This window comes from Eublepharis macularius, chromosome 6 (genome assembly GCF_028583425.1).
Source record: "Eublepharis macularius isolate TG4126 chromosome 6, MPM_Emac_v1.0, whole genome shotgun sequence".
In the NCBI taxonomy this organism is placed as follows: Eukaryota; Metazoa; Chordata; class Lepidosauria; order Squamata; family Eublepharidae; genus Eublepharis; species Eublepharis macularius.
In genome coordinates this window covers 40,821,608-40,893,696 of record NC_072795.1, presented here as the reverse complement: position 1 = coordinate 40,893,696, position 72,089 = coordinate 40,821,608, and the positions used below count along the sequence as shown (strand labels likewise).

At 40.3% G+C, this 72,089-nt stretch overlaps 1 protein-coding gene across 3 annotated transcripts; it reads right to left on the bottom strand.

Annotated features, from left to right (window-relative positions):
* Positions 1-12,358: 12,358 nt before the first annotated feature.
* PCOLCE2 (procollagen C-endopeptidase enhancer 2) lies at positions 12,359-47,683 on the bottom strand. 3 transcript variants are annotated; one of them, XR_008597304.1, is made up of 10 exons: positions 47,550-47,683; positions 42,479-42,584; positions 32,964-33,219; positions 31,398-31,522; positions 26,718-26,854; positions 19,563-19,717; positions 18,860-18,943; positions 15,892-16,059; positions 12,645-12,840; positions 12,359-12,549 (listed from the first exon to the last, which is right to left on the bottom strand). XR_008597304.1 is itself a non-coding variant. In XM_054982685.1 (9 exons), exons 1-9 carry the CDS (start codon positions 47,651-47,653, stop codon positions 12,710-12,712), a joined length of 1,266 nt encoding a protein of 421 aa, XP_054838660.1. In that variant the 5' UTR covers positions 47,654-47,683; the 3' UTR covers positions 12,359-12,709. The 3 variants fall into 3 exon arrangements, 2 of the variants coding, with proteins under 2 accessions (XP_054838660.1, XP_054838661.1); XM_054982685.1 differs by having other exon boundaries at positions 12,359-12,840; XM_054982686.1 differs by lacking the exon at positions 15,892-16,059 and having other exon boundaries at positions 12,359-12,840.
* Between the last annotated feature and the right edge of the window lie 24,406 nt (positions 47,684-72,089).

Here is a 72,089-nt window from a genome sequence, read left to right as displayed (position 1 = left end):
GTGGTGAGCTCCCCTTCACTGGCAGTTTTCAAGAAGAGGCTGGATGAATACTTGTCAGAGATGCTTTAGGCTGATCCTGCATTGGGCAGGGGGTTGGACTAGATGGTCTGTACGGCCCCTTCCAACTCTATGATTCTATGATTCTATGATAAGAATCTGGAGAATTTGGAGACATGAACCTATGGCTGGCTTCTGGTAGGGGAAATTATACCTTCTCCTGTCAATAATGGATGAAAGAGATAGTTTTATGAAGACAGGATTACATGAACTTCTAGACTTTTTTCATGTATCTTTAGAGCTATTTGGAGCGGAAGATAAACCTGTACCTTATTAGCTCTGCTTGATAGTCACATAAGAGTCTTTCAGGTTAATTTAATTAAATAGGCTACATCTGTCCTGGCAAAATAAACATAACATCTCATTCAAATGAAGTTAGCTTATGTTTTTGACTGAAAGAAACAGAGCAGTAGGACAGCTATTTGATCATTGGTATTTTGTTTCATCTCAGGTGTGCTTGCGTTTTGTTCTGGATTGTGTTAGCCATTGGAAAATGTTGCTGTTTTTTGTAGCTTTCCAGTGTGCTCCTGATGGTTAATAGCTTGTCCACCTTATTAATTTCAATTTCTTTTAATAACTAGTTCCACCATTTTGCAGAGGAAGGATTGGGATGCCTTCCATCCTACACTGGTGGCAGAAAGTCTGCTTGCTTTTGCTAATGCTCTTCATAACCTTTGACTTTTCTTCATGTATACAACAAGCTCTGCACTGGGGCCACTTCAAGTAAGTCATCATATGGGCAAAATGTCTAGATTTGCTCTCTGATTTAAGTTCAGATATTTGATTCACACTTGTAATGAACCTTTGTATCAGTCCAGCTGCTCATCATATAGCTGGATTTTGACCTTTCTATGGGAATCAATTGTGAAGCAAAACAAAAATGAAATTACATTTGGCAAACAAAGCATTTTGCTTTGAGTGTCAATCAAAGCTACCTGAGACATAATTCTTGAAGGAATATTCCACAATATAGTCTAAATAAGACAGAAGTTGTATGATCACAACCAACAAAGAAGTTTGTACAGAGTATATAATCCCATTGCTAGATCTGTCCAAAACATGCATGTTGTCACTTAACTGTGAGTGAAGAAATGGCGTGGGGGGGGGTTCCCCTTTCCTCATTACACTAAAATAATGAATCCTACAAGCAAAACAAAAAGTATTTCCCTACAAAACACTTTTTTATTCTGCAATTCTTTCTAATTATTTTTATAGTTGTAATTACTTTACTTGCTTTAAATTTTAAATCACATGTTCTATAGCAAACTTTTTATTGATAACTCTCCGAGTTCTTAACAGTATATTGAAGATGCAGACTACATTGGCCATTACAAGTTCCCATTTATTCTGAAGTTCATTATGTAATGTACATATATATTTATGTGTTGCATCTTTAATATGTATTTTTATTAGTCCTCTGTGCAGTGAAATCAGAATTCCAGGTACACATAAACAGCGAACACTTACGCTATTCAGTGGCACACTGAGCCTTCAGTTGCTCTTGTTGACAAACATAGATTGAGCAATAATCCACACACCATTTTCCAAAAGTAGGTCATTACCTTCAAATGCCAATGAACTATAGCACTGTATCCCATCAGTGAAATCAAAAGCATATTACTTCAACATCTTCTTTCCATAGATACTTTGGTAGCAGGGAATCTTGTTTACTCTTCTTCAGTCATCATTTTAGTAACTGTTGTTATATACAGTTAACAGTCTTTGCTAGAAATTAGGTTTTGAAAGTACTATTTCGGTCTTTCATGTTGGTATTGTTTTTACTATTGAAATCAATGGCTTCATTGTAGTTAACTAAGAAGGGTAAGTTCTATTAAGATTTCTGTACAAATATCAAGAGTCAGTTATTTCTGCAGTGCTCCAAACACAGTGCTATGCTCTTTCTCATTCATTTTCATTTTAGGGTTACTACAGAAGCTTTCGATTCCAAACATAAAAACATGTTGGTCATAAGCTGCAATACTCTGCATACATGCGTGGGAGTAAGATCCACTGAACACAGGAGGTTTACATTCAAATAAACATGCACAGAAATACAAAGATAGAAATTTTGGCCATTTTCACACACACCTGTAAGCCTCTGGACGATTGTGTGAAACTCACGGCATGAAGCGTCTTCCTAGCATGATTTCCTGGCATGATCCACTTTAATGGTGTGATGATGTCAGCAATTGCACCATTAAAAGGGGTCGTGCTGGGAAATTGCGCTAGGAAGATGCTTCGTGCCGTGAGTTTCACACAATCTTCCAGAGGCTTTGGGCATGTGAAAACAGCCTTTGTTTCATATGGATGGTGATTACCCATATGAGAAGAGACTTGTGTGGTTTCCTCATTGCTGGTGTGGCTTCCAGTGGGACATCCACATGACAGGTTTCCCTGCCTGAGTCCCCTACCCTCACTCCTCCTCTGCGCCATTTTCATTTAAAAAAATCATTAGTGTCACATTGTTAGATTGATATACAATGTGTGAGACAGGTTCTGTAAATGTCCAGCTTTCAGTTTTTGAAAAAGTCTTTGGCCCCTTCCCTTGTGGAGATATGTATTTCCCCTTATGTCCCTACAAATGAAGCGGCTAGTGCAATGGTTCCCACTGTGGTGTTTGTGGGTGCTATGGCCTTTATTGGTACCTGTCGAATGGTTTTTAGAAAGTAGACAGGGTCATCTGGGACCTTTTGTGTTTCTGATATTTAAAGTATAATGCTGACAGTGGCTTTATGTAAAGTATATTATCTGTGCACATATCAGAGTGATAGTCTAAGAATTCAGTGGGACTTCTTTTTGACTACATGATAAGACTACCGAGCTAAAATTCTTAATGCATCTAACTGGAACAACTTCACACATTTTTTCATCACATTTTTTTTCAATTTGAATTTTTCCCTTTTCCCTTTGTGTAAGTGTGTTAGATGCCTGCAAAATGAAGACAGATACTGCCACCAGATGAGAATTTCTTGGTTAGCTCAATATGTATTCCTAATTTGTGTATGTGCAAGAAAATATTTTTTAAATATTAGTGTTAATTCTCTCTCTCTCTCTCTCTGTGTGTGTGTGTGTGTGTGTCATTTACAGTCCACCTTTCCTCACTGAGACTCAGGCAGATTATATAGTGTGAGATTAGTACAGTCAATATTGAGAGCTTTTCAATAAACAATGCCGTAGGGTATATAAATGCAAATTTGCAAAAACAAAATATCAGCAAATATCAAATACAGAGTTGAAGAAATGCTTAAACAGAGCATAAGTAATTCTGCCATTAAACAACATAGAACTACCCAGTATGATCATACTTAAAGCAACAAATAGAACATAGTAGTGAAGTCTATGGTCCCTGAAGTATCTCTTTGAGAGCACCTCCTTATAGTACAGCTGTCCTATCTGAGTAAAAAAGCCCTTTTGAATAATTCAGTTTTGCATTGTTTGTGGAAGCCAGGAGTGTGGGGGCTCTCCTCCTGACCACCTCAGGCAGGCTGTTCCACAGGATAGAGACCACCACAGAGAATGCAGGTTTACGGGCAGCCACTGCCGGCGCCACAGTTTCTGGTGCCTGCGGCAACCTCCCCGCATGTGCGCACAGCGCTCGCATGCCACGGACTGTGCGATGACGTCATTGCACAATGACGTCATCACGCAGTGCAAGCCGGGGGCATTCGCTGGCGGATGGCTGGGGTGGCGGGCGGAGGCTGCTCCGCACTCCACACGCTGCCCTGGCAGCAGCTTGTGGCTGCTGCGCCCGGCTGGGTCGTGTGGCGGCGGCGGCAGTGGTGGCGGCGGCATGGGGCTGCCTGGCTGCAGCAGCTGCGGGCCAGCCACGCCAGCTCCGTGGCGCACGCCACCGCCCCCAACACCCCCTCTGGTGCCTCTCTAGTGCCCTCGCGCCTGAGGCCACCGCCTACCTGGCCTCTATGGGCGCGCCGGCCCTGCGGGCAGCTGCATCCTGTTAAACAGAGGTGCTGTCTGAAAAGCTGAAGAGTTAGTATCGGAGTTATGCATAACCTCACTCCCTGACATTCTGTGGTTGGCTCCTCCATCTGTGGCAGCTATTTTGTGGTTGTGTCCACCACCATCGGTCAGAATTCCAAATGTGCCTGCAGGTCAAAGAGGAAATATGACCCCTGGGGCAGAGACTTACTTTTAAAAATAAAAGAGAGCTGAGAATATACAGAATCAGTTTCACTTATTGTTACAATGTTGTAACAATTAAGAAAAACAAAACAAAAACCCTGGCAGTGAGAGAAGGAAATGGCTGGGAACAAGGGAACAAGGTCAGGGAAAAATGGCTGCCATGCAGTAGGAAAAAAATCTGAACTTTCCCACCCACATTACAGTCATTTTGGCTTTACTGTGATCTTTCCCAAAACTTTGTAGCAGTGCAGGTTTGAGAAAGATTGGAGAAAAGCTGAGGGAAACCCAGGAAGTACACAAATACACCATGATGCTGTTTGGAAGCAGGAAAAAACATCTGGCTTCTTACCAGCAATGAATCCAGGGCAGATAACCCACATAGAAGTCTCCTATGTGTGTTATGGTCCAAGAGTCATACCTTTATTTTCAGTTGTGAAATATCTTAAAGGAGTACATAATAATTCTGCTGCTACACTTAATGACAGAAATCCAGATATTTGCCACCGAAATTATTCCCGAGGCTTTCCTCTCCCCTTCCCCCAGTTTCAAGGATTTCAGCGAGCTGCAATGGAAAGGAAGAACCAGCACTGGCAGAAAACAACCTTTGGATTCAATCCATTATGTGTTATGCTTAAATTATAACATTGTAATTCAAGATAAAGTTTGTACTTGACTGCTGATTGCAGATTATACAAATCAAGATGAAAAACTGAACCATTTTAATTCAGGGTTTTTTAGCAATTTACCCCAATGGTATTAATACAATTGCTTATTTATTTATTTTATTACATTTCTAGACCACCCTCCTCGTCAGACACGCTCAGGGCTTAACAGTTTGGTTCTTTTGCAGTGTTCAGTTGGAATTATATCCTGATTTCATAATAGATTTTTAGCATGCTTTTTGGATGTATTTTATAGTAAGTACTGTTTGATCACTGAAATGGGTAATCATGGGTATGTTCTACAGATTTCAATGGGGGAAATGTTGCAAGAGTTCGGACAATCTCTTGGAATGTTTCTTCTGTAGATGAATCCTTTGGGAGGGGGAGTTACAGAGGGCTGCTTTGGGAAAGGAAAGCTGGGAAAGATTAGCTACAGCAAGCTCCTTCTGCTTAGGCAGCTATAGGATCTAATGCATTTCAGTGAACTTGACTTTTCTTGTATAATGCCTATAGGGTGCTGCAGGCTTAACCTGTAAAATACAGGGCAAAAGTCTAGGTTATTGTAACATTTGTACCCATTGTGTTTGTATGGTCTACAGGGCTACTTACTGAACAAGCAATGGGCTGATTTAATTTCATCTCACTTTACAAAGTGGTGAAAAATTGAGGACAGCATTACATTGTTTAGTTTCCTTTGGATGACAGAGAGCACTGGAGATCTATGATGTCGTCAGTAATTTTGGTTTTTCTGTTACAAAGCAGAACATATTGGAAGCAAACACATTCCTAATGCAGGCATCTCAGCTGCTAATTCTGCATGAGAATATTCAAAGAGTAGCTGCTACACCTCAGTAAAAGCTTGGCCTTCTCTGTCCAAATTCAGAATGCAACTTCCTTTTCTTCGGCTGAAGATCTGTCACTTGTTTAGGAAGCCCTCTTCTAAGTCTTAGCTCTCATTGAGGAAATATGACCCATTTGTCTTTGAACTCATAGCCAGTCATAGTTTAGTACAGGTAGTCAACTATTGACCTACTAGAACAGAATTTTTGATAAATGTATCTAAAGCATTTTTGTTGAAGATGTTTGAATAACTGAGCTTCATTTAAAATGTTGTTTTAAATTTTTAAAATGTTTGCCAGCTTGGGGACCCTGTTTGGGTAGAAAGGTGATATACAAATGTTTTAAATAAATATACCTTGGCAATTCTCATTTTCAACTCATCATGCCATCTGTGGTGCTACACGCAGTCTTTATTCTCTCATTACAATATTAGTTTCATATAAGTAGAACTTAATATTCGAACATTCAGATGAACAAAAATTAAAATACCAAGTTTTAAAATCAATGTGGATTTGAATACAAGTAAGTTAACACCCATTGTAGCATCTCAGAACAATTTTCCTTTCACAGAAGAAAATGCCTTGACTGCATGCTAGCTGGTTTTTTCCCATGTATTATTGTGGATCATTTAATCACATGTTCCCATCTTTTCAAGTTTATCAGCACCTGTTTTGCCCTGTTCTGGTACATATTCTTCCCGGCACACGTAGCAATATGTGTTACCAGATTTACTTGTGGTGAAGAGCTGCAATCTTTTGTGGGTACTGTTATTGTTGGCACGTTCAATGTAGTTGCGGTGATGATTGTCCTTACTTAGCTGTCAGTGGCAATGCTTCATAACAGTTTTCAGCAGATAGCAGTAAGTGTTTTTAAAATGAAGTTTATTGTATTATACTGAAGTGCAAATTTTGCTGTTGGTTCCACATAGCACAATCATTACCTTGTGTAACTAGTAAGCAGTGCGGTGCCTCAAGGACTAGTACCGAGGCTGATGATATTTAATTTGTTCATAAATGGTCTGAACTGAGGGTGAACAGTCTAGTGGCCAAGTTTGCAGATGGCACAAAATTCTTCAGGATGGTGCAAACTAAGACCAACTGTAAATAGCTCCAGGAGGATCTCCAGAAATTGGATGAGTAAGCAACAATGTGGTAAATGAAGTTTACTGTAGGTAAGTGTGAGGTGATACACATTGGAACAATCCCCCAAAACATTAACTGTATGCTTAAACATCCGGTGACCAAAAAGAACCTGTATACAAGGGATTTCTCCACATGTATAACACCATTTGTGATCTATGTTATTGTAGGTCCATGTGGGTTACTGTATGTAGGTAGTACGACCAGACCAGTCAAGCTCCGCATTCAAGAACATCTGTCAAAGGTTAGGAATAGAGTCACAGAGGCACCGCTTACACAGCATTTCATCCAGTTCCACCAGAGTGCACGGGAAATGAAGTTTTCTGTACTCAGAGTATTAAATAATAAATGAGTCCCAGACGCCCGTAGAGCACTCTTGCAGTTGGAGGCAGATTGGAGTTTTAGACTTAACACTATGGCTCCTAGGGGCCTGAATCAGGAGATGGATTTCACTCCTTTTTTGTAAAGGTGTAGGTCCCTTTAAGACCATTGGGTGCAAATAATTGAATGACTTGGCATTTTAGATTTTTGTTGTAAAGGAGTAGGTTCCTTTAAGACTGTTAGGTGTAATTGAATGACTTGACAGTTTGTGTAATTGAATGTATTTAAGCCCTGAGTTTAAGGGCTACATCACACTGTGAAATAATGCAAAAGAGGACGCATTGAATTTGAAAGGAAACGAGGATACTGTAAGTAGTTTTGCCATGATATGTACAAAGTGCCCGTGATCCGTGTGACCATTGATGTTGTAATGAGCATTTAAAATAGTTCATCAGTAGTGGTTCTATGTACTGAATTTATATGTACATATATGTAATTGATTGCAAGCACTGATATGCTTCAATATGAGGAATTGCACGTTGGTGCAAACTTTCTGCTTAGAATTGTATATCCTTCAGGCACACAGTAAATGCTGGTGAAGAAGGTGCTGCCAAACAGGAAAACACCAAGGCCGGCAAACCCGTTGCCATCTTCCCACCGGGAGCTCACCCCCTCGGGGGTAGCTCGATGGTTGGGAAACTGCACCGAAGGGGTGTTGCAGTAATGAAGATCGTGTGCACACCACAAAAATAGAATGGAATACAATGAAATTTCTAGTGCTGCAATTTAATCGTTGAGAAAGATTCTAGGACTGTACATTGGTTGATATAAATTATCTTATATGGTCTTCTTGGAGTGGGTTCTCCTTTTCTTTGATATTATTCAACTGAAGACCATTCCCTCTTGATACAGCGACTTTGTTCTAATAATAACAGTGTGCTTTTCTAGACAGATTAGTAGCCACTCAGAGTGGTGAACAAAGTCAATGTTGTATTGTCACAGGGTCTACAGGAAACCAACTCACACTGATCGGTACTTACACAAAAACTCCAATCACCACCCCCGACAGAAAAGAGGCATAATGAAAACATTAGTGGATCGTGCAAGACGGATATGTGAGCCGCACTTTCTCAATGAGGAAATTAATCATCTAAACCACGCACTTCAGGCAAATGGCTACTCCAGAAATGAAATCTGAAGAGCAATCAAACCCAGGATGAATCAAACAACCAAGGAAAAACAGTCTCCTACAGGAAAAGTGTTTTTGCCATATATCAAAGGAATTACTGATCAGATGGGAAAGCTTATGAAAAAGCATAACCTCCAAGCAGTATTCAGACCCACCCGAAAAATAAAACAGATGCTACGATCAGCAAAAGACAGGAGAGACCCCCTCACCTCTGCAGGAGTATACCGTATACCCTGCAGCTGTGGACAAGTTTACATCGGGACCACAAAGCGTAGCATCCAGACAAGAATAAAAGAACATGAAAGACACTGCAGACTTGGACAACCTGAAAAATCAGCAGTGGTTGAACATAGCCTAACTCAAACAGGGCACAGTATCTTATTCCAGGACACCAAAATACTGGACAACACTTCCAACTACTTTGTCAGACTGCACAGGGAAGCCATTGAAATTCACAAGCATAAGCAAAACTTCAACAGGAAAGAAGAAACCTTAAGAATGAACAGAGCATGGTTTCCAGTTCTGAAAAACACCAGGCCAACAAAACATTCTATCCCCGACAATAGCCCTGCAGAGAAGATTAACACATCAAGAACCAATCCATATGCAAAAGAACCTCCTCAGGATACAGTGAAGCCTCCCGCCATTAGCATTCCACACCCTGGGAAACTCTTACAGGATGACTCAGCTCAACCCCACCCCTCCTGAGTAGATAAAAATGACCTACATCTTTTCCACACTGTGACACTGAGAGATCTCTGTCTTTTGGTGCTACACCTCTGAAGATGCCAGCCACAGCTGCTGGCGAAACGTCAGGAACTACAATGCCAAGACCACGGCAATACAGCCTGGAAAACCCACAACAGCCAAAGTCAATGTTATCATTATCCCCATAATATAGATGGTGAGCTGGGGCTGACAACCAAACTACACGAGATGCCAGACGTTCTTCATGTGTTGGATCTTGCAAGGTTCCCTGGGTAGTGTAGTCTTACAAAGAACAGCCACTCGATACAATTCTCTGCTGGGAGGTGATGGGAGTGATTCTCTCTCTCTTTCTTTATCTCTCTTTCAAACCTCAGCTCAGGTTTTCCTCTGGGAGCTTGGGGGAAGGGGAACATAACAGGAGGCAGGAAATCCAGGGCGGCTTTTTGCAAGAGAGAGAGAATCCTGCTGACACACTGCTCTTCTCCCCGGCAGAGAATCACATCACAGACTCTCTTGCAAAAAGCTGTCCTGGATTTCCTGACTCCTGTTACGTTCCCTCCTCCCCCACCCCCAAATTCCAGGAGGAAAACCCAAGCTGAGGCTTTTTGAAAGAGAAAGTATCCCTCCCATTGCTCCTCCCGCCGCAGAGAATCACATTGAGCTGCTGTTCTTTGTAAGACTACAGTATGTAGTTAACCTATTTTATGGTTGTCCTTATTTTATTGTTTCCTTTCATTTCTCACATTCTATACTGTAAGATGTGCACTCATTTTTAAAAATCTTATAGAAATAAATAGCCAGATTTGCATTGTTCAGGTTGTCTTATGAATAATTGAATAGCCCTCTGAAGAATGATTATCCTTTGGTTATAACAAAAATCTTTAGGAGTCGTTGTGAGGTATATGTTCTGAAAGCAGTAACTTGAGTACCCGTATTCTCCTCAGAAGGTATGTTTTTTAAAAAATAGTTATTTGCTTACCAGCATTGTTTTACAGGGGCATAGATGTTGAACAAGCCTGAAACAATACACATAGAAAGAACTTGGTAGGAAGCCTGATAAGAAAGTATTTTGCTGTCGGATCCAGAATTTATTTATAGAGAGTGCAGAATTCACTAAGGCATGACAGCAGTTGATGTCTGCTAATAAGCCTGCTGATGTCTACAGGCTTAATCTTCCAGTTCTTTTATTTTCTTTTAAAGAGTTGTCATTTTATAACATTCTCAAATACTGTTAGAGTTTATTTTAAGGCTACTGTCTATTCTTATTTCAAAACTCAGGTAAGATGTGTTTCATCTGTATCTTGTTAAGGAGCTGAGAACAGTATTTTATCATTTCAACAACCCTGGTTGATATGTGAGGCTTGCCCGTGAATACATTATAGGCATCATGCTAAACAGATTAGAATTTGAAATTCTTATGTCAGCTTCCAACTCCTAAGCCACCATACCACATTTGTCCTCTCTTCTCAGTTTTAGTTTTCTTATTTTCTTACTGTGTTCATCCTTACAACAATCCCATGAAACCTCAATCTTTCTGACAGGCACAAATGCAAGTGATGACACAGTAACTGGCCATCTTGCACACATTTTAAATTTCTAGCTCAACTGATCTTAAAGGATGTTGAAAAATGACAAACCAATAACTATGAATTAACCATGGTTTTCTAGATATGGCCAAATCTTTGATGTCCCCTGGCCAGAACTGGTTCTTTCTGAATGGAGACTGATAGTTTTATCTCTTGATGGTTTTATCTCTTGAGAGACACGAGTTAGAAATATTTTCATTAGCTTTTGCCTATGACAGTCACAGCTACCCTGGAACTGCTGCTTTGTAAAAAAAAAATAAATCTTTCCTGACCAGATGCCCAGAAAATGGAGACTGTCCAGAAACCAAACTCTTAGTGCAATCCTAAGCAGAGTTACTTTAGGCTAAGTCCACTGAAATCAATAGACTTAGATTGGAGTAACTCTGCTTAGAATTGTACTGTTCATTTGCAAATTACTCTGAATTGGAATGCCCTATGATAGGATGGAGCCCCATGGCACAGAGTGGTAAGCTGCAGTACTGCAGCCCAAGCTCTGCTCACGTCCTTCTGAGGTCGGTAAAATGAGTACCCAGTTTCCTGGGGGTAAAGTGTAGATGACTGGGGAAGGCAACGGCAAACTACCCCATAAAAAGTCTGCCAAGAAAATGTCATGATGCAACGTCCTCCCATGGGTCAGTAATGACTCGGTGCTTGTACAGAGGACTACTATTTTTACCTTTACCTATGATAGGATGAGATCTTAATCCAACACACACATTTATTTCTAGTACATCCTCTAGACCAGTTACACTCTGGTTCAATAGCTGCATGTGGCTCTTTGATCTGCCATTTGTGGATCTTTTGAGCACTGTTCCCCAAATAAGGCACCTGTTCCACGTTTCAGGAAAGTGAGCCTGGCCGTGGTCCATTGGCATTTATGGTCAATTGTTGGCTTCCATCTTGATCACTGCTGGAAGAACTGGAGAATGAGTAAACTGAGTCACCCTGAGGTGTGGGCCTCATGCTGTGTGTAGAAGGGCCCACCATCTCCAACACTCCCCCCTTCTTTGTGGTTTTTGTGCACTCATCCCAGCACCCAGGCAGCTGCCAGGACAGAAAGATGGCCACACAGAAGACAAAGTAGAACTACCCCCACAGCTGCCACCAGAAAAAGAGCAAGCTGGCCACAGCAGGATGCTGGTGGTTTTACTGCCATTTTTCCATGACCAGCTCACTCTCTCTTCCAGGAGCCTTGGCAATTTCATGTGCTCATCTGAGCTGCTGTTCCTCATGCTGGAGAGAAAGCAGGAAGGCAGAGAAGGAAGTCCTTCCCCTTACTCCAGATACACAAGGGTGCAACAGTGATTGGAAGAAACAACTCTGCATGCTCAGAAGTAATCTTAATCTGGTACTTGAAAAGGATATAATTACATATTTAATAGTTACATCTTCTATTATTGTATGTGTGTGTTTGGAGGGGAGGAGCATGCATACAGTTATGGTTCTTTGGGTTGATCGTAATTGCAAATGTGGCTCTCTATGAGCCACCTCTCTAGACAAAAAAGTTACCCTTCTATGTAATGTACAGGAGTTCCAAGTTTACTCCTCATTACATTATAATACTAGCAGGCTGAGAACTGTACTCATACCACAAAGGAACTTTGATGGTGTTTTAATTAACCCCTCAAATAGCATGCAATTTGAAATCTGTTTTTTGCTAATGAACTGTTTATTCTGGTTTTTAAAAAATCTGCTGGGTATGTTCTGAGTTTTTAAAGTTTTTATTAAGATAAAAGATAATGCAATAAAACAGAAAAGCTAAGTTAAAAATGAATTACTATAAATATTGCACTTATTCATATAATCAAATAACTCATTTCTAGAAAACTTTGAGACAAGTATAAATTAAGAGTATCTGTGCTGAAAGAATTTGGTATGTTTCAGGCTGTCTGGTATTGCTGAAAGTTCTGAAATATAAATTTAAGGTGTTTAGGTGTTTCTTTTTGTATCTGGAATATCAGTCAACAGGAATTAAATTGCTGCAAAAATGTAGAATGCATACCACGTTTCTGGAAATGGCAACTTTGTTGGCATGAAGAGTAGTCTTAGCTGATAGGGGTCAGGATTTCAACACCGTTTGTTTTTTAAGGTGTTCAAAATTTTCTGATTCTTTGTCTTGAAACTCATAGTAAAGCTGCTGGGCAAGATTTTACCTCTGCCATCCTCTTCTACCTGACCCATAATAACATAATTTAGTCCTGAAGAGAGAGAGATAAAATAGGAAAAAAGTAATATCCACTTCTCCAGTATTGGAAATACAATTGCATTTTTGCAGGATCTTTATGGTTGAGTTGAATAAAGGTTGAGTTTCACCATGGTAAATGGTATACAATGACTTCTATATGTGTGTGTTATGTGCCGTCAAGTCATCTCTGACCTATGGTGACCCTATGAATGAAAGACCTCCAAAAAGTTCTCTCTCTAACAGACCTACTCAGATCCTGCAAACTGGAGGGCATGGCTTCTTTTATTGAGTCAAGCCATCTTTGTTTTAGGTCTTCCTCTTTTCCTGCTGCCTTCCACTTTTCCTAGCAGACTTCTGTATACTGGAGATATATTTTTCTCCTAATTTAATGTATGGACTACAGATGTGATATCTTCTTTGTTTTTCCTTGTAGAGATGAGCAGAGCACGATCAGCTATCCGTTTTTATGATAAGAAGAAGTGATCCATTATAAAAACATCAATAAAACGTATTAAATATCTACAGAACTTACTGGTGCATTGGCAGTACAATCCTACATTTAGTAACACCCTTCTAAATTCATTGCAAATTTTTATAGAATAAAATAATAACAGAAGTTTTGAATGAAACTGGGATTGTTGATCATTTTCATTCTGTTTACCTGGAGATTAACTCATCTCTGTAAGCAAAGACAGGCCCTGTCATCATCTAAAGTAAAATAATAAGTCATCTCTACTTGCCTACAAGTGAGAAAAACTGATATAATTCAGGTAGAAAGGGGTAGTGCTAAGGGCAGAACTGCTAAAATAGTCTGTGCAGATTACTGAGCACCTGTGGGACACAAATATATGGGATTATTTGTAGTATCTGTTCAGTGTTCATTTCCCTTATATCTTGTCCCAAACTCTACAAATTAGTTGAATGAATTAATTTTTTTTGTTCATGGTCAATGACCAGCACTTAAAAACACCACTAAAAAGGTACCACAGAAATAAATAGAAACATCAATAAAATCATTCAGAATACAGTAGATTAAAATTTAAAATGCTTGATAGTACAGTAAAATCTTAACATTTGTCTACTTGAGCAGTTAAGGTTTTCCTAATCCGTGAAGCAAGCCATCCAAATCTGGCTTCCTGCTGAGTGACCTCAGGATGCCTATCTGAGAGAAAACTTCTCAGAAGGCATAATCTTTGACTAAGGGTAAGGGATAAGGTCTTAGAAAAAGGGGGAGATTCGCTATTATACGCCTTGCAATCAAATATAACATGTTCTACAGATTCTATTCCTTCCTCACAGCAGGGGCAAATCCTTTCCTCATAAGGGATTTTTAAAAACTTCCCTTCAAGGAACAGCTGAGGGAAGTACAGCCCATCGCATTAGTGTAAACATTCTCCTATACTCTTGATTTGATAAATTGAAGAGATAAGGCATAGGAGTTACCCTATTAATGGGATCTAGAAGGACTCGCCATTTCTCTATTCTGTTTAAATCATGTTGCCTTGCAATATCTAGCATCCTGTTTTACAAGTCCTTAGATTTCTCATAACCCATAGAGCACAGATACTGTTTTGAAAGACCATATAAAGGTAATTTCTTATCCAATGCCCTAAGCCATTGGGGGGGGGCACAAAGGAATCCAGAATTATTAAACTTATCAGCCCTTTTGGTAGAAATACTAGTTTTAGCCAATACAAAATCACTACAAACCACAGCCTTGCCTCTACCATGATTGTACCAGTTTCAATCTGAGTGAGTGCATTTGGGATGCCAAGGGGAACTTGTAAGATTGTTCTAAAAAATTTAGATTGAACTGTTTCCAGTTTCCTTAGATTTGAGGTAATATGTGTAGGGGCTCCATAAATAAGATGAGTAAGGGATTTGGCCTTGAATAATCTGAGGGCCACTATCATGCATTTACCCTCTTTATGCCAATAGAATTTTTGAATTGCTCCTGAGTTCCTTTTGGCATCTGAAACAACAGAGTTTATATTAACAGTTCTTAAGCCATTTGCCTGGAAAAAGACACCCAAATACTTAAAACATGAAACTTCATCAATAGGAATGGGTTTAAAGACCAACGTAAGTTTTGGGGGGGTTGTTTTTTGTGAAGTCCATCACTTTCATTTTAAAGTAATTAACCTCTAGGTTGTTTTCTCGGCAGTACTGGGCAAAAGAACTCATAGCTCTCCTAAGTCCAATTGGAATCCTTGAGAGTAAAACAGTGTCATCTGCATATAAAAGTACCCCTATATGTTTACCACCTAGCCATGGGGGATGGAACTCAGGCTTATTTATATGAGTTACCAAATCATTAATATAAAAATTAAAAAGGATGCAATAAGCCATCCTTGTTTGACCCCCATGTTAGTTCTGATAGGGTCTATGAGATGACCTTGAGGGGTGCACCTTATAGATGTATGGTTGTTTAGTGCCTGGATTAAAGAAAGTAAACATCTAGCAATACTTGTGACCCTTAGCTTATCCATAAAATAACTCTGGAGACTGAGTCAAAGGCTGATTTCAGGTCCAGAAAGGCAGCAAAAAGTGACACACTTGAATTGGATGAGTATTTTGCGATCAAATGATCTAATACATTGATCTAGAGTGGAACGACCCTCCCTAAAGCCGGCCTGTTCTTCTGCTAAGTAGGATTAATTTAAAAGGTCAAAACCTAGTTAGACTTTACCCAAACAACTTCCAACAGTTAGTCTAAAAGATGAGCAAGTAAACACATTCCTAATTTCTCCACTTCTATTTCATTTAAAGTGTGTACTTCTGCTAATGAGCTGTGACCTTTGTTAGGGCAAAAACAATTTAGTAAATGTATTCTCATCTTTCAACTCATTTACATTAAACTGGAATCATTTAAGAAGTTTCACATTAGCAATTCTGGAAGTAAATTAAGGTTTATTAATTTTCACAACCATTTCTGTATATGTAATACCATGATGGATCGTTTGCAAATGGGTAATTTCCTTTGGAAATTAATTTTGAAACTAAAAAAAGTAATACAGAAATGAACGTCAAGGGAAAAATAGAGAATTCAATTATCTCTACTTACCTCTTCTGATAACTGGACACTGTTTACAGACAACTACTATCTTGGCACTCATATTTTTGCCGGCTTGCTGGATTGCTAAATTGCCTTCTTTGTATACATTAATGATCGATATTGTTGCATGCAAGCTTCCACCTCTAGTATTTGTTGTGATAACAGATCCAGTTATTACTAAATACAGACAGAAACAGACAGAAAGAACTGATAGGAATGAAATGTGGTTGTGCCACTCAATGAAATCACATGAACACTTTATTGAACACTGAGGGGAAAAAATCAAACTGTATCCACTAAGTTTTCACTACATATGTTGGACAAGTGCCTTTCTACAATGATACTATTAAAAGGCACTGAGCTATTTTGTATCTCTCCTGGTTTCGACCTATATTAAGCTAGTTCTTCTAAGCACAAATCAGGAATTTTTTTTTGCATGTGTTTCAGGTAGTTGCCAACACAAGCCTACTTTTGTGTGCTCTTTCTTATTTTGTTGACTTATATGGCTTATACTCAGTTCCTACAGAGTGGAAGAAAAATTTGATTAGAGAAGGGCCACAGGATATGATCACTCTAAATTATGTAATTATAATCTTGAAACTATTCTAGTTTTATAGTGAGAAAAACCATTTTCTAGACTTCCCAAAAGCTGCCCTGCAGGAAACAGGGTTGTAGTAATGGAGGGCACTTATGAAAACCAGAACTACTGTTGTTGAAGATAATTCCAGAATTCCACATTGCAGTCCAAAAACTGCATCAAATGGGATTCGGTTTTGCTTTCTCAGCCATGCCGGACGCTCCTCTAGGCAGGTCCGGGAGGAAGCAACCGGGCACCCTGACCGGGCGGCTGATCTGCAAGGATTAGCCCCCAGGACTCCCAGTCAGGGAGGCAGGGTCCGGGACGCTGCGGGAAGAACCTCCCGAAATCAATGCGGGGGGGGGGAATTGCCCGTTGGTCCCTATGGAGGCCGGCAGACGTGCGCGGCGCCTTGAGTGCCGCTGGGCAACGAGAAACGGCAAATAAAAGAAACAGGCGGAAGCCTGTAAACAAGCGAATCCCTTCTGTTCTACAAGCGTTTGTGAAGGAGAGGTTGATCTGAAGAAGACTTGCTCTTCCCCTTCGGTGAGTTCCAGGATTTGGCTGGCGCCCCCCCCCCCAAAAATGGCAGCAAAGAAGCAAAGTCCCGCTCTCGGTAAGTCAATCTCGGCTTCCTTGCAGAAGGGAGAGTCGCTCGAAGAGTTGGTGCGCAGGGCGGTGGTGGAAGCCATAAAACCCTTTGTTGACAAGCTGAACGAAACTGATCAAAGGGTGGGCTCAATTGAAAGCGAAGTGAAAACCATTAAGGAAGTAGCGGGGGGGGGGGCAGAGAAGTCTGCTCTGGAAAGTGCGTCACTTGTGAAGGCTACGAAAAAAGAGCTGAAGTTGGTGGAGAACCAGCTGATCGGGCTACAGGTGGAACGAACGCAGACAATTTTGCGTCTCCAAAACTACTGGCGACACCCGCGAGGACAACTAAAGAAGAGGTTAAAAGCGCCATTTTGGAGGTCCGTCGGGTTTCTTCAAAATATGCAATAAAGCGACAGCTGCCTCGCGAGATCATTATTGACTTTTCATTTAAAAAGATTCGGGACACTATCCTATATAACTCATACAATGCGGATTTGGACTTTATGGGTCTTAAAGTCAAGATTTTAAAGGACGTTCCATTTCTAGTCCGGAAAAGACGTTTTAAGTATAAAAAGTTCGCAGCTCTTCTGAGGGACCATGGAATAAAGTATAAATGGTTACTTCCGGAAGGAATATGGTTTAGACATAAAGATCAAGCCTATAAGATACTATCAGAAGATCAACTAAAGGATTTTGAGGATAAAAACCCGGAATTCCAGTGTACCAAGAACGAAGAAAAGGAGAAGCCTGAGGGGGGGGGGGAGGAGAGCACCGCAGCTGCGGTTGCACAGAGAGAATTGCGTCCGGGACCCAGAAGGGGGAGGAAAGTTTAATTAGAATTTGAAATGTGTAATCTGTATGATTAACCACCCCATCATCATTTTATTGAGCTATTTTTTTCTATTATGGCAGTATGAAGGGAAAACATTGAAGTGTAGTGTTGAATGTAGTTTATCCTTCCCTTTATGTCCCCTTTTCCCCGCCCCTTCCCTTTCTCTTCATCCTTTCCCTTTCCTTGTGATAGTCTTGTGTAGTGTTATTGTAGTGTTGTGTAGTATACTGAAAAATAAAAAATTTAAAAAAACAAAAAAAAACAAAAACTGCATCAAATGAAGCGGTACCTGAGTCCCGAAAGCCTACAGTACAATACATTCAGTGGTCAAGGCGCTACATGATGCTTTGCAATCTTCTTAAACCTGTTTCTACTTTGTGAAAAAGCTAAGTATATTCAGTATGAGCATCTTAAGTTCCAGGTTCCATGCTGTGCAATGATGGGTAGTGACTTCCTGAAGGAACAGCTAAGTCAAGCATTATTCTAATCATGGTACCTAGCTACATTCAGAATCCACATACTCCTCACAAATTTATATCCAAATAGGTAGAGAGAAAGGTATTGAAGAAATCTGCATTATTCAGAAACATATCCTCCTGAAATTACAGAATTAGGAGTAAAGCAATATGTACAACCAATCTATCACTATGAATAAGAAATACAGACTGTTCCAAGAAGACAACATGCCAGCGTAGTCCTTGAATCAACACTTTCATAGAGCAACAGTTCTCCTTCTGTTTAGTCATTTGTGTTTAGACTGGAAAACCCTTTTTTCCCTGACACACATTCACAGTTTTCTCTCTTCAAAACATTTTAAAGGATATAATTGAGTCACAGACACCAGTGCAAGAGATGCTGGTATCATGATCTGAAAGAATTTCTTTGTGCACTACCAGCAGTTTACAAATAAATGTTCTACCCTTCCCCTGAAACTGACCATATAACCCCAATTTAGTAATGGAAAAAAAAGCTCTTACCAAAGTTACTTGAACAGTAATTGCTCTCAAGGGTTCCGTTCCTTCTGCATTTTTGCTGGCAGAGGGCAACTGTAGGCTTCAAAGCTTTTCAAGAGATCCAAAAGACAGAGTTAGTGAACTCTGTGGGAGTTTCAAACATTCATTTAAAAGGACTTCATTCCCTTCTCAGCCCATTTTTTAAAAAGTTGATCCCAGCAAACAGAGAGAATTGGCAATTCCTTAAATGGCCATCAAAACTGCACTACAAAGAAGCTAATATTCAATGGGCGTACTGGTACAATCTGTTCTTGGCAGCCTATCCTTGTCAGAAGGTAGGCCACATTTTGTTCCAGCTCTACAGAGTAGAGGCATGGCAATGTTGAACCTGGTACTTTCCCTCACTTCTAGTAAAAAAGAGTGACAGTGGTGAAAGGCCTCTTGTATGGGAATGGTTCCTAGTCCTGCCAAGTTTCCAGTCAATCAGTCATTTTTGTACCCATTTTGTTTCTGAAAATCTCTTCACATTTTACAGAAGACTGTTATCAGGGCTGAGTGTTTCATAAGTCTGTACCCCAGATAAATTTAATAGGAAGTCACACAGACCTACAGATCTGAAAGACCAGTTATTTCTATCTAACACCAGATTTCCCCCAACAGAGCAGAAAATGCTCATCCTGAAACTGTTTATTTTTCCACAAAGAGAAGATGAAGACTTGCTACTCACATGGTGTGACAGGGAGAGTTGTAGTGGTAGTTGGTGATACAGTTGTATGTAACTTTTTAGGTCTGAATTTGTAGTGACCAATAAACCCATCAGCTGTTAAGCTTAAATCTGATAAGAACTGAACAAGCAACTCATTTTTCTCTGATACAATAGGCCTGAACGAAAACAGAGAATAATTTTCTCTTCATTATATTGCACAACACAGGGTATATGTTATATGACATGTTACACAACTGTTACTCTGTATGTATATACTTCCTTATGAACCTATCCACTGCAATCATCTTTGGAGGCCCTGCTTTGGATGCCTCCCCTTTCTGAGATTAGGCAGGTGAGTGTCTTCTTGGTTGTAGCACCAAAACTCTGGAACTCTCCCCAGAGAGATTCACCTGTCCCCTTCAGTGGCCATCTTCTGCCAGCAGGTGAAGACTTTTGTGTTTCATTTGGCACACCCTCAGTGATCTCTCCTTCATGCCCAATGTTTTAATGGTTTTAAAATTTGTAATGGCTGTTTTTACATCTTTGTATGTCTTTAAGCTCTGTTTTTAATGGTTTTATTGATGTGTTTTGGTTGATTAATTTCTTAGCTGCCTTGGTGGCCCCTGTCAGGGCAGAAAGGCAGGATATACATTTTGCTAAATAAATAAATACATTTTAAGGAGTAAAATTTAACAGAATGCTGGATCTTCCCCTTTCATGTGAAATCTTTCCACATAGAACTTAAAGACTCCTGTTAACAAGTACACAACTGGATATGTTTTTGGAGTGAAATAACAGCATTTGAGTCCAGTAGCACCTAAGATTTTCTGAAGAAGAAAGGGAGTGTTGTTTGAGGAAGAGAGCTCTGACTCTCAAAAGCTTACACTATGAAAATCTTATTGGTCTCCAAGGTGCCAATGGACTAAAAGCTTGCTGTTCTACTGCAGACCAACATGGCTGCCTGCCTAAAATTATCCAAAGTGGACTAAGCTTCACAACTCTTGAAAAAAATCTTTCTTGACCCAAATATTTACTTAGAATTGCAGAACTGTCATATTCAAATATGTTAGAACCAACGGATCCAACACTACTCATTACACAAGAACACTAGCACAATTAAATAATTGAGTACAATTTGTCTTAATTTGTGTCCATCAAACTGGAAATGATTTATACACAAGCTTAGCTCTATCTAGACTCAAGGCCTTGCCATGTTACAATGTTTTGGAGCCTGCCTTGCATTCTCTCACTCCAGATGTGTACTGGATGTTTTGTGCTTGGAGATCCCACTGATTTTTTTAAACTGAGAAGCTGGCTGGGTGTGTGATGTATGGATGTGCAGACTATAAAAGCCTCCAGAGAGATGCTTCTGGGTGTGGATGCAACATGTACAGTTGAGACGCTGACCTGCCGACACTACTGAAAGACCGACCTCAGCCTGAATGACTCTGAATTTTGGATACTTCCTCTCTGACTTATCTTGAAAGATTGATTGTTGGAAGACCCGACCCCTGCCTGAACGACCTGACTTTGTTATTCTGAGTGACTGGAAGGGACGCTGTAACCTGATACCGGAGCCTGGCCACCAGTACACTAAGGATAGGACTCTTGCACATTTCCCAGGAGATGGAGTTTCGTAACTGAGACAGCTGCTGATAATGGCTCTCTGTGTTCTGTTAGTGCCTGCACCTGGCACAGAGGTGTCATTGCAAAAAAGGTGCCCTTGATGGAGGTTGCAATGAAATATCATGGGGGAATCTTTCTCCAAGATACATTGGCCAAGGCTATTTAGGCTTCATAGGTCAATTATAACACCTTGGCTAATGCCAGTAAGATAGTAAGGGACTAATGTACATGACAGGACAATAGTATCACAAACTTTTGGCACCCACCTCTGTTAGGAGGTTGGTTAGTGCCTTCTATACTGATAAGTCTTTTGAACAGCCTTCAAGGGCAGACACATAAAACATGACAGTAATGTAGCTTGAGATCAAGATCCGCATCTGACAAAACAAGTCCACAATCTTTTTTCATGGCTGCAGCATAAAAATCTTCACTGGAACAAATTATTTTCAGCAAGAGTTTAGCACCTATTGACTTTGGGTCCTGCAAAAACTATCTAAAATTTCAAAACCTGATGGCACAAGGTTGATGCCAGTATAATATTTGATGCTTATATTACACCTATTAGAAAGGCACATACATGATGCAGTTGTACCAGAATGTTTCTGGGAACAATCCTGTAAGTGGAAGGTTTCTTATAACCACTGTTCATGAGATTATACAACTGTTACATGGGCTACTTCCTTCTGTCCCATCATTTAAATGGAGCTTCAACATGATGGCATGCTCACTGGCCACAGGACCTGTGGGGCACCCAGGGCTTTCTCATTTGAGCTGGCTCAGAGGAGAAACTGTAGCCTGGCACATATGGCCAAATGGGTGGAGCACATATGCGGATGCTCAGCCTACACACAATATGAGGAGGGGGGGAAAGCTATGCTCCGCACCCCCTCCAATTAATCCTTTAAAGGGCTTCCCCCCCAACTGGTGTAGTTTTACACCACAGCTCAGGGAGGGAGGGAAAGGGAGGATGCCAGACTGCACAGTGGCTGCATGGCTGCTGTTGCACTGATGTGGTGGGAGGGGGGGATGAAGGGGTGGGGACAGTGTCAGCTGCAAGAAGCATAGGGATGGAACACAAGGATACTGTTCCTGCCCACTTCCGTGCTGTTTGCTGCTGCCCCCACAATAAGAACTGCTCTTCACTCACACACCCCTCATCTATGGCGTGGAAGCAGTCATAGATAAGTAATTCAGACCTAATTGTTTTTCAACTATATGTACTCTAGCCTGAGTCAGGGAATCGTACCCTCTGACCTAAAAGCTTTATTCAACCCAGATATATGTGAGTTGCCCATGGGTTTACTTGCGGGATCTTTCAGTCTTCATTGCGACTGCTACTTAATTTGAGATCGCCCTTCCTCTTTGCTGCTTACTCTGCAACAGAATTCTAATGGGTAGGAGCCCTCCTTCAGGTGATTAGAGTCTTCCTTCTTACTGGCCTGCACAAACAAGTCAGCACTTCTAACAGACAGCTGCAAAATAAGGATGCAGTCGAAAGGACTGCAAAAGTAGAATGCTTATAGCAAAAAGCTCAGGGCACATCAGTGCCAGTTCATTCTCATGCCATATGACACCGAGAACAGTTCAAGGAGCTGGTGCTGGCTGCATCACATTCTGATTCTCTGTCCTAATCAGCTCTCTGGTTCTGCCTTTTCATACAAAATTTAGCACACTGACTTACTAATGTTTCCAAGATCTGTTAGGTCAAAATTCTTGCCATGACAGTCATCCCAGCTGTTACCCTCTCCCCTTCTCCTCAGTTACAAGACACTAATTTTGCATCTCCGTCTAGGTGTTATTGGGCATGCATAGTGTTAACAACAAAATTCCACAGAAATATCTCAAGCCCTCCATCTTGATTGGGGGGAGCACATATGTAGATGCTCAGCTTACACACAATTTGGGAAGGGGATAAAGCTATGCCCCAGATTCAGTCGGGGGAGACCCAGGCTCAAATTTTCACTGGATTTCCCACTTTTTAACAAAGCAGCTGTGTAAAGAAGAGCCATTCAGACTGGGTCTGTGAACATGTGAGGAGGCATAACTCCTTCCTGCCCATGACATTTCTACAATCTAAACTGCTCCTCAAAACTACAACATGATCCAAAGCATACAGTTACATGTAAGTTTTCCCTGCTGTTAACTAACAGCTGGGTGGCTGGGCAGGGTACGATTTGCAATGAGGAAAATAGTACAGGGAAAGGGTTAACCCCCCCCCCACCGCACATGCTCTACCTCCTACTTTTAAGCTTTAAAAGAAATGAGAAATTCAATAAGGGATCTCTTACTAATGGTTGTTGTGGGTTTTCCGGGCTGTATTGCCGTGGTCTTGGCATTGTAGTTCCTGACGTTTCGCCAGCAGCTGTGGCTGGCATCTTCAGAGGTGTAGCACCAAAAGACAGAGATCTCTCAGTGTCACAGTGTGGAAAAGATGTTGGCAGGTCATTTGTATCTACTCAGGAGGGGTGGGGTTGAGCTGAGTCATCCTGTAAGAGTTTCCCAGGGTGTGGAATGCTAATGGCGGGAGGCTTCACTGTATCCTGAGGAGGTTCTTTTGCATATGGATTGGGGCTTGATGTCCTAATCTTCTCTGCAGGGCTATTATTGTTGAGTATAGAGTGTTTTGTTAGCCTAGTGTTTTTCAGAACTGGAAACTATGCTCTGTTCATTCTTAAGGTTTTTTCTTTCCTGTTGAAGTTTTGCTTATGCTTGTGAATTTCAATGGCTTCCCTGTGCAGTCTGACAAAGTAGTTGGAAGTGTTGTCCAGTATTTTGGTTTCCTGGAATAAGATACTGTGCCCTGTTTGAGTTAGGCTATGTTCAGCCACTGCTGATTTTTCAGGTTGTCCAAGTCTGCAGTGTCTTTCATGTTCTTTTATTCTTGTCTGGATGCTACGCTTTGTGGTCCCGATGTACACTTGTCCACAGCTGCAGGGTATACGGTATACTCCTGCAGAGGTGAGGGGGTCTCTACTGTCTTTTGCTGATCGTAGCATCTGTTGTATTTTTCGGGTAGGTCTGAATACTGCTTGAAGGTTATGCTTTTTCATAAGCTTTCCCATCTGATGAGTAATTCCTTTGATATATGGCAAAAAACACTTTTCCTGTAGGAGACTGTTTTTCCTTGGTTGTTTGATTCATCCTGGGTTTGATTGCTCTTCGGATTTCATTTCTGGAGTAGCCATTTGCCTGAAGTGCGTGGTTTAGATGATTAATTTCCTCATTGAGAAAGTGTGGCTCACATATCCGTCTTGCACAATCCACTAATGTTTTCATTATGCCTCTTTTCTGTCGGGGGTGGTGATTGGAGTTTTTGTGTAAGTACCGATCAGTGTGAGTTGGTTTCCTGTAGACCTTGTGACCTAACTGAAAGTTTGCTTTGCGGATGACCAAGGTATCCAGAAATGGGAGTTTTCCCTCGATTTCTTTCTCCATTGTGAATTGTATGTTCAGGTGGATGTTGTTGAGATGATTCAAAAACCCCATCAATTCTTCCTCCCCGTGGCTCCAAATGTTAAATGTATCATCCACAAACCGGAACCATACACTAGGTTTGTGGGGTGCTGATTCTAGAGCTGTTTTTTCAAAATGTTCCATGTAGAAGTTTGCTATAACTGGGCTGAGAGGGCTCCCCATGGCCACCCCATCCACCTGTTCATAGAATTCGTTATCCCATTGGAAGTAACTGGTTGTCAGACAATGATGGAATAAGGCTGTTACTAAGCTAGCTAGGCCTTCAGATCCATCTCAAACCCCTCAAACTGTTCTTTAAAGTGCTGCCTAGTACAAAAAGTAGTTTGGTGAAGTTCACCAGATAAGAATACGTGTTATTTCTCTGGCTTTTTTTCTTTTTTGCTCCAAATGTTCTTGTGTGATATACTCAGAACACTCTGGAGAAATTCAAAAATTTGGGCATATGCTCCTCTGAATTGCTTTAGTGAAATTTACAGCCACTTTTGATTTGCAATCAAACCATAAGTCAATAAATTACACCGGTCAAGTATTGTTTCAGTCCTAGAGTTCAACAGGTTGAATCTACATATAAAGCATGAGTTCTATCATTAAGCCATGCCCCACCCAACAAGAAGATTCTTCTCTTTTGTGTTTTTATCAACTGACCATTCCAGAGCTTCTTCTAATGGGAAAGATGGATCGCTTCATTTTAACTTATTTTTTATTTAGTGTTTAAATATTTAATATTTTAAACAACGGTCATTGTACTGCCTTCTGAAATAAAACCGATATCATACTAATAAACTACCAGCACCAAAGTGAGTATCATAAAACCACCTTTCTGGACTTGGTTATATAATTATAGTTCCACTGCTATTGGCTGTCTTTATTTCAGGATGAATGTACTTTGCTGTAAGCAGTTCCTCATTACAGTGATATTTTTAGATGCTTTCAGAGTCTGAAGATCAATCTTCTCAAGGAGGCGGGATGGCTTTGCTGTAAAGGTTTTTCACACTCTTGGTTACAGACTTTGGTACAATATAATCAGATGAGGAATCTGCAGTTACAGCAAAGTATCGAACAGTAAATGAAGCTGATAATATACAAGTACCAAGTAATTCTCTGAAACTGAGATTACAGATATATCAGTCTCCTACAGGCTTAGGAGCAGCAGACTGCAAACAAAAAATAAATTCCACACCATAATGATCATTTTGCTTTAAAATTGTCCATGCTACACTATTGCAAAGGATTTGATGGGAGTGGAAATGTTTTAGTAGGCTACGGATTACATTAACAGTGCAATTTAAACCTGAAGCCATTTTTGGGGATTAATGGATAAACAGTTGGAAAATAAACATGGTATCTTATTTCTATATATAATCACGGTGGCTAGGCTTTTATATATGCAAAAATGGAAAAGTTCAGTATTGCCTTCTATTGTGGACTGGATTGTAAAAATGATGAAGTTAATGGAGATGGCTAAACTTACAGCTCTGATCATAGATAAAACATTGTCTACTTTTATGGTTAACTGAAAACCCCTTATTGACTTGCTGTGAGAGACGAGGAAAAATGAACTGATGATTTGTGGTTCTGATTTTTAAAAAGATTAATTTGGGAAAAATAAATAGAAGGGGGGCAGTATTGAAAAGGTAAATTTTGGAGATATTAAAATTAAAAGTATAATGTTTGTTAAAATATGATAGGTGTCGTAGAGAAAAATGGAAAATGAAATATGTATTATTTTTCTTTATTTTCAATCTTTGTTCTTCTTTTTCTCTCTTTGTATTCTTTTTTTACTTTTTTTCTTCTATTTCTCTGCCCTTTTTACTGGGCTTTTAATTTTATTAATAAAATAAAAATCTCCACTATTTAAAAACACTATCAAAACAGCACTTGTTCATTTTTGGAATTATAATAACATTTCAAACAAATAAAATTTGTTATAAAAGACTAAAGGACAACAGGTTTTAAATGGAAAAACTCAGAATGAGCAATCTGGTACTGCAACAAAACTCCAGATTCTCCAGTTTACTCCCTTCTCACAGGATCTGAAAACACAGCTGTTTCAATGAAACTAGTACCATTACTTACGCTGGTGGACTGTCTCCACAGTATTTCCCGATTCGGTTAGCATCATTAATCTCCCCACCATTAAACACAGCCACAAAGTCATATCTGCAGTAGTTATCTCTTTCCACGTCAAATTTTTCAAAATGTAACTCTATTAGCTGCAGGGGAAAAAAAACAGGAAACTAATTAAAACATAGTTAATTCATGTGCCATGTTAATCTCTCTTCAAAATTAAAACATTTCATTGCCTATTTTCTACAGTGCAGTACATTTAAACACACAATTACTATGTTTGAACGAATGCACAAATACATGATACAGAAATTAGTAGTTTTGAGTACAAGTCTTTAAAGGCTAGTGGCAACACTTACGAGTTTGGGTTGTACAAAAGGCATGGAAACAACAGTTTGAACAACAGAAAACCATTTTGCCCAAAATATGCCCCCAAAACATAAAACAACCACCAAATACTAGAAGAAAAGATCCATGATAAAGGAATTGAATACGCAAAGCCACATAAAGTATGATTATGGTGATAGCCTCATAAAATAAATGGTAAGGTCTGAAATTATTAGATAGGTTTTGGAATTATTTCTATGGAAGTAAATGGAGAAATAGGTTCACCACCACCCAATTGGTTTTTTTTAAGTGTGAATGTTATCAGCTGAATCTAAGTCCTTTAAAAGCAACTTATGGGATTTTTGTTGGGAAACAAATGCTGATGTAATGTCTATAGAGGTCTATGTCTCTCTGGTGGAATACATTTGAGGCCATTTAACCCTCACCTGCAACGGCTGATTTGTAAGCCACCTTACAAACCAGCAAGTGCCTATTGGCAGAAAGGCAGGGTAAAGTGAATGAATGAATGAACTCCTTACAGAGCCTTATAATGCATTAAGTGATGGGGAGAACAGTGTCCTGTCTACTATACTGCACAACCAGCATGGGGCTCTACTAATTACTGATAGTTTCATGTTTAACTGACTATGAAAACAAGAAGTTTTGTTAAAGAGCTTAGGTACATTGACTCTTCCTTGATATACCAGAATTATCATCATTATTTCATGTTGCATCAAGAAAGGCTGAAACTGTAAAATCATGCTTAATGATGGAACAGAAAAGAAACAGAGGCAAACATTTGTGTGCTAAGTAATACAGCCACTGATTCTCACCCAGGGAAAGCATAGCTTGCCTTCACTTGAAGCCAAACTGAAAAGCAAGTGGGTGAGGCATGATCCCAGAAGGTCTCCCCAGTCTTCTTTTTCTTTGCTTTCCACGGGGGTCATTAGTATTTGGGCAGGAACTGTTTAAATTAACAGTTCTGTTGCAAGGAAAAATATTACTGGGTAAATCAAGAGTATTCTTCCAGCAGGAATATCAACCGAGGAAGAAGATAGTAAGTAGACTACGGTTGTGGAAGTAACACAACATTCTCCCAATGCTATTATTTCAAATTTAATTATTTTTAAATTGTTTAACAGCTGAGCATTCTCCTCTCGAGCATTAGTGAGATCATACTGTCCTTTTAAAACCCAATGTGTCAAAAACATGATCAACAATCATCCCTCCACCTCACTGCAATGAACAGTTTCCATATGTTCTTTAGTTCTTTCATTTCTGCACACTCACGGTCTCCACTGCTATCTACTCTATTTTTTAAAAAAGGAGTGAATGCAAATGCAATTCTCCCATGCAGTGAGGCTGCCTGCCCCTCTCCCTCTGTTATACAGGCACAAGTGCTCCAGTGGCTGGATAAGAATTAATCCTTGTGTTGAGCAAATAATAAAAATATTTGCTTTGTCTATAACAGCCATAATGGAAGTGCAAAATCCTGTATCGAACAGAAAACAGATCTGAAAATCAAAGCAGGCTGGAAGTCCCATTTCCTCTTGGTTCATTTCACTATTTGGCTCTAAGAAGGCATCAAATAATTTCAAAATATCAAATTGAAATAAAAATATAATAAAGGTTTCTTAGTTGGCTACCAGAAGACTTTGATTCAATGGTAGATAAGCTGTTGCAAGAAGCACTTTTGGACTATAATGAAAACAGAATGTTTTAATCTTTAAAACCACTATAAAAGCAGTTTCTCAAGAATAAGAACGCAAGGTGAAGGATCCACAGACAAGATGGGTATGATTCAATGATATTTTCAGATATGGTTAGGAATACTAGAAACTAATCAAATATTCTGCAATGTAAAGATAATCATGTTCAATGAAATCTCTGACTATCCATAGGACTGTTAAATTATCTGTACACAGCAAGCAAGGAATGTGGATTTAAGATGAATACAGGAAAAGACAAAGCTGGTGTACAGTCCAAAGTTCAAGAAAATGTTATGTTGATCAATGTGGAAAAAAAATGAAGGATCAGAAGAGTACATTTATCTTGGGCAGCTCTTTCATTTGGAGGATTATGGTCATGAGAAGCAGATTAAAAGGCAACTCAAAGTGGCATGAAAAAGATCTCAGAAAGCTAAACGTAGATATGAAAAGCAACCAACCTACCAAATGTGCTTGAAGTTAAAGGCATTCAATCACTATGTGTCTCCTGCCATAATATAGTTTATGGAGCAGAAACCTGGGCAATAACAAAAAAGACAGAGCAAAGATTGAATAGCCTGACATAGCATGACAAGGCACGTTAGTAAGATTGTATTGGGGTGACTGACAAATGGCTATGAATCTAGGCAAAATAACTTCACCCAGAAGAAATGAAATGTTAAGATGCTTATTTAAAAAAAACAACTAAGTAGATTATGAATTTAAAACTAGATGATGAGGAAGAAGAGGGAATGGAATACATCTGGGGGCTGTTAAACACTGTCAAATGGACTATTTTGTTCAAGATAGAGTAAATACTGATGTAATAAACGCCTTTAAATGGAAAATACATCCCTGAAACATTCTTAAATGAGGGATATATACAGTTGTAAATGTGATGAAATGACCGCTTATTAATTCTGTTGCTCAGAAATGATTTGTATATGTTAAATTTAATTAGAAAATCTCATTTATTTATTTTCTTTAACAAGCCATTCTTCCTTTCCATAAACACTTATAGCTTAAACGCCTGAACTGAAAGATAGGCCAACAGAAAATAATGTTCCTGAAACCTTTGCTGAAGTTACAGTAAAAGAGAAAAGCAGAAGCAAATAAACACAGACAAGAGTATAAAGTGAGAATTATTATTTCTCTATGTCATCAGGTATATAGCAAGACTTTATAAGAGAACAAATTGCATCTAGAAATCAGAGAATAAAATCCCAATTTTATTCTGTGTGCCTTGTGCATGTGCAAGTACCTTGTTTACATTTTTCATTAAAACAAGGTTTATTTAAAAGGACCATAGCTATACTAGAAAAATAAATCAATACTAAAAGGTCAGCTTATGAGAATATGAACACTTTATAATGCAGTGGATTCACGAATGCAAAAACAGCAGAATGCGTATCTCAACCAATCCTTCCATGACATTTAGATGTGCTGTGCTTCTGCTGTCATTGCTATCGCTACCAGTATTCAACAGCAGATATTGTCAGGATGTCTCCTGTCATAATCTGCAAGGTCCTGTGTATTCTGCAAGGCCTCTGTACTGTTTGATTCTTTTTGACTCTGATGTTAGAAGCTGAAGTGGTCCTCTGCCTGGAATGTGAGAGCCTGAAAGCCTGCTGTTACCTCAGCAGTTTCCCTTTCCCCTGGGAAGTTGGGCCTCATGGCCTTGGAGCTTCTAACACATCATCTCTGCTTTGTCCTGCTGCTCATCTGTTAAACTTAGCTAACTGTTTCCTGAAGGGGGTGGACTCTGGCGATTAGGCTGTGCTTAGAATCCTATATATGTTACGTGCTTGTAGTGAAACGCCATTCCTGGCAAGGAATGTAATAGGTATTGATACTAGTAGTTTATCAGTAAAGTTGCTTTAACTCATGCAGTTCCTGGACTCATGCAGTGAAGTCATTGAGGGTTACTTGGCAGAACCTTACAGAGTTTTGCCAAGTAACTGCTCCAGAAACTGCTCTAAAATCTGATTAGTATGTTCCGTTTGCCCACCAGTTTCTGGGTGATGTGCTGAACTGAGCCCTTGTTCAATTCCTGTCACTTTCATAAGTTCCTGCCAAAATTTGGCAACAAACCGGTTCCCACGACATGAAATCACCTTCTCGGGGAAATAATGTAGGCGCACCACATTCTGCATGAAAAGGGTAGCCTGCCTTTTTTGCCATCGGCAAAGCAGAGATGATGCGTTAGAAACTCCAAGGCCATGAGGCCCAGCTTCTCAGGCGAAAGAGAAACCGCAGAGGTACCATTAGGTTTTCAGGCTTTCACATTCCAGGCAGAGAACAGCTTCAGCTTTTAACATCAGAATCAAACAGTACACAGGCCTTGCAGAGTACAAGCAATACACAGGACCTCGCATAGTATGACAGGAGACATCCTGACATAGCTACATAGCTAATCAAGGAGCAGGTTTGCTAATATTTGCCTTTTTAGTAAGTCCAAGCACAAGACGCTTCAAAAGTCATAGGTTTGTTGTGATCTCTGAGGGAGTTGTACCTTAGCTACAACACAGGTGATTGTCAAAAACTTAGGATGGCATTGGCTCCATTAAGTTGGGAAGAGAGGTGGGAACGAGAAGTTTTTTGCATACTGAAGGGTGAGTGAATGAAAAATGAGATCATGTAATTGCACACAACTCACCTGATTCTTTGGAGCAACAATGTGCCATGAGCAGGTCACTCCTGCTGGGTAATCTCGATCGGGCCAATTAGGAGTTTTAAAGGATCCAGAAGGCTTATCCAGTCGTCCACCACAGTACTGATCACCTAAAAAAGTACAACATATTATTAAGACAAAAGTATAGATTCAGGGTAGCTAAACTCCTCAACTCTCATAAGCCATGCAGGAAAGCACAGCCCAACTGCATATGTGCTTCAGCAGTGCTCCGATGCTCACCTCGTTGTTACACCAGCGATTCCCCTTTAGGGTAAGATGCCTACATTTATTCACAACACAGATATTTCCCTCCCTGAACTTTAAAAAGAAGGAGAAGTTGCAATTTTGTACTGTGTGAGTTGATCTGGCACAACATTTCTCTCATGCTGTCCCAACATAAGACTGGTGGTGGTGGAGAGTGCCGTCAAGTCATAGCTGACTTACGGCAACCCCTGGTGGGGTTTTCATGCATTGCCTGCTTCTGCAGCCCTGGTCTTCATTGGAGGTCTCTCATCCAATTACTAACCAAGGCTAACCTGGCTTAGCTTCTGAGATCTGACGAGATCTGGCTTGCTTGGGTTATCCAGAACAAGTCCAATAAAAGATTAGCCAGCAAGAAATCTAGTCAGAAAAGTGAAATCTATGTCAGGCTATGGAGGCACATTGCAATGAGGATTTCTTAACACAAATAAGTTTTTAAAAGCACATTGCTCATATTTACATAAGAGTGTTATACAACTTGCCTCCAATGGGAGTTCATTTGAGTGATCACGGGCATACAGTTGCTGAACAAACTTGCCCAGTAGTAAAGCCAGTCTACAGTGAAATGCATGGAACTAATGCTGTGTGTTTCACAAAGCACTTCTCTTTGGAACCAATATATGTCCTGAAGATCAAAATAAAATTTAACTTTACCAAGTGAATAGTTGGAAATCCAGTTAGCCTTTCAGATATGTAAAATTTTAAAAGAAAAGTGTGAAAAACTTTGATAACGGCAAATGGGATTAACAACTGTCCACTTAAAACAAATCAATGTACATCTTTAGCCAGTGAATAAGAAGAAAATGCTATGATTTTTTCTTTGATACATTTGGCTAAAACAAATTATCCTAATAAATAGTGTGCTTGTTGTATCAAAAATTCTGGCTTGTACTGTTCTAGACATTAGACTTTTTATATGGTAACCAAATGAACTTCAGTTCTAGATTAATTTCATTGACTTTACATTCTTAAAAGAAAATCTACACCGCAGTTAATAATAACAACAACCTTATATACTGCTCTTTGGGACAAACTAGTGCCATGCTCAGAGTGGGTAACTAGTCCATGTTATTATTATCTTCACAACAGACACCATGTGAGGTAGGTGGGGCTCAGAGAGTTCTGGGAGAGCTATGACTGACCCAAGGCCACCCAGCTGGCTTCAAGCAGAGGAGTGGGGAATCAAACCTGGTTCTCCAGATGAGAATCCTGTTGCTCTTAGCCACTACACCAAACTGACTCTAATCTTTATATCCATTCTTAAAGAAGCAATAAGAGCATGCAACATACCTCTCTCATGCGGTTCTGCTGCAGAAAACTTTGCAACAAAGCCATTTCCAGCTGTATTGGCATCTGAGATCATTTGCACCAACATTTTATTGCTATTGGCTACCAGAGCACCAGGTTTCAAAGTGCCACAGAATCTGCCAAGACGCTGTCCATTGACATGGCCATTGTACACATCTACAAAGTCATATCGGCACAACTTATCACTCTCCAAGTCTATGAATCTAAAAGAAAGGACAACCACTTTCCCTTCAGGGACCTGTGGGGAGAAAGGATATTAAACCTTTATTTGTCCATGGTATAAAACATACTGTTGTGTTGAAAAACCATCAGCATGTTTTATGCTGTGCAGATTTATCCTATGCAGATTCATTCAGGATCAAACCCAAATGTGTTCAGTGAGGTTTACTCCCAGGTAATCATGCATCAGATTGTAGCCTTAATTTATTATTATCTGGTACAATGATCATATAAAGCCCTTCTTCTAAGACAAGTGTCCTGACTGACTCATCAACGTCCAGCCCAAACTCCTGGACCTAGAAACGTGAAATTTGGGGAGAACGTTCCTTTTGTGATATAGAGGAGATTTGTGATAAGAAGAGATTTTAAGAAATTTGCCCACTAAGGAGGTAAAAAGGGGTAAAATGTGTTTTCTCATAGGGATACAACTTCCTTGTGTGGCTGGCAGGCTGCTCCTCTCCTGCCAACTGCCAACTCAGCCTTCCCTGATTGGGCTAGCTTTCAAGGTCATTTGCATATGTGGCCTGATTGGGGATCAGCTCAACATTCTAAACAGTTGCTAAGGGAGTCATTGGATGTGTCTGGAGGTAAAATGCACCTCCCAGTCTTCTCCTGAAAGTTCACTAGGGTTGCCAATTTCCCTGTGGTGTAGGGTTGCCAGCCTCCAGTGGGTAGCTGGAGATCTCCCAGAATTGCAACTGATCTCCAGGTGACAGAGATCAGTTCCCCTAGAGAAAATGGCTGCTTTGGAGAGTGGACTCTATGGTATTATACCATTCTGAGGCCTCTCCCCTCCCCAAACCCCACTTATCCAGGCTCCACACACAAAATCTCTAGGAATTTCGCAACCTGGATCTGGCAACCCTCTTGTGAGGCCTGCCTGCTTGCACCCCCCCCCCCCCTCTGATGGGTCAGCTGTAGAACCTGTGTTCTGAGGTAAAAATCAGGTCAAGGAAACTGCAGACAGTTGAAGAAAGATAGTACAAGACTCCTGAATAGGGGTTTTATATAAAAGTCAGCATGGCAATTGAGTTTTTAAATGTTCATGGGGAGATGGTGCATGATCTTTCTAGGGGCCATTTCAATGTGAACCTCTCACATGAACCTGCCGAAGTGCCCAACACGCCACCCCTCCCTCAGTCCAACTCCATCTCACACCTCTTGCAGCCATCACCTCTTACTGATGCCAAGCTTTCTGGCAGACATCGTGCAAGATACACCGACACTAAAAGGAGGAAGCAACTTAGAGATGTGGCAAAGAAATATGCACATCATACTCTTGTGGTGCACAAAGCAGCAATGGCCAAGTACCAGCAAGATCACTCCGAAGTGCACAGAGTGGCAGAGTCTCTCTATGAGCAAAGCAACCCCCCACACCCCCCCCCCACAAATAATAAAATATGACATACCCGTAAGTATTTTAACTGGATTTAAAATAGTTAAATACCATAGCAAAGCACGGGTATCAAGATAGTTCTTACATAAACTCCCAAACTTTATATATTCTCATATAAACTTCATATTGCTTACGCAACATGAAATATTGTTCCTCCCTCCATTTCATCTTCAGATCTACTGTGCTGCTACTACTTTCCACTGTGTGGTATAAGCTCTCTGTGCTATCACTTTTTAATGTCACTAACTTTGAGATGTCTCAGGTGCTTACCTAGACAAGCCCTCCAGTTGTGTGGAAGAGAAGCACAAATGCTGGCATACCTTCACACCACCACAACATAATATAGAACACAGCACAATTCACATCATATTTTGTCCTTCAAAGAGGGACAAGACTATATGAATGTTAGTGCATACTGTTCATACCACACGTTAGATTGTTGGAGCCAAGAGAACATTCATATTTCTCGACCATATTAATTAAGGACCATATTAATTAAGAATCTGAACCAGCCCTATAGAAATGATTATTATTTGGCAAATTACAAGTATGCTGACAAAATCACAACCAGGGAACATATAAAGTGAGGCAAATGTTGTGTGTGTTTTTGAGCTTACATCACACCCCAAATAATGAATTACACCAAACCATTACCTCTTATATAGACCACCTGCAATATTAATTTGTATTAAAGGGATTCAGTGGAGTTGCTTTTCTAATGCTGTAGTAAAAGCACACAGCTGAAGTGTGAAACTGCATGGCTGAAATTAAACACCTGACCCAGCTATTCAGTTTCAAAGCTGTAACAGAAAAGTTAACAGGCTCTCGTAATCAATATTGTCCTAAGAAAATTACAGAACCTGTTGAGAACCATCTTGAAAACTCTCTCTTTCCAATCTATAGATCTAACACAGAAATTTCACAACAACCTCTGGCATTTCTTTTACTGCAACATCCCAGTATTAATATTTATTTTAGTTTTTTTAAAGCACACTATTCCACCAAGTAGCTCAGGGTGGTATACACAGGTGAGTCTCTCTCCCCCCCCCATTTTATCCACACAACCCTATGAGGTAGGATAGGGTGAGATAATCAAAATCATCCAGTGAATTTCATGCCAAACTGGAGAACGATTTTTGCTGAGTGATTTCATTATGTTTCATTTGCTTTAATAGAATTGTTTATCTGTATGGTGTTTGGGAAGCAGAGTTTAAAAGTGGCATGTAAGTATGATAGGATTCACACAGAGTTTCATCTGCAAGCAGGAAGAGCTTCTGCACATGCATGGAAAACGTTATGTATTTTTTCTTTCTGCCTGCTTTTCCCCACATAATGCTTCATTAAATTTGTACTCAAGCTCTAGGAACAGCTTTTTGGACTCTAAGATAAGCTTTAGTGGGAAGGGAAGCCAGAAAGGACCCCATGTATGGTACATGCAGTTCTTGGAATCATAACTTTCTTATTCAGAGGAGTTAGCCGTGTTAGTCTGTGTAGTAGCAGTGAAGAGTCCAGTAGCACCTTTAAGACTAATGAACTTTATTGCAGCATCTGACAAAGAGAGCTGTAGCTCTTGAAAGCTTATGCTACAATAAAGTTGGTTAGTCTTAAAGGTGCCACTAGACTCTTCCTTATTAGGACCTGATTTTGGATAAACTAAAACATATAACTCTGAATATATTACCCAATGTCTTCTCTCTATTATATTTTGATAAGAAAAATAAATAGGCTATATTATATTTATTCTGGGCTGCACAGAACTTTTTTGCTTGGCCTAGATAGGGAGCTGTGATACCCATGAACTGACAGAAAAGAGAAAGCAAGATTATATACCAGCAGCAATTTCTCTTTCTTTCTGTCTCCCACCCTTTCTCTAGGGAAAAAGTGAGCTAATTTTTCCCTTTCCAGAAAAAACAGTTATTTTCCCAATCAAAGTTGCCCTGATTTCCTAAATGTTGTGCAGACGATGTTTCTCTCTCTGACTTATATTCTTTCTCCCTGTAAGTGTACTACATGCAGAGGGTTGATTTTCATGTAACTCTGGACAAATGACTGGGGGCTAATTCAGATTCAGATTTGTTTTCCCATAACACTGCTTCTATGTTGTCGGTGCATTTAGGGATATCTTAGTTCACCCACTTTAGTGATAATTCCCATGTTTTCAAAGTTTAATCTCAATGTTACCTGGGAATTTGGACAAAGCTTGCTTTTCATGCTTTCCTTCTCTCCCTAACAAGTAAACTTCCTCTGAACTTCGCACCCTCCTCCAAAACTGATGTTGACCATCCCTCATAAGGCCTCTGTCTTTGCCCATGTGGCTCAAACAGGTCTCTGGGAATGGCCCTGGGTAAGATGGTGAGGGTTTTATGCATGAGAGTGCAGCTCATGTGAGATTTGCTTGAGGGATTCACAGGATTCTTTGTGGGTATCAGTTTTTTTTCCAACAGGGGTACAGTGTACAGGGGTACACTGGATTTCTGCAGGCAGGGACAGAATTGCCCTCTCAAGAAACAGAAAAATAGAAGATTATGCACATTTGCCAGTGTGTGAAATTTTAAGAGCACAGTCAAAATTCATCTTGTATTTTTGTCTTTTTAAATGTATGGGTCCTTAATAGATAAGACATATAGAAATGTTTTGAAAGGAAAGCCAGTTTCATGCTAAAAGTATACATTATGTTATGGCATGGGTTAGCTGTAAGGCTAAATCATAGTTTGGTGCCTCTGTGCCTGGGCATCTCCTCTTCACCACCATATGCTCACAGTCATTTAGTGCTTCTGCATTAACACAAACCATATTGGCAAACTATGATTTGCGATCCCCCTCCAAACCAAGATTGCAAACTAGCTTCAAATTATAGAGTGTAATCCTGGTTTACAAGCAAACTGTAAATGGCTAACTGTGAATTGTTCTAAAGCTGAAATTATTCTCTCTAAGCATGCAAAGGGAGGTAGATAAGAGTGGGAGCATGAGGGGAGGGGGCAAGGAATGAGCAAATGAGCACAGACCCCATTCTCAAAAAGCCAAATAATTGCTTGATTTAAGCCTTCAGCCATACCTGTATAGCTTCTGTATAGCTGAGATTTTAACAGGAACACATAACAATTGTGACAGTTACTATAACAAGGGAAAGGGACAGACAGTGAAAGAAGGGATAAATAATTAACTGGGCATACAGAAGTTCATCCAAATCTGCTTTGTTTTGAGCTTAAACATGGCATGCATTCCCAAAATAGAGATAATCTCTCTCTTAATTGTAATCTTTTTTAGTTTTAATATATAATATTTATTCTTACTTTTAATGCTGTAAAACAGCTTTGGGCCTCATTTGAGGGACAGGCATATAAAAATCTAAAAAAACCCCAAATAAATAAAAATAATCTGTCTTTCAGCATCACCACACTTTTCTGTAATGAATCCTACAAAACAGGGACATTGAAGCTGATGGCAAAATTAGAAACAAAAGTGGAAACTTTCCATTTCCAGTACAACTCTATTCACTGTTCCATACTGTCTACTTGTTTTAAAATATCTGTTCGGCTAAACAGTGCTGAAATATATTTCAGGTAGCCAGATCTTAGTACTTGTTTTGAAAGGACAATTTTCATGGACAGCTGTTACCATGGTTTTGTAAATATCAAGGATACATGTGCACAAGGATTTATTTTGGTGAGTGTGGTAGGGCTTCACAGTTTTTGTGATAATATCTTCCATCATAAATATTTACTTATATCTGCTGTCTCAGCAGGAAAAGAAAAAAATCTATTTATGTTAACTAACATCATCCAAATGGTAAAAAAATAAACTATTTCTCAGATATTCAATCATGCTATTCAGGGTCGGATTCACCTCCCATTTTAATCAACAGTTAATCAGTTTCATGTTCTGCCTGTGTTCTTCTTAGTAAACTTTTTTCTTTGATGACTGGAGTTTGACCAGATGAGTGCCAGCAACGGCACCCTATTGTTTTTTATTCATTTAAAATATTTATATGCCTGCCCCTCTCTTGAGCATCTCAGGACATGTGAGAGGCTCAGGCCACACTGGACTGCTGCAGAAAGTGGCAGGTGTAGAAATGTGGGTTCATGAGGCTGAGTGTGATGGACTATACTTAAAAGCAGGTTTCCACGGAGCAGCAAAATCAGAGAGCTGGGACGGGAAGAGTTAACTATTCCCTAGAATGGAGATCTTGAGTGAGACTGTTCCCTCTTCTCTGTTTGGTCAATTATTTTTATTCCATATTAGAGTTTCTGTCAGTTAGGACTAGTCTGAAGTCAGTATGCTGGTTTCTGACAAAATTAGGAGTCAAGGAGTCTGATAAGAAAAGTCAGACAGGTTCATCTTTAGAGTGAACAGAGAAGATTCCTTTGCCTTAACTGTAGTATTATTGTCCTAAGAAAGACTTCTATCTAAGAATTCAAAGTCTAAGCAACAGCATAGGCTGAAGGATGCTTTACACAGATACCAGAGAACTGGGTGTTTTGGGTGAGGTTGGGTAGTGGGGTTGAGACTCCATTGCAAGCCAGAAAGAATAGGGGTTATCTCTTCTGAGGAGATTAATTCTGGCCCAGTTTTTGAAGGAGGTTCTGCTCTGCCTGTTTTCCAGTTTTATATACAGAATTTTTATAATTGATTTCAAAAATACCATCTGAGCAGTTTGCACTTGCTGCATTTTCAGTTCCTCTCACTGACACATTTTGGTATGCTGAACAGATAACAACAATGCACTTTTATCCAGCTATTTTATCCAGCTATTTCTTTCCTCTAAATACAATGGTGCACAGAATTGCATAAACTCTTGTTTAGTTAATGGCAAAATATATATTCATTAGTTTACACGTTAATATGGATTTTAGTGCACATTATTCCTCCATTCTCTAGTATACTATTTCTTATCTAGAAGAAACATGTACCATATTTATGTACCGTCATTAAACAAAACCTGCAAGAATAAATCAAAAGCCCTATTCATGTAAATTAACAAGCTGGAACCTCTCAGTTAGCTACAAAGAATGTAGATTCAATTGTAGGTGGTGAAAAAATACGAATAGAAATTTGCCTAATGTTTTAATGCACTTGTGCCAAAGCAGCTGATTGAAATGGGGAGGGGGCGGGGAAAGTGGGGAGACAGAGGTATAGTCACATGAACACAAGGAGCGGAAAGCTGCAGCAACAGCAAGCTATATATGCACAGACTCCACAGTTGGTAGGGTTGCCAGGGCCCTTCAACGTCCTGGCAGGGGGATTGGGGTCTGGAACTCACCTTTATGGGGGGGAGGGTGCGTGCGCGTGCAAAGCACGCTCCCACAAGCGTGATGACATCACTTCCTGAAAGTGTGCCCACGCTCCGCAGGGGCTTGGATCAGGGCCGCTGCAGAGGGCAGGAGCACTCCTGCCCTCCGCAGCGGCCCAAAATGGGACCAATCCATGCCAAAACAGGCCTGAAATGAGCCCATTTTGGAGCAGATCGGGCCTGTTTTGGGCCGCTGTGCTCCTGCCCTCTGCAGTGCTGAAAAGAGCCCCATTTGGGCGCAGATCAGGCCCGTTTTGAGCCACTGAGGACTGCAGGAGTGCTCCTGTGCTCTGCAGCACCCCCAATCTGGGCCAAACTGGGCTGACCCAGGTGGCTGCTGTGCATGGGAGCGTGCAGCGCCGCAGGGGAGCGTGCACAGAAGGTGCCCCCCCGCCAGCCAAGAAAGTGAGGGCAGGGTGTGAGGGGTGGGGGCAGGGGATCCCCCGCCCCCACCGGGGGTATGGTATCCCTAACAGTTGGTAAAATTTAAGCCAGAAAAATGGTGGGAAATAAATACATTGGTACTTTTTGTGATTAGAACAAATCAGATTGGCTAAATCTGGGTAGAAATTTTGAAGTATATGTATATGTCCCATATATATGTGAAAGGACCACAGCTGTCATACAATCATTTATCCTGTCACTTTTTGTTAATATAATGTCATATGCTTTCACTGAAATTAAATTCTAGGTAGTTGATTATATGAAAATACGCACACTATTTTAAGAAAATGTTCACCCCATGCTTTAATTTCTACTTGAATCCAGTGGGTAGGATGTGCTGAAAGACCAGCAGATGATACTGCAATGCGTAGGTTAAAAATAAACATGTTATTATCTGTATGTATTGGCAAGGTTATTTTATCAGCCTTATACACACTTATTCCTTAGACAGAAGCTTAACATTCCAACACAATTTTATTTTATTTTATTTTAATTATTTACATTCTGCCTACATCAAGGCAGCTTTCAAATAACATAAATACAACACATAGACACAAAAAAGAATCAACACATTGCATACAACAAGGCAATTTCTTTAAAAAATCTGCTTCTTGTTGCCAGCCACACTTTTAATGGAAATCAGCTACTGAACATATTAAGTTATCCAGTTAAAGTCTGTGACAATACTGAGTACTATTTTTATATCATATTTTTATACGCTTGTATGTACTGAGGATTCTTAGATTACTCAACCTAAATCACTGAGGACTGCCAAGAAGGAGATTATGTTAAAACCACTGGCATGCAATGCTTTCTGTTTTGTACTCTACAAACTGCTATATGAGAGACAATCGGTAACAGCTGTGGTAGCACCACAGGCTCTTGGATTGTGTCAAGGCTGTAATATAAAGTGCTGAATTTTACAGAATGACCAGCTTCTATAGTTAGAGAAAAAGAATGACTGCCTTCTATAATCAAAGAAATAAAAGCCTCAACCTCTTGAGTAAATACTGCTTCATGCTGGGCTTAATTAGTAAATCAATCACAGAAGATTTCTTATAACTTATTTATTATTATTGTTGCACACCCATTATTATGTTGCTTTTGTTAGACTACCCCACTGAGGTCAAGATGGAAAGCTCAAACTATTGCTGGAATTCAAAGACACGGAGGGGCACGAAAGGCAGATGCTCATAAAAAGATGTGGGCAACTTGGGACTTTTTACCACACAGTGTAAGTGCAATGCAATTCACCATTTCTGAAGAACATGTAGTAAAATAATGAACTGCCACATTGATATATGTCCTGCCTTATCATTCTAGTATTTTGATAATAAAGCAATCTATACAGAAAGGACATTTAGATGTTTTATTTGATGCAGCCAAAATCTCCACAGTTCAACTATGGAAAAATTCCAGGATAGCCACAGGGAAGAAGCAGCTCTTAAAAGTGTGGGAAGTTTTTATTAAACACAAATTGACATTTAAAAATGGCTAGACAGCTTAATAGGAAGAACATTTTTTTGGAAATGTGCCTTTTGTTAATAATTTATTTGAAGAAACCTACTGGATCTTATTTAACTGAATATAGATCTATATTGCTTTTGTGATCAGCAATATATTCATTAACTTACTCATAACGTGAAGCAGCCTGCAGGTTCCTTTTTAAAGTGCTTACTGCCTTTGGTTACAAATGCTTAATAAAAAGAGGCTAGTGCCCTTGTATAAACTACAGGCATGTCTGATTTGGGCTCCTTTATGGGACAGGATGAACTCATTCAGTATTCCTTATTCTTGCAGTCCAATGCTCCAGTATTAAAGCCTATATTCCAAAAGTAGACACTAATTTACAACAAAAGGTTGTACTTTTATTGGAGTCAACAGACAAGCTCTCATTAGACATAAAAGTTCACTGTCCACAACTGAAGCTAAGGAATTTTTTTACTACTGATTGATTTGATTAAGACAGGATTCTCTATGTTTAATTGCTGTATTTAATGCAATCTTAAAGTAGTCCTTCCTGATGATTTACTACCATGCTACCAATTTATCATCTCAGGCATCTTCCATCCAATACAAAGTTCCAGCAATAGAGCGAGACTGCGTGCCATTCTTTACAGCATATTTTGTGACATCAGAAGTTCTTACTGTGATTTTCCAAGTACATTTGCTGTTTGGAGGGTAGACTCCTGGGAATCCTTCACTGCCAATAAACCCTGATAGTCCAGTTAGAACACCACCACATTTAAAAGACCTGGAAGGGGAAAAAAAAGGGCTTTACTGAAATAGCATTATAAATGCTGCAGAGAATAGCTGTCATTTGAAATGCCACAACAAAATGTGCAGGACCTCTGGGGAAAGCAATTAAATTCTCTATGGTTATTTAAAATGTAATACAATATAGATGCCTGAAATAACTGACATCTGTAATACATAAATTCGTAATTGATCAGACAGGCCTATCCCATGAGTAAAGGATATGTTATGGGTACAAATGGGTCTTTGGGGATGCTGACATTTCAGAGTCAGACCTTCATATATGGCCCTAAACTCCACACTGCAACTAAACTGGTTAGAGAATAGATTCTGCAGTTGCTAGGAACCACAGAGCAAGAAATTAGTAAGACTAAGAGTAAATACTAGTAAGAGTATTTATTTCACCAAAATTTTGACTACTGTGCCAAATCTAGTTCAAAGTACTTTACATACACCTATTACCTAAGAAATCTTTGCAAAAAAAAAAAAACTCCTGTAAGTTGAACCAGTACCATTATCCACATTATATGGAGGAAAGACGCAGAAGGAGAAAGAATAATGTCCCCTTTACTGCCTCCATTTATTTATTTACTTTATAATTGTCGGGATGTCTCCTGTCATACTCGGCAAGGTCCTGTGTATTGCTTGTACTCCGCAAGACCTGTGTACTGTTTGATTCTGTTTGACTCTGCTGTTAGAAGCTGAAGCTGCCTGGAATGTGCCTGCTGTTCTCTGCCTGAAATGTGAGATCCTCCTGTTATCTGTGCAGTTTCTCTTTCACCTGGGAAGTTGGGCCTCATGGCTTTGGAGTTTCTTACACATCATCTCTGCTTTGTCCTGCTGCTCATCTGTTAAACTTAGCTAACTGTTTCCTGAAGGGGGTGGACTCTGGCGATTAGGCTGTGCTTAGAATCCTATGTATGTTATGTGTTTGTAGTGAAACGCCATTCCTGGCAAGGAATGTAATAGGGAATGATACTAGTAGCTTATCAATAAAATTGCTTTAACTCATGCAGTTCCTGGACTCATGCAGTGAAGTCATTGAGAGTTACTTGGCAGAACCTTACAGTCCACCTTCCTCACCGAGATACAAGGTGGATACTGTCCCTATTTATCCATCCTTGTTCTGCTCTTAAGGCCCTTTTCACACAGTTTGGCTGCTGGTTGCTAGTGGATGATTTGTGCCATTTCAGACACAACTGGTTTGGCTGCCGTTTGCTAATGGTTTGGTTTGCTGCCATTCTTGAAATTTCCAGCTTTTATTTAAAAAAGTAAATCTCTAGCCTCTTCTCTTGCAAAGATATGCCTTTTTCCTTATATCTTCTCAATGGAAGGGGTAGGGACTTACTTTTTCTTCCAAATGAAAGCCAGGAATTTAGAGAACTTGCAATGCCTATTGTTACAACACTATAGTGCTATAGCAATATTTTTGTGCTTTTTATAAAAAATGTAAAGACCTGGTGGCTCATGGGAAGGAGACAGTAATCCCTTCCTGTGCCAGAAAAAATAGCACTGTTTGAAATGGCTGCAGCGATTCACCCATGATTCATAAACCGATGCTACTTAAAACTGCCACCCCCACATCGCTTTACATGAAATCTGGGATAATAACTGGGTTAAAATGGAAATGTGAAAGGGGCCTTAAATATCATACTGGTGGCAAAGCACTAGCATAGCAGCACTGAGTATTGTTGCTTTGTTGATTCTAGAGCCCTTAAGTAGGAATGTATATAGTCTTAACTCAAAAGATTTCTAAATGCAGCACATTAATAGATTAATGGGAGGCTAAAGGTTGCATGGGGACTGTGCAAACTAAGCAAAGTGATGGTGCAGAAAGGTACAACTAATGTGTAGCTATTTAAAGAAGTTAAATTGAAAGCTGCGAAATAGACTGGAGATTTATGGAAAGCTGTCAGAGACAGTTCTTGTATAATGAGAAGCTTTAAAAATAGGAATTTGCAATTGAGAAGGAAGATATGCATGGAAAATATACATGATGTGATATTCAATGTGTTTAGGGGATGTGATAGAAAAAAGAATTGTTCTGAAGCACTTGTAACCATCATGAGGAATAAGGGGGTAAGGTATAGAGGTTATAGTTTCAAACTAGGATCTGCAAGACCCACGTTAGAATGCCCACTCTGCCCTGGAAGTTTGTTGGGTAACCTTGAGCCAGTCATATACTCTCAGGCTAACTCAGTTCACTGGGTTGGTATGAGGATAAAATGGAGAGGAGAATGGTGTAAATGTACTAATAAAGTAAATAAATAAATATTCTTTGATACCTGGAAGAACAAATGGTGACTAAGGGAAATGATCAGAAAGTCAACTGAGCCCAAAGTTCTGAAACAGAAAAAAAGTGGTAGGTAGAGTAGCCATGGCATGGCCACTAGACAAGACTCATTGGTGATTCATCCCCATCTTACTCAGAACAGGAGATGACACAAGATATGGAAAATTACTGACTAATGCTAGAAGTTCCATAACATGTTGATTTCAGTCTCATACGGTCAACATTTTACTCTTTGAGGGCTTTCTGCTTCTCATCTTAGCACCTATTCTTCTACAGAACAACTTCAAAAGGAGACTCCAAAGCAAAATTGCTGAATTAACATTCATCAAGAAGTTTAACACTTTCTCAGGGAGGTCTTAACAGGGACTTGACATTTCTTAAGTATTAGTATCTTAGCTTTTCTTTACAGATTTTAACTAGTTCTACTATACCTATACTTTTCTAGTTGGATTTGCACATCATGTTTTGGCACTTGAAAAGGCGAAGGGGAGGGGCTACCATGGGAATTTTTCTTTACTAGAATCCCTGAGGCCTTTTCATATTTACAAAGAAAGAATGAATATTCAGGAGTGACAGACTATGATCTGGGCGTCTCAGGTTTGATTTCCTGCTCTCCTATGGAAACTTGCTGGGCAATCTTGGGCAATCTCATACTCTCAGGTGTTTAACGTACTTCACAGGGTGGTCACCAGTTCAGTGGACAGGTTTAGATAATCTCTTTTATGAAAAAAAGAATCCCTTTTATATAACTGAAATTGAGTCTACACAGGAATATTTTCTAGTTAGCACAGTGCTTTAATAATATTTATTTATTTCCATTTATATTCCATCCTCCCTGCATCAGCAGGCTCAGGGCGGATTACAATCGGTATAGTAATTTAAAATACATGTAACTTTAAAACCATTAAACCACATAAATATTTAAAACACACAGCAGCAGACTTCTCCAATAACCACCACCCAACCATCTCCAAAGTATTTAACAGGCTAGCTGGGTGGGGTGGCATGTTTTCTGCTAGTCGGCCGGTGGGGAGGCCCAACCAGTGTCAACCATACGCCTGGCGGAACAGCTCTGTCTTGCAGGCCCAGCAGAAGGGTAACAAATCCGGCAGGGCCCTAGTCTCTTTAGACAAGAGTGTTCCACCAGGTTGGAGCCAGGACCAAAAAGGCCCTGGCCCTGGTCAACGCTAAGCGGGCCTCCCTGAGGCCAGGGACCATTAACAGCTGTTTGTCGCTGGATCGAAGCGTCCTCTGGGGCTCATATAGGGAGAGGCAGTCCTGCAGATAACGCTGGTCCCAGTCCACATATGGCTTTATAGGTTAATACCAAAACGTTGAATATATTTACTTGATTTTATTACTAAACCATCAGATGTAGAAATATGCTCCTATGCACACTCAACTTTATGTCAAGGCAGTACAATACTTCATTGCAGCTTGAAATGGGTGAAATCTGCCCCCCAAGTGCAGAATGCTGCAATAAAGTCTTTTATTGACATAGCATGGTGGGTCGTGCAAACCACTGGCATGGAGGTATCCTGTTATTTAAATTGTTACTGTCAGTGGGCAGCGGTTATCAGCACATGCTCAGCTTGAGTTGCAGGTTATTTATAGGGGCTGGATGTAATTAATGAATCTAAATCCTGTTCGAAATTGTCAACTCAATTACACACACACACACACATTCAGTTTTTAAACTTTTTTTTCTTTTACAAATGCAGTCTCGGGGGTTGCTTGGTCAAGGAAGAGAGAACAGTATAGAGAGAGGATGAAGGAACTTGAACTCGTCCTGCCTGCGGTTTTCCCACGGCAAAACCTCGTCATCCCCGAGCGGCTTTTATTACCATGGTCCATACGGGTCTCCCCCAGCACGAACCAGAAAACATCAATCAGGATTAACCCCCTCTGCACCCCGATAAAGCAATACCGTAGGCTTTATTTCCAAAATTGGGGGTGGGGAGGAATGATCGTTTGAAATAGACGGGGATGGGGGGAGTTGAGCCTTCTTCTTGAGTGTGTAAACACGTGGTGAGTATACGCAGGGGAATCTGCGGCGAATTACTGCTACAGACACGCGTTTCCTTCTCAAACCACCCCAGCGTTTGGCTGAAGCTATATGGTGATCGGACGGCGCGCAAAATGTGAATCGGTCCTTGTTCTCTCTCCTCAGAAACCCTTATAAGGCTACACAGGAGCTCACACCATTAACCGCCAAGCTACTTGTTGCTTCAAATCTCCCCAGCATCCAACGCGGGCTCCGGGTCTGAGCCTGTCCTCAAAGCAATCTCTCATTGGCAAAGAAATGTTTTTTACTCTTCGTCGTGTGGAACTGACGGGCTACTCGGATACTGCCACCTCACCTGCCCGTCTGAAAAAGCCAGACGGGAGGCTCTCTCTCGCATGCAGACGCTCACCAGTGAACAAAACGTAGGAGCAAAATGAGAGCCAACCCCTTCAGAAGCACGAGGAACGCACGCTGTGTGCTAGGAGTCCCTACTACTGCAGCGCCTTGCGGGGGCACCAAGGGTTGGGAAGCCGCGCCGTCGTGCTTGAGACGCATTAAGCAAGGGGAAGCAGCCCGGCGTCCGGGAAGCTTCTGCCCTTCGAGGGCTCTTGCTCTCCCGCTCACCACAGCGGGGGCTGGCTGGCTTTAAACAAAAAAAAAGTTACCTCGTTCTTTCTGGCTTTCGGTTCTTGGAGGGCTGCGCTGCTGCTGCTGCTGCAACCAGCAGAAGTCCCAGCGCCACGAAGGAGCGCGAGGCGGCCGCTCTCATTATTTTGTCTGGATCCCGGCAGGGGCAGCTCCCGGGCGATGACGGCGCGGCGCTGGGTTGAAGAGGACCACGTTTATAAAGCGGCTTCGAGGCCCCTGGAGGTGTTCCTCTGGCGACTCCTCGCGAATATCCCATTTGTTCGTCAAGGCAAGGGGAGGAGAGAATAGGCTTCGTCCCCACCGCGGAGGGAGCCTCCCCCCTCGGCCTCCTTTCCTCCCCTTGGTGAGAAGAGTAGAGCGCTTGAAATGGGACGACGTTCCCGAGCCGCCTTCCCCAGGAGGCCGCCTTGAGAAAAACTCCGTCAGAAATTATTCTGACCCCTGAAGACTTTCGATATGCGACGACTATGTGAACTGAAGAAATCTGTCTCGACGGCAATCCTTTCTGCTTGGGCATTGTTGCTCACTTAGTCCTCACAGGAATACAGCATGTCTTTCTGAAGTCAGGAGGCGTAGCCTTGCGAGTCTCTTGCAGCAAAAATAAACGGGTCTTCACGACAAATAAAACTTTTTTTAAAAAAACTGTAGCATAAACATCTGATAAAGGCAGGATCTTGCTCCAGTGGCACCTCAGACGCCAACAAGATTTTCAGACTTTCGAGAGTCAGAACTCTCCTCTTCAGAGAGGCGTAGGAATGGCGATCCCTGAGCCTTTGTATCCCAGCCAATAATGGGTGGACTGTTACAAGGGAGGGCATCAGGATGTAAAGGTAAAATGTAGCTTAATTACAGCAGGAATTAGCATCTGTAGTGAGATAAGAATCTTAAATCTCTGATAAAGGGTTCCTCTAGTACATGAAAGTTTATGCTCGAATAAAAATTTGTCCTTCCGTCGAGTTCCTGAAGGAATCCTGGTTTTTTTCCCTCCAATGTCTGTGAAGGGATAATTCAGTGTAGGACTCTACCCATACTATATGTTTTGAGAGAACTGAGCTCATGTTGGCGACGAGAACATATCTACACCAAACTAGAGCTGATTCACAGTACAGCTATTGCAAGGATGAGATTTATAATAATACATTTCACTGACATCAATTTTTTTATGGTGTCAAATATTTCAATAAATAACCCATTGCTCCTAAGTTAAATAAGGTTTACTTCCACGTGGGTGCATGTAGGATTTTGTATCCTTAAAGTGGATATTTTGCTTTTAGGTTCCACATGCTGAATGCCATATATGAAGTTGGCACATGGCAGGAGTTAAAGTTGCTGGACCTTGTGACATCAGTGAGTATTTAGTGCATATTTTTCTTTTAGTTCTTTTGCCTTTTGTGGTTCCTCTCTCCCTCTTACATTCTGATCAGTGTTGTTCCAGTCTCAATAATAGCAACTGTATATCTTCACACCCACAGCCAATGTGATGATGTCACTTCCTGGAAGTGACATCATTGCGGTAGTGCAGGGAGCACATGCACACAAAGCAATATCCATTGAGCAAGAGGTGTCAGGTCCCTTCCCGTTCTGCCAGGAGGATATAGGGGCCTGGCAACCCGAGGCTTGTCCCAATGATGTAGAATTCTTGAAAATGCAGAATAGGTTAGAAAATTCCTGGAGTCCACCTTCTTGCCCTCAGATGAGTTATTGTGCAAGGAGGAAGAAGAGTGAAGCTTGCCAGATTTGTCCCCAAGTCTGGAATTAAACCCAGTGGAGAGGACCCAGTGGAGAGGGATCTGATCCCTAGATCAGTGGAGAGGGATCCCAGTGGAGAGGGATCTGATGGGACTATGGCAAAAGCATACGAGCCAAAACTTCTCAAGGGCCCAAAATTTCCAGGTGATTGGTCACATACATAGGCTCCTCAACACTTTCCTTATACTTTTTATTGTTTATATGATCAATTCAACATTACCTGTAAACCATAATAATAATTTGAAATGAGAAAATTTCCATGGTATTAGCTTCACACAGAATGGACATTTGGCTAAGTATTGTCAGATCTGTGGCTAAATAATAGTTGTAATCCAGACTACCTTCTGCAATCAGACAAGAGTCCGTTGTTTTCAAAAGATTTACTGAAAAAGGCAACCATTATAGTCCACTGGCCTAGATGCAAGATCTTGGCTGGTACACGTGTATTGTTACGAATGATAGGCAAAGAACAAGGTACAGAGTATCAAACCCCAGCAGGCCCAACCTCCCCCCATAGTTCTCAAAACAAGCCGCTTGAGGCTGAGAAAGTGAAAGTTTCCCAAGGCTGGAAAAGCTGTAGTCAAAACATTCCTCTTCTGTGAGATAGCTGCTAGGGAACGTCTTGGCACCTGTAGAAGAAGCACTCAGAACACTAAAAGAATTAAAATGGAGTCTCTTTGGTTACAACATAGGAGAAAACATTCTGAACCTGACATTTCTGCCCCCTCTAAAATGCTCCTCCCCCCAGTTTATGTGGATAACGAGTATGGAACGCCTTAACTAGTCTAGGAGCATGAACATGTACAGAGTGCACCCATTCATCAAACCCAGAGTCAAAGTCCTTCCACCTGATAAGATAAAATAACTGGTTTCTTCTAAATTTAGAGTCCAAGATTTGCTGTACTTCATAATGGGTCTGATCATCAATCAATGTTGGAATAGGAGGGGGGATTTGATAGACATATTTTAAGAAGCCTTTCCGCATTTTAATCAGTTTGGATGTCTAATGACAAATATTGTAAGGGTTTTGGTATTCTATGCTGTTTTACTGCAAACCTAGCGATGTTGCAGTTTGGGGTCTCTAGACCCAAGAGCCTTCCGCAGATGAAGTATGAAATAAAACATACTGTAGTTGCAAGGTCCATCAGATTAATTGTGTGTAAATTATAAAGAGCCTGTGTTTAAAATATTATGTAGATGGTATCTTGCATTAGTAATACAAGCTTTATTGCTTTAGTGGTGTTGGAGAGGATGTACAGGACAAAGGCAGTTTATTGAATATGTGGCAGTTGTATGGGTTCTTACAACTTTTCTAGAGTAAGTTACTTCTTACTATGGACAACATTTTATGCATGAAGGCCTCACAAAAACATTTTAAAAGCATTTTGGCATTTTTTCTATTAGCAGTAAAAGTTGTTATTGATAGATATCAGAAAGAAACTATGATGCTGCCAGTACATAGAGCCAAATACAAAGTCGCACCTTTGCATGTGGATGGTGTCTTCTAGTTACTGAACCAGTTTTCTCATGTAACAAACATGAGGTGTAAAAGTGAAACTAAACCCAAAGATCTTCTTACATAAGAATTTCTGTGTATAAGTGGAAGCATAAAAACTATTATAGATAGTATGAATACACTCCGGGAATAGCATGAATACGCTCTGATCTAGATGCTAGCTGCAATACAAACAAGACAGAAGAAATGCTTAATACACCATCTAGCTTATATTTAGATTAGACTGCTTTGAACCAATTACAATGACAGACCTTAACAGGATCCTGGCATCTATGAAAGTCACTACTTGTGCGCTTGACCCTTGCCCATCTTGGCTGTTAAAATCAAGTAAAGATCAGATAAGTGAACCACTGAGATCTATTGTAAATCAATTGCTAACTCAGGGCACCTTCCCCCAGCCACTCAAACAGGCAGTTATTCATCCTCTAATTAAAAAACCATCCCTAGACAAAATTGATGTGGCCAATTATCGCCCAGTCTGTCCTTTCTGGGCAAAGTGATTGAGCGAGCAGTAGCTGACCAACTCCAGTCCTTCTTGGATAGCTCTAGCACTCTGGACCCTTTCCAGTCAAATTTCAGACCAGGGCATGGGACAGAGACAGCACTAGTAGCATTAGTGGATGATCTCCATCTGAATATAGACAAAGACCATGCCTCCTTATTGCTCCTCCTGGATCTGTCTGCAGCTTTTGACACAGTAGACCATGCCATCCTGTTAAGGCGTCTAGAAACAGAAGTGGGCATCAAAGGATGTGCCCTGGACTGGTTTAAATAATTTCTCATGGAACAGACTCAAAGGGTTGCCGTTGAAGATCAGCTATCTCCAGAATGGGAACTATCTTGTGGGGTTCCACAGGGCGCAATCCTATCTCCCATGTTATTCAACCTCGAAGTAAAACCTTTAAGAGAACTCTTTCACAGCTATGGAGTTGAGTGTCATCAATATGTGGACCACACCCAACTCTATATCTATCCAGGTTCTCACAGGATGCAGTAGAAATCTTAAATTGCTGCCTGACGGCTGTGGTGAAATAGCTGAAAAATAAATTGAAATTAAACCCAGACAAGACCGAAGTGATGCTTGTTGGGAAGTCAGATATCCTGAAAGACATTGTACTCCCCACTTTCAATGGAGTTTGTCTGACCCTTGTAGAGTCAGTTAAGAGCCTACGGGTTATACTGGATCCAGCGCTACTACTAGAATAACAAGTTAAGGCAGCTGCAAAAAATGCTTTCTACAATCTCACTCTAGCCTGGAAGATGGCTTCTTATCTTGACACAGCCAACCTGGCCACCTGGATCTATTCTATGGTAACATCAAAACTTGACTGTTGTAATGCACTATATATTGGTCTTCCATCTAAGTTAACTAGGAGGCTCCAATTGGTGCAAAATGCTGCAGCTCAACTGTTAGTAGGAGCAAGCGGGAACATGAACATCACTCCCATCCTGCAGACACTCCATTGGCTACCTATCAGCTACTGTGCTCAATTCAAGGTACTGGTTATTACATACAAAGCTGTTCATGGCCTTGGCCCGACATACCTACGGGACCGCCTCCCTCCCTATGTCTCTCCATGACAGCTTCGCTCATCCGAACAGGGTCTCTTGCAGGTGCCAGCCTGCACATGTACAAAATCAACTGCAGCCCGTACACGGGTCTTCTCTGTGGTGGCCCCTACCCTATGGAACAAATGCAAAACTGAATTATTCAAAATGCCTCCTCAGATAGAAGGGTGGTATTGTAGGGAGGGGGTCTTGAATGTTTCGCTAATAGGAGGGCGGGTATTGTAGGGAGGGGTCTCGGATTTTTCACCAGTGAGTTGGGAACCATGTGCTCCACCATTATGTTGCTTTACATATTACCTGTTGCTTTGAATATGTACTCGTATATACTGCTTGTGCTTCATGTTATCTAATGTCAATCCTAGAACTGATTATGTTCTGTTTCAGCAATCCTTCAACCCTGTATTGGATCCTCGCTAATGCTATGTCTCTGTAAACTTGTATTCATCTACCGTATGACATTGTTTTATGGAAATGTCCTCCTGGCACTGTATGGAAATGCCTACCCTTGTTCTTGCTACTGAGTGTACTGATCTCACACTATGTAATCCACCTTGAGTCTCAGTGAGAAAGGCAGACTATAAATGACATAAATAAATAAATCTTTCCTAAACTCATGCACAAGCACTTATATAAGGATTTGTAGAAGAGTGCTAATAGTTACTTTGCTTGCTCACAACCTTGATCTTTTTTTGGAAGCTGATTTTGAGTCTACCACTCAAATGAGCAAAAATCACATGACTGAGCATGGTAGGAGACGCAGTCCTGTTGGTATGTTGGTTCAAAGTCATGCGGGGCTTTGTAGGTGATGACCAATGCCTTGAATTGAATATAGTAACTGATCACTAACCAAACTGCAGAATGGGTGTGATGTGCATACTCTGCCTAGTTCCTGATAGTGATACCTATCTATCCATCCTGTGGTGTTCTGTACCAGTTGAAGACTCAAGTAGAGTGCATTACAGTGGTCTAGCCTTGAAGTTACAATAGCAAGGATACATGTTAGATTGGCCAAGTCAAGGGAGGAAGCCATCTTCCAGGCATAATTAAGACTGAAGAAAGCATTTTTTGCAGCTGCATTAGCTTACTTAGTGAGTATCAGTTGGACTTCATGAAATATGGGAAACACAATGCCCTTTCCCCAACTAACATCATGTACTGTTTGTCAATATTCAGTTTCAACTTGTTCACCTTTCGCCCTTTAACCATAGTAATCAGACAGTGGCTTGGGACCTCTACAGCAGAAGTCCCCTACATGGTGCCTGTGGTTGCCATGGCGCTTGACAATATATTTCCTGGTGCCCTTCAAGTGTCGATAGAAGGCAGACAGGGCCAGATGGGGCTTTTTTCCCGAAAGGGCTTTTGATTGGCCATTGGAGATCTGATTGGCTGTACACATTTTTAAAAAGTGCTTTGGCAGCAGCTGCCACAATAGCACAAGGATCTTCACTATATGGCTGAAGGTAAGCTGTGTGTATACAAGAACAGGTGTTCATTTTAAAAGGCATCCTGTTAAACAGAGCTTCTGCCTGAAATGTTGAAGAGTTACTATTAGAGTTATGAATGACCTCACGCCCTGATTTTTTATGGTTGGCTCTACCTCCTTTAGCAGCCATTTTGAGATTGCACCCTCCACCCTGAGTCAGAATTCCAAAGGTGCTTGTAGGTTCAAAAGGCTGGGGACCCCTGGTCTATAGGTGATTGGATAAAGAAATGCAGAGCTGGGTATCATTAGCATAATGACAACAACTCCCGCATTTGAAAATGTGGGTCTGTTGTTTCAAAGTGGTCTGTAACTATTTTAGTTAACTACCTAATGTATCATAATAGTACAATCAAATATTTTAACATTGGTATTCTAGAAAATATGCTCATGTATTGTAATATATATTGTTTTTCAGCATTATTTGTACTTTAAATAATTCTGGGATGTCCAATTTTTCAGATACCTTTTATATGAAAAAATATATAATGGCATTTGTGTACCCATAGACACACACCCAATCCATTTGGGCTTCTCTCTGTGAAATGCTCGTCGTTTTGCTGCTCCTCTGCAGACCTTTTCCTCCCTGATACTGGTAATTATCACCCTTACTCCAAAACTATACTATTTCCTCACTGTTTTCTTAGTTCTGTGTGTATGCTTGTGTATGTTTTCTGTGTGTTTGCCTTTTATTCCTCTTTTAATAAAGAAACCTTTCCAGTTGAACATTTTATTTGAGAGTTCTCTAAGGGAACAATCCCTGTAGACATAGGTGGAGAATCCCAGTTACCCCCTCTCGCTGCTTCCTTAATGCTGATTCCCACAACTAATTAAGGAGACCTCCTATTTGGGTAACAATTAACGTATACAACTTGCCTTTCTAAAGTTCTACAGCCCTCCTCCTTTTTAGCATGAAAAAGAAATTATTTATGTTGTTGAAAGTAAATTTTCAATGTATTTGACTTTTACAAAGATCTTTGATGTATTTTAATTTTATGTCTCTTTGGGTAGATTATTTGCTGTCAAGCAAGTAAATTGAAAGACTGGCTGTTTGGTGTAATAATGTTTGCTGTTCATTTTATAACGATCATTAAAAGAGCTGAAATTACAGTGTTGGATGATGACATTCTCTGACTATCTACAGAATAGAGCGCTTCAGGCCATATTTTGCCACAGTCTCAGAAAGCAAACTTCAGCTGAGCTGTTGAGGAGACCACCCTCAGCCACGGGCAAATTCTGTTTGCAGAATTTGAAAGGAACAACAATTTCATCCATGCCATGCAAGTCATGTTTTTGTTATCTCTAGATTTTTGCATCTTGCTTTTTGAAGACTCCTTGGAATGTGTTGATGGTGTAAAAGAGTGTGGCTGATTTCCAAAGAACATGAACTGTTAGGATTGTTTTATGCTGGTATTTTGGAGTCTGCACTGTTAGACCTTTATACTCTATGCTCATTTCAAGTTGCTTATTATGATTCAGATAACTTGTGGCCTATGTGTCTTATACATGCTTCCTTCCTATGTTGCACTGATAAATGTGTTCAAGAAAATTATACTGACACAATTCCACCTGTAGACTAACATAACAGTCCCTTTAAATGCATGCTACAACTTGCATGCATGCACCAGAGCTCGCTTTCCCCACCAACAGCATTATATACTGTTGAGTCAGAAGCAGGTGTTGAATTTTAGGGGGAAATGTTTCCAGAGGAAGGGGATTAAGAAACATCATTGTATGTGTGTAGCTTACTATACAGCTTTCTAGATCAGGACATGGAGTGGTATTCTTGGTAGCCATTCAGCATTTATAAATCTTTCTTTAGAGATTTGTTGTAAACACATATTTTCAAAGCAGTGTATTTATTAGACATGTTGAATCAAGGATGAAGTATATACGTACGCTGGGAAAGTACAGTATTTTTTAATATTTTGTCATTCTGTGAATTCGTAAATTGGGTGTTGACTGTGGACATGATGGGAATGGAAGGCAAATGAGAGATTATTTCATCCCCCTATATTTTAAACAATTACCTCTAAACCCTAAAAATGAGGGCTTGATATGTAGTGTGAAGAACCCCCTGGAGAAAAAATATCCTGCCCCTTTTACAGAGACTTTATGGAATGTTGTTTATTAGGTGATTTTATTTATTTCTGTGCCATAAAGTACCTATTTCCACATATTAAGCCTGTGTTAAAGGGCCAAGATATTTTTTCTCCAAGTTGTTGGCAACCCTGCATACCATATGTGCTTCCCTTGTGCCACCAGGGAACATTGGCAGCAATAAGTTAAATGTAGCCATGAGTTAGAATGAAAGGAAGTAAGCAGGCAGATGCAGGGGGGGGGGAGGGGGGAATTCTGCTTTACCCTACCTCTTTGCTCCCTGCTTCCTATACTTGCTCTGATTCAACTAAGGAGATCCCTGTGTGGAAGCGACTTGCGTGTGTTCTCAATCCTTGCCGGATCAGGAACTCTAGGTATCCCCTTCCCAAACTGGTTGTGCCCCCACCTACAAAGGTGAGGAATGTAGCAACTAGAGACAGGTCATTTTCAGTTGCCACACCTCACTTTTGGAATGCCCAGTCTCAGAGGATTGCCTGGCACCTGCCCTCTTTTTGGTGCCAGGCGTAAACATTTTTTTTAAAATTTAGGATTTTAATGAAGGGGTTCTCTTTTAAAACTATTTTTATGATCTGCTTCTAGCCTGAGGATTGTTTTACAAATATTTTTGGCTGCTGAATGTTGTCTTTTGCTCTTTTTATCCAAGTTGCTTGTATGTATGACTTATTTTCTTGTTGATCATTCTTATGATGTTTTATATTTTGTTTATTCTCTTTACTTTATGAGCTGCCTCAGGCATGTCTTAGAAAAGGTGGCATATACATTTTCTAATTAAATAATAAGTAAATCAGAAGTATTGTTAGCAGTCAGACTCCTTTCTCACACTGAAAGCGTAGTTTATAGATATGGAATATCATAGACTCTTTTTCTCATGTGCCTTAAGCACAAAACATTGCATGGCAGGGCAGAACTAATGCCAACCGTGGCGGGAATTGGAAAATTACCAGAAGGTGTGTCAGATTGACTAGCTGCCCCTCCACACCTTGGAGAAGCCCTTACATGAAACAATGAGGTCTTCCAAGAAGCTCCTGAGTTTATCTCATCCACACCCTCCCATACTTCCCTCACTCACTTCCTAATCAGAGCTATTCAGGGACCTGATAGCTGTTCCGTCCAATAGTAGCAGGATTATCAAGCACTTTTCACACCTATAATCCAATTTAGGAAGCCTCTCCCAACTCCATTGTCCACCTCCGGATACAGCCATCAAGCCATTGTTTTAGGGAGAGAGAGATGTCAATCTGTCCTAGGGCACATTTCACTCTATAACTGGGCTGCCCATAGCCATGTGCACTGACCCATCCACGCACCCTCAGATTATGTCTGAGCATTCCCTTCCATGAAGAGCTAGTTGTTTTGCTGCTCCTCCACAGACCTCTTCTCCTTCAAGACTGGTAACTATAGCCCTCCCCAAAACTGCTTTCCCATTTTCTCACTGTTTTCTTAGTTAGCTTTGTGTGTATGCTGTGTGTGTTTTCTGTATGCTTGCCTCTTATTCCTCTGCTAATACAGAAACCTTTCCTGTTAAACATCTGCCTGTTCATTTGAGAATTCTGTAAGGGAATAATCATGGTATATATTGGGGGAGATCCCTAAGTTACCCCCTTACTATGTCTCCTTTAATGCCAATTCCCCCAACTCACAAGGAGACCCCCATTAGGGTAACAGTATGGGTCCAAAAGGGCAAGAGTGAACTTGGTTGATTGGTGTATATTGCCAACCCCAATTCTCGCCTTTTATATTGCAAATTACTCAGGTTCCTGCTTCATGTTTTTAATTAACAATATTACTCTATCCTCTAACATGCCCACTATAAGCCTAAATAAATAAAATAAAGAATCATAATGCATTAAGGCTTTGCAATGGTGGTGGTAAATCCTTCAGCCATGGCTGACCTGGCCTAATGTACAGAGTAGCAGGCAAAAGAGTCATGATGGCTGAATCCCATATTCTGGTCCTTATTCTAAAGAGGGGAGAGGAAGGAGGGCCGAGGAAAGGAGAAGTTGTAGTATGGGTCCACGAAATAAGATTCTTGGGACCTGAGAAAGCAAGAGAAACAAGTGCTTTCTTTACGAAATAAGAGCCAAATAGATGATCTACTGTCCAAAGGGATCAGAGAGGTTTTTATTTTTATACACACATCCTCTGGCCATACTGCAGGCTCACAGAAGTACAGTGTGTAGTCAGTCATAACAATCCACAGTACACATAAGACTACCTTGAATTACTTTGCACTATGTAGAAGTTGGAAGGAGCCAAACAAGATACTTTGACTTGATGACGCATAAATTGCTTTTGGGATGGTGTTTACCAATATCTTTTCTAGAAGCAAATCTGGTAATACCTGAATCATAGCACATACATTTCCCCCTAAGATACATTTTACCAGAAACAAAAAAATAATTTCCATTTACTGCTAAAAATCGAGTGACATTGATGATATACTGATTCTGGCTCAAGAAAAGAGAATAAAGTGCTACAGAATTCCATGGGGTCTGTCCGGGTTCCAATAGATACTTGAATACAAAATTGTTATAATGGAAAAACTCTCCTCTGAGATTAAAAACAAGCAGGAATTTCTTCCTGCATTAATGTCATGAATTTTGTGGGTATGGATGCCACAGATTTATTATGATTTTTGCTGTTTTCTGTCAACTTCCCTGGCCCCCTTTGGTGGAGCTGCCAACAACCTAGGGGGAAAAATGTCCTGCTTTTTAAACAGAGGCTTACTGCAATGTTATTTACTTTTGTGCCATGAAAACTCTCAGTTGCCCATTTCCACACATTAAGTCTTTGTTAAATGGGCAAGACCTTTTTCTTAAGGCTCTTGGCAACCCTACCCTCCAGCCTTTCCATCATGGAGTGACCTTAGGTACTCAGGACAGCTTGTCTGATGCTTGGACTCCTTGACAGTAGTTGTGCGCTTAATGGAGAACTTTCTGTGGAGGAGGGGTTAGTCCTTCTTTTCCTATCCTCAGTCTCCCTCCCAGGTGCAATTCAAACCTCAGGATTGGCATTTACTTATTCAAAAGTTCCATGGTCCCTTAAAGACTAACGTTTATTTCCATGTGAGCTTTGGTCAGTCACAGGTCACTTCTTCAGATATGTAAAAGGAGATCAGACTGGAGATTTTATTTAATTCTTGCAGGAAAGTGCAGCTAATATCACACAAAGGGCAGGGACTTTGGAAAACATATAAAACCCTCCTCTCAGAGAACTCACACATGCATTTCCCAGATTCAGAAGCATTTAGCAAAATGGTTGCTGTGGATAGGAATGTGTACCCTCATGCAGGGAGTGTGAGTCTACTGATTCGATCCAGGTACTGGACCAGGATATCTGCAGGTGAACTAGGGTCTAGTTCAGTTTTAGCTGCATGAAGGAAATGTTACTTTTTTTTGCCCGGCTTCCTTTTAAAGATTCTTTGACCAAGTCCCAGTACTTTCTACTTTTGCTGTGCAAGTGCCCAGTTTAAATTCCAATTCCACTGCTGCAACACTCCATCCTTCTTGGCGCAGGCCAAACTCTTCTACCTTTATTTCTGTAGAATACATGGTACCAAAGTTTAGGGAAGCTGTATGTTGTTTAGAGAACTGCCTTTCCATTGAGCCGGTTATCAATACTTTTTGGTACATTTTTTGCTTTTTTGTTTTAATGCAATCTTCAAATAAAAGCTTTGAAAACTATGCCAGGGTTTTATACTTCTTAGTCTTGGTTGCTTGGCCCCTTATGAAAGGAGGTATTGCCAAAGGAAATAGAGGAGAACATAGTGTGGGTGTGAGAACATAGTGAGGGGGTGCAGATTTGTCTGCTGCCTGCGAAAGTGTGTCTCAGCTGGGATTCCCTCCCCATCAAGTCCCCTCTCTATTTGTAACAATGAGTAACTCTAAAATGTTCTTTCATGTGCAGTAAGCACACAAGTTATGTATCATTATACCTAAAATAATGAAACAGGCACATACTTTCTAAAATATGACTGGATAGAAGGCGACATTACCTGAGCTTGATTGAGACACAGCAGGCTCTTAGATTTTCCAAAGGCATTATATTGCTGAGGCAGTCGTGATAATGTGATCCATGTGTGAGTAAATCATATGGAATTTTTTCACACAGGGTCTTCTGTGGAGCCATTCATCTAGGCCTCAGGCTTTGTTGGAGAGCAACACTGGAATTCTTTTTGAAGTGTGAGGACTTTAGGGATAGATAAGGTTAAAAATGTTGATATGACAGAAGTTTATTGAATAAGAGAAATCAAAGGTATTTATATTTAGTTATTTTTTTAAATAAAGTGTTCTGCATTTTTTACACAGTCTTTTAGGGAATGCCTGAAGTGTTCTTCTGTAGCAACTTCTAGAAATGATTGGGAAGAAAAACAGTCATGCATCCCTGAGTGCTGTGGTTTATAGGCAGTGTATGACAGCTTCAAAATACTTTAAATAAAATCCAGGGCTTTTTTTGAGGGGGAACGCACCAGAACACTGTTCCGGAAGCTCTAGAATCTGCCCACGTGATTCCTTCCTCCTTTGGCCCTGTGGGCTCTGCAGAGGAGGTTAAGCTGCTTTGAGTTTGAGAGAGAGAGAGAGAGAGAGAGAGAGAGAGAGAGAGAGAGAGAGAGAGAGAGAGAGAGAGCAGACACTGCTTGGGCCCGGCACGGGCTCTGCAGAGATGGGTAAGCTGCTTTGAGTTAATTCTGCTTTTTCCCCATGTGCGCGCGTACGCGCGCGCACGCGTGTGTGTGTGAGAGCGAGCGAGCGAGCGAGCTGGGGCCCGGCATGAGCTCTGCAGAGGAGGTTTAGCTGCTTTGAGTTCATTCTGCTTTCATTTCATTCAGGGGTTTCTGTGTATGTGTGTGCTGTTTGAGTTCATTCTGTTTTATTTTCATTGTGGGAGTGGGTGGGTAAGGCTGTATGTGTGTGTGTGTGCTGCTTTGAGTTCATTTCGGGGGGGTTGTATGTGTGTGTGCTGCTTTGAGTTCATTCTGTTTTATTTTCATGGGGATGTGGGGGCTATGTTTATGTGCTGCTTTGAGTTCATTCTGCTTTCTTTTCATGGGGGTGGGTGGGGCTGTGCGTGTGTGTTGTTTTCATTCTTTTGTTGACTGAAATTGACATGGTTATGGTTCCCACAGCTTTTGAATGTAGATTGGTTCTGTGTTAGTTAAATATATCAGTTATGGTTATTTGTATTAGTTAAAATATCAGTTACGGTTATTCGAGTTTTATGCTAGGAATGGATAGCTGTGTCCAAGTCACAGAAGACTTTCATCAATATATTCATCAGCATATAGGTGTTCTTATGTCTTAATAGCTGTAACTCAAATGGTTCTCCAGACGCTCAGCTGATTAACATCACTGCAGTGGACATATGGGTGTTAAGGAAGTTTTTATGAATATTGTTTGTCTGGGACATTGGAATATTTGAGCATTTCACAATGTCACAACGGCTTAGCCATTGGTAAGGTAGAGTTGGCAGGCAACAAAAAAAGCCATTTTAAACTAAGTATAAACATAATGCAGCTAAAGTTGAGTATCTAATTTTGAATTGTTCCAGTAAAGCAAAACCCTCCCTGAAAATCTGAAAATTCAATATTAATTAGAGAGTCATTCAGACTCTGGCATTTTGAGAAATAATTTTGGATTTTTATTTTTATGCTGGCAGAGGGAATCTGTTAGAAGTTAGATTTGTGAGATGGGTTTTGGATTTTTAGAGGCCCCCTCCTTGTTGCATATTTTAAAATATGATTCCAAAGAAATGAAATGTTTGGGAAAGGGAATGGAAGATTTCACTTTTTGTAGAGGATACAGAAAGGAAAAACCCTTTTCTCATAATAATGTAATTTTCCAAGCTTACTAACATTTATCTTGTCATAATGCATTGTGCTGGGTTCTGGGAAGCAACGTCACTGCTGGGAGTGATGTCACTTCTGGGAGTGACGTCGTCATGTATTTCTGGGAGCGTGCACGCACACACAAATGTGATAACAGAGAGTTCCACCACCTCTTTTCCCAGAAAAAAAGCCCTGATAGAATCTTAGCAGTATTCCTGTTTTTAGCTATCAGAATCTGTACTGCTCAGTATTTGCTCCGGTTTATTGTATTGTCATGGTATATACACATTCTGACTCACCAACAACATACCAGCGAATGTGTGTAATTGTCTTGTGTTTGCTTTTCAAATTAGAATGTTTTCTTGTGGATATTTATGTTTCTCTGTCATTTTTTCCACTACACTCTGTTGAATAGTCCTTTACTTCCTTCTAAACATGCTTATATGTTGTTTCTCTGGATTTAAATCCCTATAACTATGTTTTTTGGACAGTAAACCTACAGTAATTCAAGTATTAATAGCCTCTGCTCTTGAACACACCTGCTCAAATACCTACTGTAAAAAACGAAAGCAATGACTGTAATATAGTTTAGGTGATGTTGACTCACTTCATGTACATCCTTTGTTACAGATCATCATTTGATCCTTGCATTGTTTCTGTTAGAAATGCAATTGGGGATTGAATGTGTTCTTGGCTAAATAGGCTTTCTTGGGGGTGTATGAGCATGTTTTGTTGTACCTTTAAATGAAGCAAGAAAACAAGAGTGCTTCATCTTCTATTTCATCAGTGAATTCAAAGAAACATCATGAATCTCCAGGTTGCAGTCCAGCAACCCTATACTTCTGCATGTCTCTTACTACCAACCCTTCCTTTTCATCATTGTAATAACTGTGCAACTATGCACTCATGGGTAGAATTTTTCCGTGTTTATCTAGTGGACAACAAAGACGGAACAAAAGAATTTAGAATGATATGGTATGTTCTGCTCAGTGTTGACATTTGCGATGTTTGATGTGTAGGATTTTTGTCCTCAGAATTGCCCTTTAAATTTACAGTTTCCAGCTTTAATTTAGCAAATGCTAGAGCAAGCCTTGACAAATTTTCTTTGTCTCTAAGAGACAGTCATAAAATTTAAGAACCAGACTATTTTTTCTACATTCAGCTTTTGTATTTTAATCACCATATTTTCTGATTATTCTACCACAAAACTTAATCCTAAATCCTTCACTGTTTCTCATCATTTTATTAAAACTGTGACAAAAGTGTTAATATAAATAAATATGGGACAAACCTGATTGTCAACATCACTACTAAGAGCTAACTTCTAACTCTAGCATTAATTCTCCCCAATTTCTCATAATTTCATTCTTGTTCTTAAAAGCTCCATTTTTATTGAAAATTGGAGTCAGTATGGAAAACAACTGGTTAAGAAATCAATTCCTCTACCACCGTTAATGATGTAAAATTAACATACAAAATGATGAAAACTTCACGGACATCTATTTTTTTGTTGTACAACAAAACATTCTGGTGTGAAGTGATACATTTTGTATTGCTACTGAGGGTCACTGAAAGATACTGCAATAAAACTATTGCTGAAAATACTAGGTGCTACAATGAAATTTCTAGACATCGTGGCAACCTGGCACCTGTGATTTGTTGAGTCATATTTGATAGTGCAAAAGGACAAGTCAAATATACATTACAGTTGCCTCTAAGAGCTAAACCACATGAGACAAATTACATGAGGATGCTGAAGTGAAGGGAGATGCAATGTTAGCCGGGAAGTATAGTTTGAATTTCACCTCTCTCTACAGAGCTGGCTAGATCACTCCTCAGAGGGTTTGTTAATTTCACCTCTCTACAGAGGTGGCAAAGATAAACAGAACCTTCCAAGAAGCAAAGAGGAAATTAACAAACTCTCTAAAGAGCAATCTTTTCTGGCTCTGTAGAGAGGTGAAATTAACAAACCCTCTGAAGAGCTATCTAGCCAGCTCTGTAGAGAGAGGTGAAATTCAAACCACGCTTCCCGGCTAACATTGCATCTCCCGTCACTTGGGTGTCCTCATGTAATTTGTCTTGTGTGGTTTAGTAAGTTGTGCTGAAACTGATTTCCTTAGAACTGTTCTCTCCACTCACTGTAGTATCAAATGGGGGCAGGGGGGACAGATCAGAGATACCTCACTGAAGAGAGATACCAGCTAGTATGGGAGTTGAGCACTGTAGATGCTGGTTTTGTGCCACAGTTATACTGTTACTGGCTAGAGTAGTCAGTAGTTATGATAATTACCACAAAAACAATTTCTGCAGGAACTTGGGTATCTGTAGCAATGATTAGCATACAGCAAGCTCCTTCACCTGTTTGTACAAAGGTAAGATTTTATTTATATTAGTGATTTATTTTTTCCTTTAGTTCTTTCCTGGTGCATGTTAAAATCTTGTACTGCTTAGGATATAAAGTTTTTCAAAATCAGGCTTTGGGTTTTAAACAATGAAGAAATAGATTTTTCCCCCTGTGGCAGTTAATGGGAGAGAGTTAAACCAATTTACTGCAGCTGGGATTTTAAATACAAAACCAACTCAAACTTATTAAGTTAAGCAGAGTATTATGCTTAAACTTACTTGGCTATGCATCAACATTGAAAATGTTTTGTGTGGTTGCACACAAATTGACAAAAGATGAGAAATGTAAACTTGATATAAAGTCTATTGAAGTAAGCAAGTATCTCATATTTATAATAGTATTTCATTTTCCTTACAAAATTATTTACTGCAAGGCACAAATAGGAATTAATTCCTCTATGACAGCACAGCATAGTTTTCAATTGTCTCTGCTTGGCTTCCTTGAGTACTAAGCGATCCAAAATCTTAATTCATGTGCTGTGCCAAGTTTATACTTGATTTCATTAGGGAAGAACTTGGCTAGAATTACTACAAAATGTAATGTGAACCATAGGCTGCATAAAGCAACAGAAAAACTATTTCCATCTGAAAACACAAAATATCTGTAGTTCTATTCTCTAAAATCACAAACAGCCCAATCTCAGGATTAGTGAAGTCTAAACCGGTGAGTTTTAAAATAAGCAGCTTGGTTTAACTTTATTTTATTTGTTAATAGTTGTTTTTCTATTTCAGAAAAAGGCACACTTACAGGAAAAATTTCCATGCCCATTTTTCACTTTTATTTTTACACCCTGGAAAAAATCAGAAACACAAACACCTTTGGATTAAATTCATGAAAGCACCTTTGGATATTCCTTTCAAAGCCTCTTGTACCTGTGAGAGCCATTATTGAGTTGGTGCTTAAAATAGAGAACAGATATCAGTATAACTGAGGTGTTTTTGGTTTCAAATGCAGCTTTGGATGATGCAATTTGCATAATTTAGATTATGCAATTACTACTGTTCTCTTAAAGGAAGCCCTCTGTTGTATGAGATAATATGAAGTTCACAGTTGTGGGGTAGCATACTAAAACTTGCCTCTGCATTGTTGTCTTATGTCACCTGAAACAATAAGCATGTTAACAGAACTTGGGTATTGTGGTATGCCAAGTCCTACTGGCTCCCCCACTGTGAGGCAGAATTTCCCTCAAAAACCAATGAGGTTGTTTGCTGGGGGCTGGGAAGCCTCTGATAGCATATATCTGGGTGTAATTTAGAATTCCTTTTGTCCCACTCTCTCTCTATATGGCTTCTATCCCAGCCCAAATTAAAGGGGAAAAACAGAAGCCCGCATTTTCTTTAAAATGAAATGGCACTAGAGGCTAAGTAAAGTTCAAACAGATAACAGCAGATTTATTCAAGAGGCATAGTTGGTATATAGATAGGCAGGGAAAGAAAAGCTGAGGTAAATTTTGCTTGTTGAACTAAATACTTAACAAATATTAGGCACAATAGTCTTAAAGCTTATTTCAGTCGGTCTTACAAGGGTGAGGTTGGTAGTTTCAGACTTACTTAAGGTTCCTTCATAGATTTCACTTCACAGCTTAGGTGTTTTGACTTTCACACAGCACTCTTTTCCTTTTATTCCAGATCCAGGGTACTTCACAAAGCCAAAAAAACCCCTTTCCAGACACTTAGCAGGAAATATTCTGCTAAAGATATAACCCTGATCTCTTGGCTGAAGGGGAGTCTCCTTTTACTACCCACTTCCTCTGCCAGCGACACACTCCCAGTTCTATCTTATCTGAGTAAAATTAGTGCTGGCGTTTCCACTTTAGTTCATCAACTAAAAGCCTTTCATCAACCTTAAGCGGTCACAGTTAGGGCAAACTTTTTCCTTCTTTTCCTCACACAGAAGATTTTCCGTCTAAACCTCCCTGGTCAGATCCCAAGCTTTGACTCTCTCCTGATAATCCCATCAACACCAATTTGTTACATTCTCACTGGCTAATCACAGAGAGGGGGGAGCAGCATGTCAATCATCTTCTCTTCAAGTCTCTGGATGCAACAGTTGGTAATCCTTGCATTTAAAACCCATTCTGTCACAGGTGGCTAAACACAACAAATCCATTCCTATGTGTATTTTGTGCCGGATACTGCCAGGTACTGCTATTATGTACCAATTAATTACTGCTGCTGATCATAGAAAAGTTTAAAGTTTCTAATAATAAACGCTATCTTGGTGGGAATGGCAGATCAAAAGGAAACTGTAAGAAACAATTTATTGAAGTGGTTTCAAGCGTTAATGTAAATCAGCTATTATAGATAATCAACAAGTACAGCCAAATGGGCATTTTCCACTGAAGCAAAGCAAAAGAAGAGGAATTCCCACAAAATCAAAGAGAGGGGAAAAAAGAGAATGGAACAACAAAGAAACAAAATACACACACATGATGTATAAATATTGCTTGATTACATAATACAACATGACCTTGACATACTATGAGGCTGTAATTTGCACAACAGTGCTTTCCATGTAGAAATTCTTTAATAACTGAAGCAGTCTTAAATTGAAAATAGTCAACTGGTGTTTGTTGTCAGAATTTGTTAGAAGGTCGGAACCAGGCCTTTTTGGCTCATGTTAGAAATAGGGAACCAACTATAGTTTGGGAAAAAGAAATCTTCCAAAGGCTCTCCCTCCCTCTCTGCAGAATAAAGTTGCACTTCCTGGGAAGATCTCACCCTCTGCGACAGGAAACAGATACGGCCATAAAAGTTAGTCCTTCGAGACCTTTTTAAGGGTCCTCTGGCCTTCTAACATATAAATCACCAAAGGAAGAGTAAACAACAAACAGCTTATCTTTAGGAAGAACAATGTATCTAAAACTCTCAGCTAGTGAAGTGTGAACATTCCTGTGCAGTCAAATACATATCAAAGATGCAGTCTATCACAGAGGTAAAGGATGTGTACACTTGTGTTTACATGAAGGACCCTCAACGGAACTGTCTTTCAAGAACAAAGACAATGTAATTGATTAAGATGTTAATGAGGCAAGTCTTTGATATTTCCCTATAAAAGAGGGACGAAACAAGAACTCGGGACCCTTCACTTGCCAACACGCAAAGGCTAGCTTTAGCTTTGCTGCTGTGCAACGGAGGGGTCCCAGAGCTCTGGAATGGGGGAAGTTTTTTTTTTCTGTAGTTATCTTATAATATTGTTGTACCTTGCATGCTAACTTGTATTCTGTATCTATCTCTATAGTGCTCTAGTGGTCAGTAGGCTGGGCCCAAGTCTGGTGCCTTGCCCAACTGTTTTTTTTAATTATTATTATGGCTTTATAAATAAAAAACTTCCAGTCTTGCTTAAGACCTTCTTGCTGCTGGCCCATTATTCTTAGCAGAGACATCAGTTTAGTACTAGGGAAAGATCAAGTGAGGTTGCACTCTTTACATGCCTATGGTAAGAGGCAAACCCAGGCAGCAATCCAACAGCAACTAGTGGACTGGTCCCTGGTTGCAGAGCGACAATTTCCACAACAGTGTTAAACATCAATAAGATGCTTAATGTGATCTATAACTCAAAACAGAAAGCATTTGGATTAGAAAAATGTGGATTAAGCTCTGAAAACTGGGGCATCAAGAGGATTTAGTTAAGAAGGCATGATAGTGTAATAAAAAGCAGGTTTGCTTATAATTACATTTGAGAGAAGCTGTACATAGTTTTGTCTTTGATACCCACGTCTAAAATATTATTGGAACAATATACATTTCTATATTTCCTCTTCCAATAATTTTCATTTGGGTGACTGATTTATATCTGGGAATTCTCTAGGCGCACTACACTAAGTATAATCTAATATAACAAAGGGAGCAATCCTAAGAAAGTCCCATTTTATTAATGGTGCTTAATCTCCAAATAGTTTGTTCCCTCTCTTAAGCTGAGGCAGGTTCACCCCCTCCCATCCAGTGCAGCTCCATGTGCTCTGATTGGCAGACAATCACTTGGACTTGTATTAGGCTAACATCACAATTGGTTCAGAGCCCTGGTGGTTAGGTGGAACTCTGGGGATGATCGCAATAGCCTCCCTAGCCGGAAATAATGAAATGGTCAGTTCACATTTCCAACTAGAAGCTAACACCTAGGAAAGGACAAAGCTTTGGGAGGAGAAAAATGCTAGAAGGTATCTTCCTAGAGATTTCAGGATAGGTTTCTTTGATCCATGGTGTGTGCGCGTGTGCACAGAGTTCATAAAACACTTTGGCACAGAGGGGATGCTCTTTTTGGCTGATTCCATCTAGGGAGAATGAGCTCTCACACCTGGACTCCTGTGGAAGGCCATCATAGCCAGGTGGAGGGCTGCCTGAGACAACAAGGTAATGGGAAGCTTTTAGAACATTGTAACTTCTAAGTTAAAGAGCCTGCCTTAGGATAAGAGGTCCTAGGGCATGTACAGGGAGGGGGACATAGGAACTGCATGTTTACATATTTCTTTTGGATTCCTTGCTCAATCTGTTGCTATACTGACAGTATGCATGCAGACATTTTCTTTTTAATCAACGCTTTATAATTTTGAATACTGGTAGTTATTCTCTGTACCACATAAATTTCCACCATTTGAACATGCTATTTGAAATGGGTGCCAGGAGAAGAGGGGGAAGTCAACTGGCAAATTCCAGGAGACATAGGCATGAGTGGGGGCTTAGAATGGCAGCACAGGGAAGGGAAGCTGAAAGCACTGGTCCTATCATTGTGTAATTCTTATCAAGGCCAGTTGGAGGCAATGGTGTACTGAAAGTGGAAGAGGAAAATCCTCCAAGGATCAGGAAAGCTGGAAGGGTGGTGCAGTGACAAGTGGAGACTAATGGCTGAGGGCTGAGATGGCCACTAGTAACTAGATGCCTTGAAGGGCAGGATGGAGCAGTGCCTGCGATTCAATAGGGCTGTTCAGTCGTGTGTATGTCAGGTGAGCCTAAAATAGGCCTTTATATCCCTGCCAAAGTGAACCAACAGAAAACTGACTAGGTGCAAAAGTGGCTCTGAGGCTTCTGCAGTTTTCCCACTCAAGCTGGATCATGAAATTCCTCATCTTAAACTGTTTTCCAAGGATTTCCCAACCCTCAGGAGCAGCTCTTTGGAGTGATGCTGGGGGTTGTAGGGAGATGTGAGACAGATCCATTCTGCAAGTGGAGTTCCATTTGCACTTCTTTGTAGTTTTTGAATGCATCCTATCAATGATGTCACTGATGCCCCCTATCCGCAATGTGTAAATGCTCACCCTTTATTAGATCTCATCTGTCTGCTATGCTGTGGCAGAGTTTGGGGATCCCTCTGATCCTGGTGTGGCATTTGGAGGGGAATCCCACTGCAGTTCCTAAGAATGGTCACTAGTGAGCTCTTCCCCAAGGAACAGTATTTTTGCTGCAACTGTGGATCCTTGATATTAGGCAAGAAACATTAGTTCTGCTGTGGCTGACCTCAGATGTTGAGCTGCCTTTATCAGCTTCACTTTTCTGTCCTGTGAAACAAAGAACTTTCCGAAACTGGAGCCTACTATAGTGCTCAGGTACAAAGGTCATCTGGGATGTATCACAAAGCCTCCTTGGCTTTCAGTGTCCTCTGGCTACTGGTTCAGCCTTGCACTCTGAGCTGGCTAAGAACCAAGTAGATCTGTTGCCTAAACACATACATTTCACACACACATGTTCACACACAAACAAAGAGACATCCCATTTGGGATTTTTTCTCTGGAATTCTAGCAAAAGATTTTTTTTTAACCTGCCCCCTCCCCCTCCCCCGTAAACTAGAAAATCCATGTGTGCACCTGGATTGCATGAGAGAGAGGCTGAGGCCTTTCTCCGCTTTGATAGCACTGTCCTTTTTAGCACAGGCTGCCTGTTAGTAGTGCAGTGAAGCAGCTTGTGGCAAAATGTGGGTGAGATTCCAAGTGGTCTTCAGTAAATCACACCCCCAAAGATCCTGGAGGTAATAATATTTAATAACCTAAATCCTAGAAAGCACAGATACTGGGGAACAACAGAAATAAGACAGAACACTTGGAAAAAGAAAACAAGGTTAATTGCTAGTTAATCTTTTATTTACAAAGACTCTTTATATTCCATTTCCTGAGAATGGGTCCAAGACAGAACATCTTGGCACAGCATGACAGGTCCCATCCTTGATACAGAGTCTGGATTCCAGTCTTGACACACAATTACCACCCAGGCTAACATATTTATGGATTTCCTGTAACCTGGGAGTTCCCACTCAGAGCCAATTAGAATTCAGAGCTCTAAGTTTGGTCTTTTCCGCATGGGGCTTTTGGTCCCATACTGCATCAGTTCTTCTCCAGATTTCTGCACGCATGGCCAAAACATCCCAATTCAGTCTCCAACTGCTTCGTAGACTTTTCAGCATTCCTCATAAAGAAAGGCTCCATCTGCCGCAGAATCGCTCTTTCCCTGGCTTTTCTCAGTGTTTATCTCTGTGCACATACCCTGATGTTTTATTTCCAACAAAATGAAAACATGGCTTTTTTGCTTTCTTCAGTGTGAGGCCTGGCCCTGCCTTTTACCCGCTCCTTTATGTCCCTGTGTCCTAATTGGTTGAACAGCAGTTAATCGGTTTTTTCTTGGTTTTTTTAAAAAAAAAATTAAATAGCAATGTTGCAACATTGGTGCCTTAACGGGAAAAAAACCCCCTTGCAACTGCAGTGGGGAGGGGGGCACACTGCAATATGGCTAATACAAAAACTGTAGAGAGCCCTGAATCCCATTTGATAATTTAAAGTTTTGACCTGTGCTTCTTGAACTTTTTAGTTCATTCTTTTTTGGCATTTTTAATTAATTTTTTTTTAGACAGCAGTGTTGTAATGTTGGTGCAATTAACCCCCCCGCCCCGCCCCCGGTCAAACCCTCTTGTACGTTTCCTCAGCAATCAGCTGAGGAAACTGACAAGTTTTCAAAGCCTGCAGCAGAAGTGGGGCATTTTTTTTAGTGCAGAAATAAAAACAGACACCACTTCAGTTTGACTCCCTCAAAGTGTACAGTTAAAGAATCAAAGCACAACAGGGCCAGAACTGATGAATAAAGTGGATTCTTTCCTCAAGGGTTAAAAACGCAGAAAGCCCGATGTAAAGTTCATCATTTGGAAGAGGCCTTTTTCTCCAACCCAACTCTTAACCAATTGCTACAAAGCCTGGATTAGAGGAGGCAAGCCTGCGGAAGAAAAACCAGTAAGTAACCCATCAAGGTACTTTGACAACTTAGTCAAATGGTGGAAAATGAGACTAGAATTCAGTTTCTTTCCCAGCTCAGTTAATCACTCTAAACCTGTTCCTCCCTTCCTGATTGTGTATCTTAGGATCTAATTGCCCCATTCCCAAAGATAAGCCTGTGTTATGGTAATAGCACATTTATCATTTCATAACAGGATGGACTGATCTGTTGGTTTTGAAAACTGACGAGGAAAGTGTGTTCAGAGTGGCATTGGAAGGTCTGGCCTTCTCATCACCAGGTTTGTGAATGCATGAGAAGCTAACGCTGGACTGAACCGGAAATTTTAGACTTCATATCCAAGCTGGAGGAAGCATTTGTGAGGAGGAAAGATCAGAACGTGCAAGTGTTGGTCTGATCGGCTGGTGCCATAGATTGTGGATTGGCCTGCACTTGTTCTCAGGGTCTCCATTCTAAACTTTTTTCACCTCACAAATCTGTTGATGAACTTGAGGTCCAGGATGGCTCTGTGGTCCTTGTTCTTTAGGGTGGCTGTAAAGAAAATGGATTAAACACCTGAGAATCTTTGATGCAACAGAACCAAATCTGTTGGTGTAGAGTTCAGGAGATGATTTATGGTATCTGCAGTATGTTGTCTTGTTTGGACACTTGGGTGAGAGAAAGAAAGAAAGAGCATGGAAAGG

What these genes read in the sequence shown, in the direction of transcription:
- PCOLCE2 (XM_054982685.1), bottom strand. Translation starts at nt 47,653, where the DNA reads ATGAGAGCGGCCGCCTCGCGCTCCTTCGTGGCGCTGGGACTTCTGCTG. An exon ending in TTACTGTTCAAGTAACTTTG is followed by an intron (nt 16,060 to 18,859) that starts GTAAGAGCTTTT and finishes GTCTGTATTTAG; the next exon opens with TAATAACTGGATCTGTTATC. An exon ending in GTGTCCAGTTATCAGAAGAG is followed by an intron (nt 12,841 to 15,891) that starts GTAAGTAGAGAT and finishes CTCTCTCTTCAG; the next exon opens with GACTAAATTATGTTATTATG.